Source organism: Aplidium turbinatum, chromosome 1, assembly GCF_918807975.1.
Source record: "Aplidium turbinatum chromosome 1, kaAplTurb1.1, whole genome shotgun sequence".
NCBI lineage: Eukaryota > Metazoa > Chordata > Ascidiacea > Aplousobranchia > Polyclinidae > Aplidium > Aplidium turbinatum.
Window position 1 is genome coordinate 37,980,983 of NC_137472.1, and position 72,089 is coordinate 38,053,071.

The 72,089-nt window shown below is 39.3% G+C and overlaps 2 protein-coding genes across 2 annotated transcripts; both read left to right on the forward strand.

Moving 5' to 3' along the window:
• Positions 1–8,234: 8,234 nt before the first annotated feature.
• On the forward strand, positions 8,235–33,153 carry LOC145777913 (S1 RNA-binding domain-containing protein 1-like). Its single transcript, XM_082589278.1, has 17 exons — positions 8,235–8,354; positions 20,832–20,975; positions 24,028–24,145; positions 24,603–24,841; positions 25,375–25,552; positions 26,485–26,619; positions 27,038–27,108; positions 27,220–27,317; positions 27,933–28,054; positions 28,371–28,498; positions 28,845–29,019; positions 29,663–29,769; positions 29,986–30,119; positions 30,451–30,664; positions 30,937–31,016; positions 31,299–31,528; positions 32,247–33,153. Exons 1-17 carry the CDS (start codon positions 8,293–8,295, stop codon positions 32,418–32,420), a joined length of 2,409 nt encoding a protein of 802 aa, XP_082445404.1. The 5' UTR covers positions 8,235–8,292; the 3' UTR covers positions 32,421–33,153.
• Positions 33,154–60,570: 27,417 nt separating this feature from the next.
• LOC145765485 (uncharacterized) lies at positions 60,571–64,894 on the forward strand. The gene is made up of 2 exons (XM_082577316.1): positions 60,571–60,663; positions 60,746–64,894. Exons 1-2 carry the CDS (start codon positions 60,571–60,573, stop codon positions 64,892–64,894), a joined length of 4,242 nt encoding a protein of 1,413 aa, XP_082433442.1.
• The last annotated feature ends 7,195 nt before the right edge of the window (positions 64,895–72,089 follow it).

Below are 72,089 nucleotides of genomic sequence, written 5' to 3' on the forward strand. Positions count from 1 at the left end.
TCCATTACAAAAGATCATGAGCTACCACACTGAAATGATCTATTCACTTCCAACTAACATTTCTATACAAAATTACAAAGAAAAAGTCACACTTATTTTGTGGTGGCCCATAAAGAAAAAGATAGGCTACAATGATTAATTCAAGAAAAAGTTTGAAAACGTATTTGGAAACTACGATCAGCGACTTCAGTTTAGTTCTATTTTTTCTCTTGATATTTTCAAGGCCCGAAATTGGGAATAAAGTCTTCATGGGATGAAAGAAGTTGCAGCCACACAACAAGCAGTTTACTTTTGCAATTTAGCCCGTCATCAAATGCAAACAAGTCTGCCTTTAATCAAATTGAAAGCTTGCTCGATGTATTATTGAGGCCTGTATTAAAGACTGCCCCAATTCAAACATTTTTAGCGATGCCTTAAATTTCAAAGAATTTTTTTATTGAAACACAACAATGATTTTTGTCACAAAGTTATGTTTTAACTTTGATCTTATTTTTGTTGAAGCTGCTGCAACCATTCAATCTGGCAACCTTCCTTTGGTCACTTTTGATCTAGCAGTAACTTCTGGACTGTGTAAGTGTATACTGTAGTGTATATGCGGTCTGAAAGTTACGGAAACTCCTGGACCATTGCATTGGTATGGTTAACAAAACACAATGCTCGCTGTTAAGTATGAACATATGATACTTATTACTTAGCCTTGTGTGTTATATCAGGTAAATTGCTCTTTCTGCGTATGTTATTTTTGCATGAAAGAAAAGCATCCAACATCTGACAAAAACATGGTTTGTTGATTGATTCTCTTAAAATAACACAATCCTTGTTTGGCAGTGTTTTAAGATAGGTTTACATTTGGCATTTTTTTAGATTTGGGTCTAGCAATCCTGCAGTGTACTTGCAGCTTGCAGCAAGCACAAATGCAACAGAGTTGCCAGTTCTGCGGTTTTCCCATCGAATTGGGCTAGTGTTGTTTTGGAGTCATGGGAAAATTTTGGCAATTGCTTTTCTTTTTTTTAAGTTTTGTTCGATTTTTACCAATTTTTTTTTTTTTATCATGTTTTGTGCAATTTTATTATATTTTGGGCTTGTTTTTATCACTTGTGACCATTGGGCTACCTTCGCTAGCATTTGGGCTGGAAATTATAACAACATCTGGTACGGTAACCTTGAAGTTCAAGGCGAATATTGAATGTTCAGGCTCTATGAGTAACTTGCAGCACTTGTCATCCACCCTTGATAGCTGATGAGACGTTTTGCAATGACTTGAGATTTTGGCCATTAGTAGTTTTGGCCTGGTGTTCAAAGTAAAATTTTTAGGTTTGTAGGTTTTAAGCCGCCTGCAATTTCATTTTTCTCATTTTTTTGCATGAAATAAGAAAAAAACAAAGAGAAACATTAGGAGAGACTTAGCCCACCATCGGACGTATCTCTCGCTTGAATGGAAGGTTGGCATAAACCAACTTACAGAATTGTCAGTTTATATTGTGCTTTGTCTTGCAATCTATTCACAGTGGTGATGGCTTCTACTTACTTGGTATGTCACGTTTGATGGTGACTTAAGAAGAAAAGAACAAATAAAATTGCAGGCGGCTTAAAACCTACCAGCTTTAAAATTTCATTGGCATCCAGTGATTAAAAAACCAATAAAACATGAGGATGATGTTGTGGTCACAATTAAACTCACAAATTTTGGGCAAAGTTGTACTGCTTCACAGTATGGTACCTCTGTACTTTAATGTTATAATGAAAATATATCCTAACCCTATAGTCGTTTAATAGGCTGTATGTAGATGCTGAAAAATTATAGAAAAGTTGTTGTGCTATCATGGAAAAAGATCATTCGTCAGAATTGTTGGATCATAATCTCAAACAAGCTTCATGGGAAAAAATGCTTGATTTCAACTTCAAAGAAAAGCAATCAAAAGATACAGAGCTGAATTTTGAACCTAGAAAGCAAGGTGTCAAACCTAATATACACCGCACTGAACACAGTAGTGTTTTAAACAGAATAAAAAACTTTCTTCCGCAAATTAAAGCAGCAAATAAAGACATTGAAGAAGTTGTAAAACAAAATCCAGATGCATGTGACATTGAAAGTATAAAAGATTGCTCTAATGTAATTAAAATGGATATCTCATTTGTGAAAGATATTGATCAAACTGCTGTATCGCAATTTTTAAATGAATTATCAAGTGATTCATCAGACATATCAAGTGATGAGGAATGTGATTCTGAAGTTGTTATAAAACCAAATTTACCATGAACAGTTTTCAAGTCATTCCAAACATTGTTTAGTGTTGACTACTATATCAAAGGAGGCGTTTTGCAAACTAGTTTTTCTAATCACAGAAATTGGTCATTGTATAGTTTGTCTCTAAAGAATATTTAAGCTTTGAAATGGATGCTGATCTTTACACAACTAAGTGAAGGATTTACTGCTGTGACAGATTTCTTTTTGAAAAATGCTTGCTACTGTTGTCTGATGCTACTTTTGTAGTGCTGCTAGTTGTTAGAGTAGCAACTCTATGTTTGTTTTTTCAGTATAGCGGATGGACGGTACATTTGTTTCAGTCGTACTTCCGCTACCCCTTACATTACAATTTAAGTGAAAAAAATGACTTGTTTTTAGAAATTTTAGATAGAAACACTGGAACATAAGAATAAATTTCTCCTAGAATGTGTTTTCCTTAATGATGTTGAAATGATACTAAAATGTGAAATATCTTTTAACATAATGCATGTATCCATGCGATAATCTTGTTCGACTCCAGCCACCCACACTTGCTGTTGTTTCTCTAGGCAAGAAACTTTACGATAATTGCCTCTACTCAGTGATCGATTTCGAGTAATGGGTAGTACCAACTATCCATCATAAGTAGAGCAGACAACCAGATACAGACATTGCAGTCTGCTGCAGCGTGGGTCAGGTGTACGTCGGAAAGCGTACAGCCGTACACCGATGCATAGCGCTCAAGTCCGCTTTCCCGCAATGCAGGATAAAGATTATATATAAAACAAAATCACTTCTGTGAATAACCAACGATATTATTTTGTTATACAATATCCATGTTTTTCACCAATGTAACTTTTGGTCATTGCGACCTTTATACACAGACTATGCCAATGTGCAAGCTTCATGATTTTTATTTGTTGGAAAATCTCGCATACAATTTTATGAAGCTGACAATTAATTGTAAGCTACTAATCGAAGTATTAGTCTTGTTTGTGTTTTCTTTTTTGTGTTTGTTTTTTTTTTATTGTAACTGATTTGGTTAAATTGTTGATTAGTTTCATAACTCAAATTTTTCTTTCCAGGGTGGCAACTGACTAGTTGACCGTATGGTCGTTTCGTTGTCTCCCTATCAATAACAAAACCTAAACATTGTATGTATTATTGTTTTATGTCACTTTTGTGTTTTGTTTTTTGATAAATAAACGATTGATTGATATTTGGGGTCTGCTACTATTCGGTGAGTTCCTAATCTCTAACCCCTAACCATAAAACGGCAATGATAACTAGGCTATGGTACCCAATATTTTTTAAAAAAATTAAAAAAATCCCCCGTCAAGGGATCGGACTCACCGAAACGGACCATTCCGTCATATTTGAGTGGAGACTGATCGGCTATGCTTGATAAAACTCAAAATTACTGGAATTGTATAGGCTGCTAGTCTGAGTAGTGCTCAGTCCTCACTAAATAAAGTCTTTGTGTATATTTTGTGTGATTTTGAGATATTTTTGAGCGATTGTTTCCATATATACAAATATATAACGGTACACAACAACTTGGTGAGACAAAGTGGGCGATACCCACTTGGGCGAGACAAAGTGGGCGAGACCAGGTGGGCGACTGACCAAGTGGGCGACGAGTCAAGTGGGCGACGAGCCAAGTGGGCGACAAGCCAAGTGGCGACGGCCAAAGTGGGCGACGGAAGCGAAAGTTTAGCCGTTCGGAAAAAAAATATATGACTTTTAATTTTTACTTTAAAATACAATGATTGATTTGTGGAAGGGAGGCAATGAGAGTTCTCACGCTGAGTTTCACGAAGCATTGGAAGCAACATTTTCCATATTTTTTGTAGTCTAGTAAAAGCGCTTGAAACACAGAAATACAAAAGTCATATTTTATACTGACAAGCTTTGATAACGGTTAGGGAACGTTCATAACTTAAACCACTCTTTGGCCGTTCGTTTGTCTCTTTTCTGAGAGGTTTCTCTTAAGCTTCACGATAAACCCTGACGCTGCAAATTGCAAAATAATGTATCAAGATGATGTCACAAGGCAAATTAACATCAAACAGCAAGCGCTATTACTAGACTACAAAAAATATGGAAAATGTTGCTTCCAATGCTTCGTGAATAGGGTGTAACATTTTTCCAAAAGTATGGCAATAATATGTTGTATCGATGTGAAGTGGTGATACTAAAATGTTCTAAAAAGATTTTTGACAATAAATTAATTTTTGAGGTTCCACACTCAAGTTGAAAGTATTCATATTTTTAGCTATAAAATGTCGCGCGACCTATTCATACTGTTGTTTTTGGCAAGGTCTTTGTTGTTGTAGAACAGTTGTATATGTGTAAGACAGTTTTAAGTTTGTCTGGTCATTAAAAATAACTAAGTTGACATCTTCTTAGCTTTCTTGGCCTAAATTTAAAGGCATAAAGAATTTCAAAAACTGTTAATTTAACAACATTTTACCGTAAAATGCAAACGGTGATATCTAAAGTAAAACGAATATTAAGGCAGCAGATATGTTTAATTTGCACAAAGTAACATGTCCGAGAAAAATAACCAACAAAAAATCCAATTGGAATCAAAAGACAAATCAACTCTTATTTTATTTCCTTTGAACAACGAAGCTGTCATGCTTGTCGCAAATCCTCTAACAACATTGTCTATTTTCAGTATCTTTTCATTATCCATGAAATATTCACTATTAACCACCTTCTTTTCCTGCATGCATTTTTTACACACCCAATTAGCCTTTCATTTGCCATTTGATTGTTTTTGAAGGATTTCCAATCACCACTCACCAGGTGTACCAATTGAAATAGCTGGAGAACATTTACTGGTAATATCAAAAAGCGATTTCAAAGGCCTATTTGTCCAAACAAGTTTCTGGGTGTCAATTGATGAAACAGAAATTTTCTTAACATTTTCAACACTAACAGGTGGTTGGTCTAATTTGGTGGTGTTTAGTCAAAACCTTGCTCTCCAGGTAAGACCAGATGCCAAAGTATAGAGGGTTCAGGTCTGGGGATGAAGGAGGACATTCTTCCTTGAAAATAAAGCACCACACAGCACATTGGCTGAAAGCCAGTTTTGTGTTCCCTTAGCTCCATGTGAAGGGGCAGAATCTTGTTGGAATATGACCAATTCCGTTTTTTGAAGTGTTTCTTTGTCTGGCAAGGCAACAATGACTCATCAAGAATATCATTTTGGTGGTTTTCTTGGTTCAATTTCACTCTTTGGTCCACAAAAATCAGTAGATTACTTCCTGAGTCGTTGACTGCAGCCCACACCATCACTGATGCCGCCCCTTGTCTCCAAGTGACTACCCGGGGTTCAACGTCACCATCTCTTGATCAAACACGATCATTCTGACTGTTAAAATGATGCTGGACATCAAATTTCTTCTCATTGCTGAACACAAGATTTGACAGCGTGCCTCCTCCTTCAATGCGTGAGAGCAGAATTCTGGCTCTGGAGAGACGTTTCTCGATGGTATTGGCACTTAGCAACTGTTTCTTCTTGTGTTTGAATGGGCTCATTTTCAAATCCTTCTTGAGAACTGTGAACATGGTGCCATAGGCCACGTTGGCCTCCTTTGCCAGTTTTTGAATTGCCCAACCAAACCAAGGAAACATAAATGACAAACAGTTGCTAATAATGTATTTTGGTTTGGTTGGTTTTGGTTTTGGTTTTGAATCTTTATCCTCGGACTGACAAAGCCTTGATAGGTTATTCCTGGTACTTGTTCGCATACTTGTAGAGGCACTTGACGCAGGGCCGGTTACCGAGATTGGCAGAGTGCAGTTTTCCGATTGTTGAAGTCTTGTTGCCGAGAAATTATTCCATTCACTAGGTGCCGCTGAATGGAGAGCAGTCCTGAAATGCGTTGCTCAAGCGCACACCCCGAGAGTCGAACCAGCGCCGTGTGATCTTGAGCCCGGCGCGTAACCACTGAGCTAATGTATGTTTGTAGAAATTTCACAGTTGATGACAATTGTACTAAAAGAAAGTGCGAAGATGTAAAAAAAAATACTGCAAATGTTGTATGCACATTAGGTTATTTACAGAATAATACAGTAGGTACACACAAAATAAATGTTGCAAAACATGATTTGATAGGTATTATAGAATAGGTATAACATTTCGATAATATAATACGTAATATTATGCGTCCTTTTCCTACAATTTGCAATTATTTGTAAACAAAAAATTAAGTGTAAAACATAAATAAACCCTTATTTTACCTAATTTGCATATCCGAAAGCACTATATTTCAACATGAGTGTGGAACTTTAAAAAATCGTTTTTAATCCCTAAAAATTGGTTTCTGCTATCAGTGAGGCATTTCCCACCTGTTAGAAACATTATTGAAACAAGGTGAAAATATTTTTCAAAAAGTGTTACACCCTATTCGTGAAACTCAGCGTGAGAACTCTCATTGCCTCCCTTCCACAAATCAATCATTGTATCTTAAAGTAAAAATTAAAAGTCAATGTGAAGAAAGGCGTTCTTCCCGGCTATCAGCACAAGGCTGATTACTCACTAGCACAGCGAGCTGCAGTGACGCTTCGCTAACCAGAACGGTGTAGCTTCCACGCCAGCCATTGAGACCTCCAATTAAACGTTTAAGTTATTTTGGCAGCCGATTGTAGCATCGAATAGACAGCGATAGACACGTGTTTCGCCCATGAGGCTGGGCTCATCAGTATCGCACCGTATTCTTGCCACTTGAGTAATCGACCGCCGCTTTACCAGTCAGTTTAACTCTTATCTTTGTGGAAAGAAAGAGCCAACAAAACCAGCAGGTGCCAGGGGTAGGTCAATGTGAAGAAAGGCGTTCTTCCCGGCTATCAGCACAAGGCTGATTACTCACTAGCACAGCGAGCTGCAGTGACGCTTCGCTAACCAGAACGGTGTAGCTTCCACGCCAGAATACGGTGCGATACTGATGAGCCCAGCCTCATGGGCGAAACACGTGTCTATCGCTGTCTATTCGATGCTACAATCGGCTGCCAAAATAACTTAAATTAAAAGTCATATATTTTTTTTCCGAACGGCTAAACTTTAGCTTCCGTCGCCCACTTGGCTCGTCGCCCACTTGACTCGTCGCCCATTATGTTTTGTTAGAAGCAAAGGAACATGTCTAGTCTAGAGATTAAAAAAAAAAACTCTTTGTAGTCCTTGATTTTTATACTTTTTACATTCATTTCATACCATTTTTAAGCAACATTGACTTCCAATCATTATTATAAAATAAAAGCAGAACTGTTAAGTCACAACTGTTAATTAGCTTATTGTTAATTTTGTTTTGTTTCAACTTGTGGTTTTGTATTAAGCTGATCAGCAGCTCTAATTATGCAATACTGCTTTAACTTAAAAAATTGTTTTATAAAAGCTTTAAAAACAAACAATGTAAAAAAAATCAAGGAATAAAATAACAGCTTTAGGCTCGTCCTTTTCTACTTTTAGATAATACACTGCAATCATTATAGTATCATGTATCAGTATGTAGTTGCCATATCATACAATAGTATGCTTTTTGCAAAGTTTGCCTCATGCAAATTTGCTAGCTAGGTCTTAATAGATGCCATGAAAATGATAATATTAGATGTTGTAAGCACGGAGGTGCTTTTCATCATTCTGATGTACATAATGCAGTTGCTATCAAATCATTCTGATGTACATCTTCTGCAATGTCATATTTATTAATTTTTCTCAAGTTTTTGTTTGAAAAAAATGTGTTTTAATGTTTCATTACATTTTCAAGTACCACTGCCAATATGTCATGGACTAATTGACTAAGTTGTAGTGTTTTAGTTTTTATGATGTTTTTGTTTACCCTTTGTTAAATTGTGATTTTACTTTGGGTTTATGATACAGTATTGAATCGATCGTGGTATATAAAAGATGTTATCATGGCTTATAGTAGTCTCATTCACAAATCATTCATTGATGACTGCTGGGCATTAAGTAGATTTTTGTGTTTATTTATATTTGAATAGATGTCATTGTAAATTATATTTTGTAGTGTTAATTTAGTCTTGCATGTGTCAGCCAAATGGAAAGCGAGATAGAACATTGGGATATTATTCAAGTTGTTGCTGAGCGGCTTGATATAAAGTTAGTATGTTGTTTCTCATTTTCTAATGTTATTTTTAAAAGATGTCATATATATATGAATATTCTCTTTTTCTTACACTCTTGTCGCAACTGATTCTTTGATTTTGAATACTGCCTATGGCTCAACAACAACACAAATTAATTCAGTCAAAACTTGAATTATAAAAAAAAAACTAAATTGTCAAATTGGTTGGTTTAGAAAGCCAAACACAAGTCACTAAATTCAATACAGAAGTCATAACAAGCCCATGAAAACGATGAAAGTAGTCTAATACTCATAGGCGCCGACTCCGGGGGGCGGAGGGGTGGCGCCCCCCCGTGAATTTAGCTTGGGGTGGCTGCCCCCCGCAAATTATTTTAAAAAAATCCTACAGCAAATGTTTCTAAGTTCAGATTTGGGTTAGTTTGACCTTCATTGCGGATCATAGCCGTACGAGACCAAACCATTTTGGGGGGGGCAGAACGTAAATTTGCCCAAATCTGCACGCTTTTATAGAAATTGCCCAAATATAATGTATGCGGTGCATGATAACAGTGAAAAACTAACATGTAACAAGATCACCAGCTAGCTAGAATTTCTTACCCAAGTAGCCTAATCAAGATAGAACAACTGAATTCATCTTTGAATATACATTGCTTCTGCATTGCTCGATGCTTCTGCACTTTGGCATGGTAGGTAGGAGCAGGTTTTTTTTGAAGGTTTGGTTTGGGTGACCGCTAAGTAGTTTTAAGAGACCGCAAGTGTTTCATTTAAATACCAAAAAATAGCCATATTTGCTTAAGACATAGCGAGAAACAACCATTACTTTTCTACTGTAGTTGCAAGTCCAAATTTTGGGAAACCGCTGGAGAAATTAGGGGGACCGTTTTGGTCCCCCAAAACACCTTAACAAAACACTGGGTAGGAGTAACATTTAGGAGTATTATATACTTCAGCAGTACCGGTAGCATTTTAAATGTTGGTGAAATTAACATGACACAGTTGCATATACAACAGGGTTGTCAGACAGCTTTTGAGAAAAAGAGCCAAACAATGCCAAAAAAAGGGCCAAACTGGGTAAAAAAAAGCCAAATTGTTCAATAATGTTAATAACGTTGCTAATATAACATACTAACGTTAACAACGTCAATAACGTTACAACATGTCAACATTGCAACAACACAGTCTACATTCTAGTACGGTACAAAAACAATTCCAAATCTTCATCTTCTACAGTGTTTCCACTCGAATCTTTAGCATTATTTAGCATAAATATTGTCAGCTAAACACTGTCTAAAAATTCGTAATAACACTTTTCAGTCTCAATTTCCGAAAGACATTTATTTAAATAGCTAGTTTGATAGTATGTGCCAACTGCTTCCAAAAAGAGCCAAATATTGAAAACTAAGGGCCAAGGGGCCAAATAATTTTTTTGGGGGCCAACTACCTCTAAAAAAGGCCAAATTTCACAAATTTGGCCCCAAAAGGGCCAATCTGGCAAGCCTGATATACAAACTAAATATTTATTTTTTATTTTGGGGCGCAACTGCATCATTTTAATTTGGGTAGTTTTATAAAAGTAACCAAGCAAAGCTAAGCAATACCACAACATTAACATTACATTTAACAGGTACAGTATAACATTTTTTCGTTAAATGTTGTGGTGTTGCTTAGCTATGTCCGTTTATGGTTGAAAAAGTACTGTAACCTCTCCACCCGAATTGTTTTATAAAAGTATTCACCAGATTTATATAAATTCATATTTTGTTGCCCAAATCAAGATGATGCATTTATGGATATGAAAAAAATTAAAGACTTTGTAAATTTTGATGCCGAGGCAACTGCATCATGCCAATTTGGGAAGTTTTATAAATAGACTATGATCAGATAATGTCATATTTTTTTGTTGCCCAAATCTAAACGATACAGTTATGTAAATGGGAAAAATTAATGAATTTGTTCATTTTGGGGAAACTGCCTCATGCTAATTTGGGCAGTTGCATAAACAGACTAATCAGATAATGTCATGTTTTCAGCTGCCCAAATCAACACGATGCATTTGTGAAAATTAATAAACTTAGCTATATAGCAAATTTTGTGTTTTGATTTGGGCAGATTCATAAAAGTATTAGAGACATATTTTGGTGGCTGCCCAAATTGGCATGGTGCAGTTGGTTAAATGCATTTCGTACTACAGTTTGATCACCATACAATAAGCTACATCAATACGGGTGTGCCAAATGAAAATTTAGCGGCATATTTCTTGTGCAAATAAGAGGCTGTACCGTACTTAGTTTGATAGGTAAAAGATATTAATTTATAGTTTTTCTTAATTCATGCAATTTTGAAGCTTTTCATATACTGTAGCAATTTTTGCCCTAATAATTGCAAGATTTTGCCCGAATTTGCGACGTTTTGAAACAACAGGGGGGGCAGCTGCCCCCCTGGCTCGTACGGCTATGTTGCGGATCGATCTCAATTAGAAGATCTACTTGTTGCAACAAGAGCACTGCTCCTAAGATAACAAAAGAAACAGAAGTACAGCAGCTGATAAACGCCAGCATGGTGCCGTTGAAGCATAGTAACAATGATTGAAAAACGTTTTTCTTGATTTCTTTCGCTTTGTTTTTTCTTGGGAGTGTCAGTAACGAGGTGCTGTTTGCTCAGTTTAGTATCTACGCGTATTAAGAGCTAAAGTTCAAAGTGACCAGCATATAATCGAAGTAGCCTACAGGCCTCGAAATTCGTTTTTGTTGACAGCGGACAAACGTGTCCGGTCTGAGCAGCTATCTCTGCGGACAAATCAAGTCTCACGGCGGACACATCGTCATGCTTAATCACTTTATCTTGATAATAATTCTTCGCCATTTCAGAACTATAACTACCGGTACGGTTTTAGAAGGCTTTTTAAAAAATCAGTAAAGTCACTCTGTTCCCGACAATTTTCACCAAATCAAACGTCATATAAAAACCGTTCAAGTCTACTGAATATTACGTCATGGAAATTCCTAAAGCATGTGCCAAAATTGCACCATCGTTCATAAGACCTGTTTGGACCTGTTTGGGCCTGTTTAAACAGGAAATATTACATCAGCTTAAACACCTGTTGGAATGACTTCATAATTGTCTTTCATTTATTGCGTCACAGTTACTTTCTACGTGAATTTGAGATATTGATATCTATTCTGGTCATTCGTAAAATGATTGTTTGAAAGTTGGCCGCACATTAAACTGTTGGCTTAGTGCTTGCTAGCTGGACAAAAGTTCCGTCTTTTATCCAAGTAATCTGTTGTGTAGTGACAGTTTTTAGGTGTACGGCGTTGCACCAGTCATTTCGATAGCCTCGGGCTAATTTTACTGGAATACACTTTTGAATAGACGTTTCGAAAGTGTGTTTATTTTTGGGTCATTGCATGCAGACGAACGGATTTGGGAATCTTACGTTACAATTTTCCCACGAAGAGATTATGGTTTACCGCTGTGACCATAAAAAATAAAAGACGAGTTCTTGTCAGTTGGTAGGCCAAGAAGCACTAGAAGCATAAAAAATAAAAGACGATTCTCTGGCTAGTGTTTGTACGGAAGCACAGGCAGCATAAAAAATAAAAGACGAAGTTGGTTAGTTGGTAGGCTAAGAAGCACTTAGAAGCAAAGAAATAATAAAAGAAGATCTTATTGGTTGGTAGTCTAAAGAAGTAAAGAAAAGTAAAGACATTTCTTCTCAGTTTGGTACAGAAGAAAAATAACTTTGACATTTATTGGCAAGAAAGAAGATTAAAGGCAATCCATCTGTGCTTGAAGATTCAAGTGGAAGAATCCAAGCAAGTTTTGTGGACGTTTGGACTTCACATACTCGTACAGCTACGGTATCGTGCATTTAAATTCTTTTTTGTATTTTTACGGTCTTTGCAGTTAAGTTTTTTATAACTACTGTAATTTTGTGTGTTTGTGTAACTTAATTTTTTAATTGTTAAATTTAGCCCTAACATTTAATATGTCTACACTCGGTGGCGACAGGGACTCGACCGCCGTCGACTCGACTGAGTTTAAGCCTGATGATGTTCTTTGCGGTCGGGCAGGCCATTCTGGGGAGGGACCCATTAACGATGAGGCTAAGTCAGTTCGAGAGGCCCGGCATCTTAGACGGGATATTTTGACTCAAATTGGGAAACTTTCTGTGGCCCTAGGTTCTTTGAGTGATAAGCAGGAACTGTTAATTTTTAGATCTAAGTTATCTACTTTAGAAGAGGAATTACGGCATTTCCATGCTCTTTTGAGTAAAATTGTTAACTCTGCAATCTTGGCAGAACTTCGTGATAGGGTAGATCCCGAATTTAACTCGTTAAAAAATAACTTCGAACAAAAAGGAAGTGAGTTGTCAGATAGGTTGGATGCTGACATACATCCTGAGGATAGCGCCTCAAATGTAAGCACTAGGATGTCTGAGAGCTCGTCACGGATAGTTGCACAAATTAACCTACAGTTAAGACGAGAGGAGCTAAAGATCCAAGCTGAGGCCGAAGCAAGAGCTGCTGAGGCCATCGCAAGAGCTGAGGCCATACGAGCTGAGGCTGCCGCGAGAGCTGAGGCCGACGCGAGAGCTGCTGAGGCCGAAGCGAGAGCTGCTGAGGCCGCCGCGAGAGCCGAAGCTAGAGCTGCTGAGTTCGCACTCAAAGACGCTCAGTTGAGGGCCGAACAACGTAAAGAGGTAGTTTTAGCTGAATATCGTTCTGAGTTGGGCTCCCGGCGTAGCTCTAGGAAGGGCTCTTCTAGGCATTCCAGAAGTGAACATCAATCGCAGTTTAATTTACCTAACCTTTTCCACACGCCTGTTCAATCCGTAAGTGGACCTGTACAATCCACATGTTTTCCAGCTGTTTCAGGAGGTCTCGGGGCCGCGGCTAAGGGTATTCCGAAGGCTGTAGAGCCAAGGTCTGCAAATTACAACCGAACTCCTCCCCCAGAGCGTACAGGTCACGGGGCCGCCATTAGCAGTAATGCTTTGCCCCCTTCACAGTTTTCAGCGCTGCTAGTTTTTGATCGCCCAGCTACACGTAATTTGGGTGGTTGTGAGAGGCGTATCGTGTCTCCTGATTTTAACGTATGTGAGGATCGTGATCGGGCTGTGCATGTGACTGAGCCCACTCAGCCCATTAAGGGATATAGCTTGTCTTCTCCCGCTAAATCGAGTTCTCAACAGCAGGATTGCTTTTTTGAATACCAAAATAGTAGGACGTTCTTCGATAAGGCGGCCTTGATTGGTTACGATGGTAATAATATGCCATTTGTCTTCTTTAAAAATCGTGTTATGGCCTTGATGGCAGCTTCGCCCTTTAAGGGAACTCGTTTGACTTTGTTGCAAGCAGCTTGTGTTAGAACAGCTGCACAAACGATTGCTAATTTGGTTTCCGACACTCCTGGCTTGTCAGAGGAAGACAGGATAGAAATGTCGTTATCTCGCTTGTCCCAACGTTTTGGAGTTCGTGGAGGTCTTTTCGCAGAACCAGAAATTAGAAAGTATCGCTATGGTAGCAAATTGACTTCTATCTCTTCCAGTGATTTGAAAGAGTTTAAAGATGAATTGTCGCAGTGTTTGCTTTACGCGAAAGCTTATGGTCAGCGTGATAAATTAGAAGGACGTTTTGTTTTGGATTTGGCTAAACGACTCCCGTTTGACGCTAAGCAGCGTTATCTTGACTTTTTAGGTGATCAGTATGGTAGCACTGAGGAACCTACTTTTCAGAGTTTGTTTGATTTTGTAGTACGGGAGGAAACGCGCAAGTCGACTGATTTTAGCATTATGCTAATGGGTGATTCTGGTGAGTCGCAGCATTTTAAAAAGTTTGGCAAAGGAAAATTGCCTTCATGTCCGGTTAGGCAGACGTCGGTAAAACCCCATGATAATGTGATTTCAGGGAGTTCGCAGTACTCGACTGCTGTTGGCGCACCGCGCGGCGGTGTGGCCAGACATAGTGACATACCGGCGTGTTTTTGTTGTTCGTCACGTGGTCAAGTTGAATATCATTTTTTGTCTAATTGTAAAGAATTTTTGCGCTTGACACCTAAAGATCGGAGAGATGTCATTGTGAAAGCTGGCAAATGCTTGAATTGTTTGCGCCAGCATATGGTTAGAGACTGTAATCATGCAAATAACTGTCGTAAGTGTGGACCTACCAACGATAGGAAACACTATTTTCTTCTGCATGATTTTTATGTGACGTCACGTGATTCTCTGGATTTGGTCGGTAAAGATGATGCTGGTGCCAGAGTTCCTGTGCGTAATGTTAAGATTGGAAATGTTAAAGCAGCCTTTAACCGCGTTACTGCTGCTCGTGTTTTGAATCCAATGACTGGCAAATCGAAGTTGGTGTATTGTCAGCATGATCCTGGTTCGCAGTTGACCTTTGTTTCGAGTGACTTGGTATGCGAACTTGGTCTTAAACCGTATGATAAAGCGTCGTTTAAAATGGATACTCTGGCTGGTCAGAAACCTACTTGTGCTGACCTTGTTAAACTCAACATCCAGTCGTTAGAGACTGATGAACTGTTTTGTGATATAACCTCGGTGGTTAACCCAGCTTGGGCTGACGATGTTAAAACTTTACCCCATAAACAAGATTTAAGTGGTTTCCGTCATTTTCATGACGTGAATATGTTTCATTTGAATGATTGTAGTACTGTAGATGTACTGATTGGCAACGACAACGCTTATTTGATGTGTGCAAAAGAAGAGCGTGTTGGTGACAATCGTAGTGAACCGCATGCTTTACTCACTCCTCTCGGTTGGTTGGCTTGTGGTGGTAAGTCACCCTTAGTTGAAAGCGTTGCTAAAGTGTGCAGAGTGCAGACGTCTTCAGAGTCGGATGTCATCTCTGGCTTTCAGCGTAAAATTGAGTCTCGCGATATGGAAATAGCAGACCTGAATAAAGTCATTCAGGATTTGACTTTGCAAAATGAAACCTGTGAATTGTCTCGCAATGATATTTTGGCTAGAGAACTTGTCGAACCGAATATTGAGTTGAAAGATGGTCGATTTGAGATACCTGTTCCGTTGAAGGAAGATATTGATCTACCTAACAATTTTGTGTTGGCGTCAGATAGAGCTGCTGCTTTAAGGAACAAGGCTTTAAAACAATCTGAATTTCGAGGAACTTGTGTTAATGATGTAATGTTTTCGGGTCCTGATTTGTTAAACTCTCTGGCAGATCTCTTGGCTAGATTGCGGCTTGGCAGATTTGGTTTCGTGGCCGATATGACCAAGTACTTTTTTCACATTTTGGACTCTTCAATTCGTAAGCCCAATTTTATTGAACTGCTTACGTACACAGGTAGTGCCGTTCGGATCGTGAACGAACGCCCTTTGGTACCTTTGAGTGACGACCCTAGGGATTTTACTGTCATCACCCCTGCCTCACTTTTGACCCCATACTTAGACCCATACTGTGCTGTTGGGCAACCACATGATCGTGACCAATTAAGAAGGGATTATCGGTTCAATTTGTCACTTTCTCAGCAGTTTTGGAGTAAATGGATCGATTTTTACTTGCCAGGTCTTCAGGGCCGGAAAAAATGGCTAAAAATGGCCGAGAATTTGGAGCCTGGTCAACTTGTAGTGGTAGGTTCTCTCCAAGACATTGGTAAACGTGGGAAGTATCAACTTGGGAGGGTGCATGAGGTAGTTCCACAAATTAGGAAAGGGAAGCCTGTGGTTCGTAGAGCCAAAGTTGCCGTCTGCAACTATGATGAGAGTACGGGGAAAGTGAAAGTAGACTACGTGTTGAGGGATATTTCGTGCCTCGCCCCCGTAAAGAACACCTAAGTGTTAGGGTTTGAGCCTGGTTTTGTCTGCGGTGGCCGACCCTTGTCTGAGCCCGGAACAGTCGGTTATTATCGCAACTATTGTATATAGCGTCATTTAGCGTGTACCTATGGTACCAATTTCATGTATCGTCGTGTTTATTCTTATTGCTGTTCATTCTTTGCATGCCCTTTGTATTTGCGTATTAACTTAAACGTGAGTGATTCAAACAATTTGTGTATCATGTGTTTTTATTCATTGGCTCACAATTGTCGTCAATTCTTTTTTAGTTATGCCATGTCAGACTGTCATAACTAGGGGCCGCTATGTTACAGACGGTTGTTCGCCTGGTCAAACGTCATGTAGAAACCGTTCGGGTCTACTGAATATTACGTCATGGAAATTCCTAAAACATGAGCCAAGATTGCACCATCGTCCGTAAGACTCGTGTCAATCCTGTTCAGACCGGTTTAAACCTGTTTGGACATGTTGTTGCGTCGCGCTACTGCTGGCGTGCCTTTGAGTTATCACAAATTTTTCTGATTCATTCTTGAAGTTGTTTGTTGGAAGTCGGTCGCACATTTAACTGGTTTATTTGGTGCTTGCTAGCTGGACAAACTCTCCGTCTTTTATCCAAGTAATCTGTTGTGTAGTGACAGTTTAAGTGGTGTACGCGTTGCACCCCCTCGTTTTTGGTAGCCGTGGGCTAATTTTTACAGAAATACACTGTTTGAAAAGAAGTTCAAGTGTGTGTTTCTTCGGTCATTATATGCAGACGAAAGGATCCGGGAACTTTAAGTTACAATTTTCCCACGAAGAAATTATGGTTTACCGCTGTGACCACACTCTGAAAAGCTTTCATCAGACCAACTACTTGCTTGAAGAGTCAAAGCGCCGTGTAGCTGGTCAATACGTCACATAACTGATTAACTTCGACTGAACGAGCTCGTGTGGCTTCTTGCGTCACAATGCTCTGGGCAGGAGTCGGAAAATTTCTACACTAATGCTACTAGTTTCTGCTGTGCAAAGTTTCACAGGTTTTTTTCTTTGGGTTTGTTTTTGCGTGTCATGTGAGCGAAAGTGAGTTTTCCTTGGGTCTTTTCTTTCTTACTTTAATACCAAAACTTAACAAATTTTGTTGCATCTTGCTGTAATAGCCTACTCGTATAATCTAATTTAGTAACCAACCTTGTCGTATCAATATTACTCGGAGATCAAAGCCAGACATTGTGACGTAAAACTTGAACTAAATTTCGCGTGATTAGTGTAGAAGTACCTGTACTCCTATCGATTCTTAGCGAAGAATTCACCTTTGTTACGCTGATTCAATGTCATAAATCGTTGAAGCAACGTAAAAATCGAAAGTTTTCCTCCTTGAATGGAAGCTAAGGATATCATACAGTATTCACATTTTCTAGATGCGCGCTAGAATGCGCTGGAAAATATATTATCGCAACAATTGTTCGTGCTATGCAATGACGATTTGTATCGCTAGTTCCTGTGTTATTTCTCGACGGACAAATATGACCGATCTAGATGGTACTTCCCGCGGACATCACATGCTGTGACGGCGGACATGTCCGCCGTGAATTTCGAGGCGTGAGCCTACATTATAAAGCTTGGCGATATACAATGGCAGATAAAGGCAAACAACATCAATGCTGACAAACATCAGCGTTTTGAATGTAAGCAATCGATCGGCTAGAAAGTTTGCCCCCCCGGCAAGTTTCAAAACCCGGCGCCTATGCTAATACTGTACTGCTGAAAATGCTTCTTGAAAATCATCCAGTTGTCACTCACTTCTTTTCTCTAATCACCTTCAATTTTTCAGTATTGCAAGTTTAAATGGAAAAAATTATTAGAAAGATCTATATGAGTCATGAATGGTAATGTTAAACTATCTTAGCAATGGTGTCACCACATTTAATACAATGCTACAAGAAGCAATACATTATTCATACAACTAACTATTTCTGCTGACCTAGCGCATTTTTGGGCCATGAAAAATACCCCCATTCCCACACCCACCACCAGCGGCCTGGTAGACTTTCAGACGGTACACGACAACTAGGCGAGATCAGGTGGGCGACGAGCCATGTGGGCGACGGTAGCGAAAGTTTAGTGGTGGTGACATATATAAGGCAAACCGGGGCTTGTTGTCACAAGGGGCGTGTTGTCACAGCAATTTTTTTTGTACTTGCACTGATTGCTTCGAGTTTATATTTGTAGCACATGCTTCGTTAAGAGTCATCTTCATTTTGATGTTAGCAAAGTTAAGATTTAGCTTAAATTCAATTATTATCAAAAATTTGGTCATCGATGTAAATTTCACTAACTTTTCAAAATTATGTGACACTTTCGTAAGAGCAGTCTGACCGCAAGTATGAAATCAGTTTTATAGTTTATTATGTTAGGAGTATAGCTGACACTTTAGAAGTTAATAGCGTGCCTTTTCTAGTCACCATTAAAACTTTTGTCCGACTGCGTACGTCGGGGCGAGTTGTCACAGCTGTGATGATGGTCACAGCTTACGAGAAGCAGAAGCAAAATTTGGTATAAAGTATCGAACCCTTGGTTGATATGTGAAGGCAAGGAAACAAGACCCAAAGCAGTTGTTGAATTAATTTCAACTTGTTTATAAGCGTAAATTCCACGTAATAAAATTTGATTTTGTAAGGCAAACCGGGGCATGTTGTCACAGGTTTGGGGTTTTTCGATTTGTGCTTTTGCTATATATATACAATGCAAGTGATTTGGTTATATCATTCGTACGCTGTCCACTTAGGGAACGTTCAAATATTACGTAACGCCTTCGAGGGGGAGGGGGGGTTTATGCAAAGCGTTACGTTAGCGTCACATCGGGGGGGAGGGGGTTCAAGCAAAACGTTACGTAACGCTTTCGAGTACGGAATGGTAGTTTTTTGTGCTGAATTCGTAGTGAAAAAGCGTTACATGGGGGAGGGGAGGATTGAAAAAAGCGTTACGTTGGCGTTACATGGGGGAGGGGGGGTCAAAAATTCGGAAAAAAAGCGTTACGTAATATTTGAACGTTCCCTTACACTTCCTTTTGCCACTAGTTAAACTTTTTAATCGCAAAAGAATTTCAAGAAAATCAAACTTTTGTAAAAAAAAAACATTGTGACAACACGCCCCATGCTTTGTGACAACACGCCCCGTGCTGGGGCGTGTTGTCACAATTTTTTTTTTTTACAAAAATTTGATTTTCTTGAAATCCTTTTGCGATTAAAAGTTTAACTAGTGGCAAAAGGAAGTGTAAGTGGACAGCGTACGAATGATATAACCAAATCACTTGCATTGTATAGAGCAAAAGCACAAATCGAAAAACCCCAAACCTGTGACAACACGCCCCGGTTTGCCTTAATTTATCTATTTGCATCAACAGTTTACAGAACACATTGTGACTACTTGGACCATTTTGTTTATGACCTAAAAATTGAAAAATATGACTTTATTTTTTGAAATATATGACTTTATTTTTAGAACATCAAATTTATGCTAATATCTGTAGTTAATGATTTGTGTGTAAGTTTTTACATGTATTTTGAACAATAACACACTCGAACAACTAACAAAAAACTTCTGTTTCGCTTGAAAATCACTACAAAAATTCAAATGTCTAATGCATATACCTACCAAACCTGCTACTTTGTAGTTAAAATCTTAGCACTGGCTGACCTAGTTACCTACCGCAAGTGTTTATAATATTCAGAGACTGGATTGTGTGTTGCAAAATGATGTGTCAAGATGATGTCACAATGCAAATTAACATCAAACAGCAAGCACTATTACTAGACTACAAAAAGTAATGAAAATGTTGCTTCCAATGCTTTGTGAAACTCAGCGTGAGAACTCTCATTGCCTCCCTTCTACAAATCCATCATTGTATTTTAAAGTAAAAATTAAAAGTCATATTTTATAATCTAAAACAGAAAATATGACTTCATAACAACTGACAAGCTTCGATGACTTCAACCACTCTGTAACCATTCGTTTGTCTCTTTTCTGAGGGGTTTCTCTTAGCTTCATGATAAACCGTGACGCCGCAAAGCAACTAGATAAATTATATACGTCACCACCACTAAACTTTCGCTACCGTCGCCCACTTGGCTCGTCACCCACTTGGTCCGTCGCCCACTTGGTCCGTCGCCCACTTGGCTCGTCGCCCACCTGGTCTCGCCCAAGCGAAATGGCCCGTTTCGGTGAGTCCGATTCGATGAGTCTGATCCCTTAACGGGGGATTTTTTCAATTTTTTTTTTAAATTATCGGGTACCGTAGCCTAATTATTATCATTGCCGTTTTAGGGTTAGGGTTAGAGGTTAGGAACTCAATGAATCGGACTCACCGAATAGTAGCAGACCCCGCCCAAGTGGGTATCGCCCAGTTGTCGTGTACCGACTTTCAGATTATGAGTACAAGTACCCACATACCACCGGACATCGCTGTATGAATAGGCCTACACATATTGGTAACTTTTTCACCTAGGTTGAAAGTCAAGGGCTCTTGGTCTAATATCGAAAACTTAACAAGTTGCTTGTGCAATAAACTGGATTGCTAAGCTTTCATTAAAAATCTTGTTTAAAAGTTTCTCAATACAAGGTAATATTTATATCATTAAACCAATCAAATTTAAAAAGTTTAAGCACTGCATGTTATGCTGACACTTTTAAATGTTATCAGAAACAAAGTTGCTGAAGACCTAGCTCGGTTGTTAGAAGTAGAAGAATGCACTATTCCTTTCATAGCTCGTTATCGCAAAGAAAATACTTGCAACATGGAAGCTGATATGCTTAGGAAGTTTTCAGACTGTTTAAAGGAATTGCGGTATGTAGTTTGTTTTGTATTTAATAATGGACACTTATGAAGAATTTTTGAATTGGATACACGACTTTATGCCGTTGTACAAATGACGTCATCCTTTCAGCTGCAAGGCACGAATGACGCTAGGCCTGAATCCCGCAATACATGAATGGCGCTAGACTGGGTTATTTCTTACTAAAGTTAATTGTTGTTTTAATAGTTCAATCTGCGATGACTGCTTTGAGACTACAGTATCAATACAAGCCTAGTAGATTGCCTTGAGGTTTGCACCAACCAAGTACTACTCAATCACATGGCAAAGTTTACATATACAACTATCCGAGACAACAGCTCACACATTTTAGAAGTTAAATTAATTGTATAGTTTTGTTCATAAATATTCGCTAATATTAATTAGTTATTTTTGTTCACATTGAGGTCAAGGAAGACATAAATTTTGTTCTGATATCACCAATAATACCCGAAAAGTTTTCTGTGACGGAACAAAAAAGTAAAAAGTGTGTGGCTAATATAGAAATTTCTAATTTTATGTTGTTTATGTTTATTAGTTTAGTGAGGCTGTGTATTAAAAGCAAAACTAGGCTACTGTCGACCTACATCAGCGGTGTCCACTGTCCAACCTTTGTGGTCAAAGGGCCACATGCGGTTTACGCATGATTGCGTGGCCACTTATTTGTTTACTGCTAATTTATAATCTTAGTGTAGAAATGGCTGTCTTATAATTTCTATCGTAATTAAAACCCTCACACCAAAATTCTAATCTTAGAAATGTGTATTATCTTCTTTTGCAATTATAATAACAATAAACATACCAAGAATAGTAGTCAACAAAGTTGTTACCACACATCAACATTTCAATGTGAAGTTTGGCCCAGTTTTTCTCTAACAAGTTTGGAAATATTAAGGTTACTAAAGCTGCCAATCTGTAAATCCTCTGATATTTTTCTTCAGAGACATATTTTTTGTAAAATGTAAAAGCGTTGCTTGCTTTTCGTTTCCTATTTGACATATTCTATAGCACTGCAGAGTGCAAAAGATATTTTACTGCTAAATGCGTTTGCACGAGTCTCTGATATCATGTACCTCAATGAAGCAAGAAATCTTATTGACTGACTCTTGAAGCACGAGTAGGATTGTGTGGAAAGGATACGGGTATTGTGTGAAAAACAGACAGTCCACACTATTGCTTTTAATCGCTGCATGTTTCTTGATGCTTATAGTCAGTTAGTTAGTTACCTTCAAGAAGTTGAAGTTTATTGTATTTTTATAAATATTTTCAGATTCCTGTTGAGGGCTTAAGTTAAGCCGAAAACGTTGACTGTTAAACTATTTGTAAATATGTAAAATATATTGTTCTAATGATCAATCTTGGCTGTTGTATTTTTGTGTCTTGCCTGTCTTTGGTACAAGCAAGAAAACTCTCTCCCGAAACTATATTTTTCTTTTTTGATGTATTTCAAGTTGTTGAAATTCAAGAAGTTGAAATTTATTGTATTTTTATAAATATTTTCAGATTCCTGATGAGGGCTTAAGTTAAGCCGAAAACGTTGACTGTTAAACTATTTGTAAATATGAAAAATATATTGTTCTAATGATCAACCTTGGCTGTTGTATTTTTGTGTCTTGCCTGTCTTTGGTACAAGAAAGAAAACTCTCTCCCGAAACTATATTTCTCTTTTTTGATGTATTAATGCCATACAATAGCGTAGAAAAAGCATTTTGTGTACTGGAGTATGCTAGAACACAGTCGAATAAGACTGCAGCGTGCATTTGCACAACGAATTGGAAGAAAAGGGCCAGATGGAAAGCAGTCTCTTTGGAAGATAGTCTCCGAATTGGAAGATAGTCTCCGACTTGCTACCACTGACATTGAAATTGATGTAGACACGATGATGAATTGATGATATGTGCCTGATCTGATACAGACGTTGGCGATCATGGTCTTTTAAACTTCTCTGTCATTTGCCATTCGTATAAAATCGTTGTTATAAAAATGTTGTGTTTGTGGCCCATTGATTCAAGCTATTTAAATAAGTTAATCTTTGTCGACCTCTGCTTCTTTTTCTTGTATCATCCCCAATAGTGCTAATTTTTCCAAATCTCCACTTTTGTGAATATGGAACTGTCATTTGCCATTCGTATAAAACCGTTCGTTTTGACTGTTGTGTTTGTGGCCCATTGATTCAAGCTATTTAAATAAGTTAATCTTTGTCGACCTCTGCTTCTTTTTCCTGTATCATCCCCAATAGTGCTAATTTTTCCAAATCTCCACTTCTGTGAATATGGAACTGTCTGTGAAATAGAAATGATAGTATCAGAGAAACCTCGACCACAAGCATCTCACTGATAGAGATTTGCAATAAATTTCTATTTGCTTTTGTTTAACAATTTCGATTACGCTCTCACTATCATTTTATTGGAAATGGCCCGCAAGTTGTCACGTTTTTGTAAAGTGGCCCGTAAGTCAAAAGTAGTTGGACCACGCTGTCTTATTTTATGTCTGTAATGAGTTTTTTTCACGTGCACAAAGTGAAAATGGCCAGTTTTTAATACAAATGCGTGTATTTTTGTATTAGATAATGGATTCAACTTCCAATGTTGCAGATCAAAAATTGCCTATGACTACATATTCATATCAATTATCAAGTTAAATCTTGTCAGGTTAATTTTGTCTTCTAAAACAACAGAGTGTAACTGACCTCCTGTGTTGTTCCTCAAGCAGGGAAGAACGAGATTAACTGCGGGAAGCCAGACTTACTCTTCGAGTTTCCCAGACGTTGCGGATTAGCAAGATTTCTCTGTAGCTGTGTCCATAAATAGTAGCCGTGTCCATAAAAACAACAATTGAATTTGTGGCACTTTCATCTCTATTTTTTTGCGAAAAACATTTTTAAAACTTTTGTTTGTGTAATAAATAAAAATTGAATTTGCTACCGTATTTAAAAAAACAAACAATTGATATTAGTAAGAAATTACCCTAATAAACCGCGACACAGCAGTTTTGAAATATTTGCAACACTTACTTTGCTTAACTATGGCCATACATAATTTGAAGGGATGTACAGAAAAAGGCTATCACAATGATGAAGAGCATTGAAAAACAAGGAAGATTAGATAAGCATGTTGAACGACTGTTTAACTCTGCTCAGACTATGGATGAATTAAATCATTTGGTAGGAGACGTTGTAGTACTTCTAGCTTTGAAAAGTTTGATAAATTCTTGAGGGCATTTTATATCTGTAGATTTCCATCACGCATTGAAGCGGTGATCTGATAATGAAATTTTCTACGGTTCGAGAAAAAGTCTTCTCTGCTTATAAAACGTTGAATGGTAGTTTAATTAATTATTTCTGAAAGTTCCTTGGTTTCATATTATCATAAATGTATTGTTGGAAGATGATGTAGTTTTAACTTGAAAAACCAAACCGTTGTAAAGCCGTAGGTTGCTTTGGCGATAGTTGTTAAATGTAAACAACACCGCATGATTGTCAAAAATGAAGAAAAAAGGGCATTTTAAATAAAAAAAAATAATGAAGCCAACACCTAGCGCGGACTATATGGCATTATTCAAAAATTCACCTGCAAAATGCACACTTCATTTAAACATGACATTGTACTTTTACTTTTCAGTATGCTCCGTACAAAAGTGATAAAAAGCACTCGTTGGCTGAGCGTGCTCGTTCATTGGGATTAGAAGAACCTGCTCTTCAACTCCTTAACAATCCTCATCAAACCACTAACCTAAGAAGATGGGTTGTCAAAGGTGTCGAAGGACGCGCCACGTTGTCAGATGTAGAAAGAGGTGTGAAACATATTATTGCCGAGCGCGTAGCAAAGCATGAAACATCTCTGGAAGGAATGAGGAAGATGTAAGAGCCTTAAAAATCTTTTTTGTGCTTTTTTGTCTTGTTCTAGTTTTAGAAAGTGAAAAGTCAAACTTTATGCCCACCTTTACAATCCTCATTTGTTGTTATATTCACATAATCTTTATAGAGTGAATAACATTTCAAATATCCGTCAGGCATTCTTATTTCTTACTACAGAACCAAGTGGTATATTGTGTAGTAAAGATAGTACAGGTACTGAATCTGATTCCGGCTTGGCACTGACCAAAGAAATAAAGGAAATTATTTATAGTGCTGTATATCGGCAGACCAGATTGAAAAGGAATTTAATGCAATCCTGCGCGCCAGAAACGTTTGCGTCGCTTTCGGCTGTAGCCCGCATGCCGAGAGTTTGACACATATGTCGCAAAGCAACGAGTTTTTGCAATTAGCCACAGCGTTGTACAAAAACACATTTTTCTGCATTATTATTATTCTGTACAAAGCCACTCAAAACCATATTTCTGAAATTTTTCATGTTTTTCATAAAATGACTGAAGATTTTTTTCATCTTTCAGTTTTTTGAATAAAAGCATGACATTGGAATCTAAACTATCAGCTGCCAAGAAAAAAGAAATGGAATCAACTTCCAAAAACAATGTCAACGAGAAAAGCACCTCGCAGAAATCTTTGGATGAAAAATATCGTTTGTATTACGACTTTCGATGTCCAGTGAATCAACTCAAATCATATCAAGTGAGCAGATGCTGATCGATTGACATACTTTCAATTGGCTACGTCTCTTTATAATCGTTATCCTTTCTCTTATGCAAAATTGTTTCAGCTGGTTGAAGATTCACATTAATTAGAAGAGATGCCAACATTCGTGTCCACTCTAACTTGTCATCGAGTGTCTATAGTGATGGAGGACATCAAGCGTTTGAGCCATAGTGATAACACTATGGTGAGGTGGTTGCAATCAAAGCGACTGCCGGACAAAGTATCAATTAAAGAATTAAGAAGAAGGCTTGCCATCCCCCAAGTAGAAGAGGTTGTACGGTGGAGGAAACTCCTTTAGTACGGCCACGTACAACGAATGGAAGAGGACTCTTGGGTTTGGCCTAAGAAGGTTCAGTCGCTGGAAGTAGAAGGCCGTAATCTACGTGGACGACCAAAGAAGAGGTGATGCGATACGTACGGAGCGACCTCCAAAAGGAAAACCTTGTGGCGGTCAATGTTCAAAACCGGAATACGTGGAAAGCCGCCATCAAGCTGGATCGAAATTTGCTGACGTCCAACCAACGCAATACGTGAAACAATAGACGTAATACCGTCACTAACTAACCGTCTTGCTAAGACAAAGATTCGGAGGCGACCGGTTCGGTGCGCACGCACTGGCAAACAGCGTTTCATTATTAAAATACAATTGTCTGTATGAAGATGAAATTTTTATAAAATTCCCCAGTAACGCGTGTTTATTTAAAGCAGAGCTTCTAACTAGGGCCCATGACCCCTTAATGGTCCATAGTGATCTATAAGATTTTCTGATTGTCACAAATGAATCAGCCGACTGGCTTCTGTGACATTCGCCAAGAATGATTCGCCATTGTATCGTCATTCGTCAAGCATTGAAATTCTTTTGCGGCGCTGAGATACTTTTACTACAAGAATAGCTAATTGCGTTTCAGGTCCTGGCCATAAACCGTGGTGAAACACAAAAGCAGCTCACTGTGAAAATTGTTATCAATGAAGCGACGGTGGAAAATTTTTTGTCCATCTGTAGGCGCCGATGGTTAAATCAACGCAGCAATGAGGAAATGAAAGTATGTTGTTTTTAACCTTGTTACATCATGATTGTACCATGCTGGATACATTCTGGTACGTGTGAGCTTTGGTTGTGTACTTTAATTTTAATCTTCAGTTCAATAATTTACTCGTGAGCATATATTTTACTTAATGTACGCTGTGCGACATAATAGTTATTGCTGTAATCTTTTACCGATAATAATCTACTGTGATTTTCTTTTTATTGTTGTCTACGTTTTCCCATCTCAATCGCCCCGAGTAAACTGAACATGGCCAAGTCTGTATTGCGACGTTTGTTTACTAAAAATATTCTGTGGTAAGATAGGTTTCATTTATTTGGAAATTAGATCTAAACAAGCTGCAACTTTTTATGTGTTTTTTTTTTCTATAACGTCGTGTGACTTTCTGAAGGACTGAGCACTCTTTTTTTGTCAGGTCATTGTGGAGGCTTGCATCGACGACGCTTTTACAAGACTCATCAGGCCATTGGTGTTACGTCGCGCAAGGTCTTTTTCTTATCTTTGCAAGGACTTCTGATCTCAAAGTGTTTACCGATATTTTATTTTCTGTCTAAATAGCCTACCAATGCCGCTTGTTTAACTTTATCTGTTTGGCAGGGCGGACTTAACGCGTTGTGCTCATTCCGCATCTATTGAAGTGTTCAGTCGTAATCTTAAGAAACTTTTGCTGACTGCTCCAGTAAGAGAGAAAACTGGTGAGAAAGCTTATTTAATAATTATCTTGTACTTCTTCAAGCTTATTAATTACAATTCAAGCAGGAAGCTTCATTGTTTCATGGTGACGCGAAGTTGTTCACGTTCGTGTGGATTTGCCTGCGTTTCCTGCTGCAATTCTCGACGATTTTGGCTACGTTTGCATGAGAGACGAAATGAAAATGACCGAAACGAAATCTCAAAGCGGAGTGAAAAACTTTTTGTTCATATCACATGGAATCTCGTTGCTTTTCGCTTTCGGCGAAAGAAATACAACCTCTACACATGAGTGATTTTCGCGCTTGTTTTTAAGTTTCGCTAGACAAGGAAGAATAACTAACCAAGTTACTTTTATCATCATCATGTTCTAATCTAGACCACTGCTGAGCGAAAGCCTTTTCTTTGCCAATCCAGTCGATCGTGTGTTTTCTATGTACCAATTTACTGTTCTACACTACTTGTCAATCTCGTCTCTCCATCTCAGTTTTGGCTTCTTATTTTTTACTTTACTTGTAGTTACGAGATGTTTGGCTCAGAAAACTAAACGATCTTTCTGAAAATCATATGTGTCGGTGCTAGCTATGGATGAATTTTGTCATCCAAATATGTTTTTGTAGTTCTTGGAGTTGACCCTGGGTACCGGAACGGATGCAAATGTGCTGTAGTGTCATCTACTGGAAGTGACATTCTTGGTACCGATGTTTTCCATGTCAATGCTCATCGCCGTGCAATAGAAAAAGTAAAGATTTTCTCAATGTTAAAACGTTTAGTTTATAGTATGATGTCACATCAATTTGAAATTGGTTCAACTTCAAACAATCTTCACTCGTATGAGACGGATTTTTGAAAGCCGGTAGTGAAAATCCAGATCAAGATAGCTTCATTTAGGGCTGGAAAATCATGCCTCCTGTTTGGTTCTTTATGGACGGGACAATTAAGGATGACACGTTCAGCAATTTGTTCCTCCCCGCTGAGAGAAGTTGTTGATAGCACTTGCACAAGTTTATGTTTTTCTTTCGAAACTTTGAGTAATTATTAACCTGCTCATTGTGTAGCTTCAAAGACTTTATGAAATCCACCGATTTGAAATTATTGCAATCGGGAACGGGACAGCTTGCAGGGAAGCGGAGCAAATTGTTTCTTCTTTTATCAAGTTAACCAACAACGATGATCTTGTTTATTGGTAAGAAGCGCAAACAATTTTTTTCATGTTTCAAGCAAACTTCTCAGTACTCTGTGGTTTAATACTTAGAGTGTCCTCTTCTGAATTGCCGGACGTATGTTCGATACTCAGTCCGTGTCAGGGTATTCCAAAGAAAACAAAACTGTACCTACTGAATCTTATTCTTGTTGGGCGCTCAGTAATGGAATCAATTTTAGGTGATGATGTCTTCGCTTACCTCCACAAGACTGTGCTGACACTACCTGCTTCTGTAAAGCACTAAGAGCAACATATATCTGCGATGGATACAGCGTTGTATACAAAACACATTATTATTATTACTTAGTTTATTAACTGATACTTTCAGCATTGTCAGTGAAGATGGAGCTTCGATATACAGCGTAACAGACGACGCCAAAAAAGAGATGCCAGATCTCGATCCCAACTTACGCAGTGCTGTGTCTATTGCCAGACGATTGCAAGATCCCTTAGTTGAGCTTGTCAAGATAGACCCCAAACATCTAGGCGTGGGAATGTATCAAGTAGGTGTAATCCGAATTTTAATTGCTAATTTTTTACGAAAAAAAAAAAAATCCGAAACGGTTTTATGTCCAAGGTTATATGGTTAGTTTTTGAGAAATGATGTTAAATTGACCGATGTGTCGAGAGTATTGTTTCTATTTAATAATAACATTATTGATAATTTTTTTTTTCAAGACAGTGTGCATTCTTCTGTGATATCTTCAGCGCTTGTTGTGACGTCATTCAGCTTATGCGTGTTTTTTTTCTTGAATCTTTATCCTCGGACTGACAAAGCCTTGATAGGTTATTCCTGGTAGTTTTTACATACTTGTAGACTATGTAGAGGCTGTTGACGCAGGGCCGGTTACCGAGATTGGCAGAGTGACGTTTTCCGATTATTGACGTCTTGTTGCTGGCGAATTAATTCCTCCACTATAGGTGCCGCTGAATGGAGAGAATGCACCGACTGCGACTGTCGCAGTTGGTACAAGCAGTCCTTGAAATGAGTTGCTCAAGCGCACACCCCGAGAGCCGAACCAGCACTGCGTGATCTTGAGTCAGGCGCTTAACCACCGAGAGAAGGCAATCTTGCGTTACATGTTTTCTGGCTAGCTCGTATGTGTATTGTTTTGCGGCATTTTTTCAGTTTAATCTGTGTTCCAGCATGATATTTCCGAAGCATTATTAAAAAGTTCTTTAGCCAACATCGTTGAAGATTGCGTCACGTTTGTTGGTGTTGATTTAAACGTTGCTGGAGAGTTGCTGCTTGGGTGAGCTATAAGATAGGAATGGGTTTTTAAGTCATCCGAGGAGTAAATCGCTCCTTAAGTAAATCTTGAAAAATAAACCATTTTTTTCATTATCTTGCTGTTGAAACTGTAATCAGTTGTAAGAAATTGTCGAGGTGCCTTGGAAGTAATTATACATTTATGCTTTTTTTACATGAAACCTGTGGAAACATTTTTACATATAGTTTGTTATTTCAGTCGCATCGCGGGCGTGAAAGCCAGCCAAGCTCAGAAAATTATCCAGTGGCGAAATAAGAATGGAAGGTTCACAAACCGTCAACAGTTGTTGGAAGTTCCTGGTATCGGTGCCAAAACCTTTCAGCAATGTGCAGGTCTTTAACTGTTTCTCCTGTCCTCTGTAGTATGGTCAATGTTGAAATTATATCGTGTTTTCATGACTCATACTAAGACAAGATTTTATTTTCCGTTTTCAGCGATAATTACTTGTGAATAAAGACAAATCGATTTCTTGACAGCAATCAAGAAACTTTGTACCAAAGATACACCAATAAACTTCTTGATTCGCATAATTTGTTACAAATAGTAGGACTAACTTGTCACTTTTTAGAAATTTATTCTAGTACTATCTGTTGTAAAGTTATTGTAGTTCCGTTTAAGTGAGATCCAGCTTTCTTATCTTCTTTATAAGATTTTTATTTTTAGGTTTTGTTAGAATCTCTAATTTGCATACTGGCCGCACTCATTCGCTGAACGTCGAAACTAACGATGACGAAATAGAGGAATGTGTTTCTGCGGGAGGAAAGAGAAAAACAAAAACCAAATCACAAGTTTCTAAAAAGAAACGGAAGATTGACCACAAGGCAAACCCTTTAGATCAAACTTGGATCCATCCCGAGTCATATGATATTACCAAAAAGTAATTTACAATTTCTAAATTAACTTGACTCTGTGTTTAGCCAACCAATATTTTGAGTACCCTCTGAGATTAAACAATGTTGATTACGGATTCTTTTTGAAAACAGCGATGCGTGACCAGTTTTAATACAGCATGATTAATTGATTATAGTTACCCGTAATCATCCAGGCCCAATCATTAACACATAAATGGCAAGGTGACATCACATGGTTTATATTATTTTAAATTTAAAATGGTCGCTTGACAATCCAAAACATTTTTGTGTGATGCAGATTCTTAAATCTGATTGAATGCAATGACTGGGACATTGGAAAACCTGACTTTATCTTGCGTGTAAAAGAATCGATGAAAGGTAAGTTACTTGTCTAAATTATAAAAGCAAGTTACAGATACTAGAGATGACGCCAAGTAGGAGACGTTGATGCAGTATTGGAGGTATTCCTCAGGCAACATTAGTTGCGATTGCAAACAGGAACAAACGACGAAGGTCTGCTAGACTGCGCCGGCATGAAATAGAAACGTTGGGCGTAACTATAAAGGGTTTGTGTCAAGCTCTGGGCTCTTGACCTAAACCGACATGAAATTATTACGTGTTTTTGTGTCTATTAGAGATTAAATACCTTGATATCTTCAGCTCTCAAAAGATTTGCAAGTGAACTTTGCGTTGGAGAACCAACATTGCAAATGATAGCAGAAGGGCTTGCCCAGCCGACTGGCTTCCGTGACATTCGCGAAGAGTCATCTAAGCCATTGTATCGTCGAGCATTGAAATGCTTTTCCGATTTGCGACGCGGAGACACTCTGACCGGAAGAATAACTAATGTCACCGACTTTGGAATATTCGTTGACGTTGGTGTAGGCCAGGTGAGGCTTTTTTCTCCCTTCTAGAGTAATGCGTTCTATTGTTTTTGGAAACCAAGCGTTATCAAACACCTTTCTGTTTGATCATCCCTACTTGACCTAAAAAATATTTCTTGCGGAGTTAGACTGTTCACATTATTGTTGGAATTATCGTCAACTACTAGGAAGTAAAACCAATGAAAGGCCAAAAAGCCTAACATGAAAACACGACAAACAAAATGATGTTGGAAACTTGTGTACTGGTTGTGCAAAACGAAACGCTAGCCCAGTCATGATTCCAATTAAAGGAGCATATGTTGTTGTCATCACACTGTTACAACGAATCAATTGCATGGGTTGGAAACCATGGCTCGGGTTCCAAATAGCGACTGTCAGAACAGCGACTGTCAATAGAGCGACCACACGACAGCGATTAATTAAAAACAGCGACTGTCAATAGAGCGACTACACGACAGCGATTCATCAAGAACTCGATTAATTAAAAACAGCGACCTCGAAATTTGGCCTCCAAGTCAAAACCTGCTGACTGGCATGATATAAATCCAAAAATTATGAAGTCGCTATTATGAAGTCGCTATTATGAAGTCGCCATTATGACAGTCGCTGTTTTGACAGTCGCTATCCGGCCTGGATGCCGGAAACCATGTATTTTTACAAAAAAACAAAAAAAAAAAAGTCAATTTCCGCAGAAGTGGCTAACATTATCGTGTGTTTGTTTTAGGACGGACTCGTACATTCTTCTAAGATAAAAATGTGGGAGAAAGTGAAAACCACTCTCGGGCCTAATGATGTTGTCTCCACCGTGGTACTGGACTTGAACAGAAACAAACTCTCTCTTCAAATGATTTCTGATCACGGCGGGAGAAGATTGTTGTATGATCGTTGTGCCTTGTAGCGTTGACAGGGAAGGTCCAATGGGCACTTTTGGACCCAGGTCCCGGATGGTTTTAGAGGCCCGGAAACTTGAAAAAAAAACACATTCATTTCATTTTTTTATTTTGCGGGGACGAAAAAGATAGTCGATATAGGACTATATAACATATATACTATATAACACTATATAACTACAATAGTCGATATAGGACTACCAGCACGTTAATAAACGAGAAAATGCAAAACTTTGAAAGGTTTAAAACGTCCTGAATAGTGAATCATGTAGTAGGCTATATGTCTGTAGTTAGCACGGCCACAAAACCTAAAGCAAAAACAAAGAGAAGCACACATGTAGTAATAAATGACAGCCTGATGAAAAGTGTTGTGGATTACATTTGCCAGTTCCAATATTGATGTGCTCCGCGCATTAGGATGTTTCATTTTTTCACAGTTTTTGAAATCAAAAATGTTTGTGGTTTAATCAGATCGGATTTCGATCTCATACAGCCGATCAAAAATATTTTTTTGATTGGACGGCTTTTCGAGGGTGCGCAGCCCCCTAAAGTTTGAAAAATTGAAACGTGGAAAAATTTGCATAAAGTATGCCATATCTCGGTAACAGAAGGAGATAGAAAGACGTGTAACGTGTCAACTTTTGCGGAATGACCAACAACTTCCTATCCGCGCTTAATATATTTTACTACCCTATCTGCAACGGAAAAAAGTTTATTGCAAAAACCTTTACACAAATTGTACTTCGCCAATATCGGATTGTTCTTACCAAACGATACTTCGCCAATAGTGGATTGCTCTTACTCAAACTATAGGTTATGCAACCTACAGTTCTGTTCTTGCCAAACTATAGGCTACTGTGCCAATACCGGACTGCCCTTACACAAACTGTACGGTAGCCATTTTAACATAACAATTTTTAAATAAAGTGACTTGCGTTCTTCTGGTGACTGTAGACTACTAGGTTACCGTACCTTCTGATGTTAAGGATGATACCTAACTTTTATTACTGACGTCTCGTCAGTCAGCACGATCAAGGGGGGCTGAAACAGGTAAACACAACCTGTTCATCAACAAATGGTCCTACACAAAAACATACTGACGAAGCGAATAAAGTAGCAAGAATCAGAGTTAAAAAACGCAACAAGATTACCGCTCCGTTTAGGGAGCGTTCAAATATTACGTAACGCTGTTTTTCCGAATTTTTGACCCCCCCCTCCCCCATGTCACGCCAACGTAACGTTTTTGTCACCCCCCCCCCCCACGTGACGCTTTTCCATTACAAAGCCCGTTTTGCCAGTTTATATCAAAATTATGACGTGGAAACACGTGCTGATAAAATATCTTGGTTTGTATGCACCTAAAGCTTACGTTTGAGACATGAAATTTTAGCTATATTCTTTTTTTGGATTAAAACGTTATGTACCTACTGAAAACGTTTAGTAGCCCACCGTCCAAAATGTTTCGATTCAAACCTTTCATTGTTTGGTTATGTATTGAAAGAAACATCACAAAAGCGCAAAAGAACCCGCAAGGAAAGCTAAGCATCTTCTAATGGGGTCATCAATGCTTCAAAAATGTTTCTATAGATTGGAGTAGTAGCCTACTCTCGCTTGTGTGGTTCGAACTTGATGCATAATTGTCTTCTTCAGACTCGCACGTATGAATGTCTTCTACCTGTTGAGAGGTTTGTGTCAAAGTCATTTGGTTCTTTAATGAACATATGTAGGCCTAGGCTATGTAATAGGAGTAGCCAGGAATTTTGAAAGGGGGGAGGATTTGACGACTGGTGGGCTTAGCCCAACGGCGTTTTCGCCTAAGACGACACCCAGCGGCGGGGGGTCTGGGGTCCTCCCCCAGAAATTAATGAAAAATTACTTTGAATTTGGTGCATTCTGAGAGCATTTTCAACAAAAATGTGGGTATAAATATTCCTGTAAAATGGTGCTGTCAGGTTGCATAGCAAAATGATAAGATCATGTTTTCTTCGGCATTTTTCGGAAATAAAGCTAAGTGAAATGAAACTATTCTTTACATTGTATTTGCTTTATTAAAGCTTAAACTAACTTATAACGAAAGTCTAGAAAACAAAACATGAATTAAACCTCCATTTAACAAAGATACATAAACTAACAAAACAGACAACCTGACGGTAGGTTGACTACAAGGCTACTGTGAAACACGTACAGTTTGTAGTAACAATGCAACAAACGGCTAGCAGCTACAGGCAAGATCACGTTGCATGCCGTACAATCACTTTAGGTATACTACATTCACCCCTCCTAAAAGAAAACACAAACACATATAGCCTACCGAAGAGTAACAGGTAGTTTACAATTTTACGATTAAAGTGATCAATATTCCAAACAATAAGGTTCGATTATAATACAAAATACAAGAACAATGTATTGACAATGATTGTTAAACATCTCCGTATCGTAGAGGAGGCACCCCTTTGTTGCAACGAGATGGCCGTCTCGGATAACATTTTTCAACATCGTCTTCGTCATCATGACGGCCGGGCGATACAAGAGGCGGATCATTTATTTCAATTGGGTTTACAGTTGATGCATCTACTTCCGAGATTTCAATTTCATTATTTGAATGATGTTCAGTTGGAGGATCAGGAGTGCTTGGGCATGGAGCGATATCGCGAAGTGAGACAGTCGCTTCCCGACCATTGGAATAACGTACATTCGCATACGTTGGATTAACACCAAGCAATTCGACTTCGTCCACCAATGGAGCGCTCTTATCAGTGCGAACAAAACGTTTGAGATATACTTTTCCAGAAACAGTCATCCACGAGGGAAGCGATTCTCCAGTGCATGACCGTCGCTGAAACTTAAAAAAGCGTTCATGTGGAATAGCATTTGTGGATGTGCAAATAAGCGATCGAATAGAATGCAGGGCGTTGTCTAATACAGTTTCCCAGCGCGATAACGGAACTTGACCAGTTTTTAGAGCTAGTTGGACGGTTTTCCACACTGTGCCTACAGTTCGTTCAACTTGCCCATTTCCAGACGGATGGTAGATGCTTGATTTACTCGATGCAATTCGGCGTTGTGTCAGATACTGTTTGAACTGCGTCGAGGTAAATGCCGATCCATTGTCGGAGTGAATGAATCCTGGTGTTCCACACAATGAAAATAAACTATCAAGCGCTCGTATCACAGAAGTTGTTGTCATGTCCTTACAGGGAAAGGCAAAAGGGAAGCGTGAATATTCGTCGATCACTACCAACAGGTACTTATTATTCGTTGCTGACAGTACCGGGCCTTTGAAGTCTATACTTAGTCGTTCCATTGGCTGGGTTGCCTTGATTAATGTTCCACGATTTTGGCGAAAAAAATGCGGTTTAACTTCTGCACATATTTTACATGCTGAGACCATTTTCTTTACGTCGTTTGTCGAGAAGGGCAAATTTTTGGATCGAACGAAGTGTAGCATCCTAGTCACTCCTGGGTGGCAAAGGCTGTCGTGTATGTCATGAAGTGTGCTTGAACAAGACAATGATGAGCAAAATGCTCTGGTGAAAGTGTCCGGGCCAACATTTCTCTGGCCGGGGCGATATTTCATTCCGTAAGAAAAAGAACCCATTTCCACCCGCCATTGCTGAATTTTATTAGCTTTTATTTTGGAACGGCGACGGCTGTCCAGCATAAAGGCAACAGACCTTTGGTCAGTAATCAGTGTGAACGTTTTTCTGGCCAACAAATGCGACCACTTCCTGATGGCCTCAATTACGGCTGCAGCTTCTTTCTCGGACGCGGGATAGTTTAGCTCACTCCCTTGTAAGGTCCGCGACATGAATGCAACAGGGCGGCCACCTTGATTAAGTGTAGCAGACAAAGCAATATTAGAAGCGTCACACTCAATGACAAAAGGTAGACGTTCGTCTATTGATTTCAGACCTGTATTTTCCAGTTTCAGCTGCAAAAACGCTTTCATAGCTTCATTTGAAAGGGGAAATTGCTTTGTGTGGGCAAGAGGCCGAATTTTGTCCGCAAAACAGTGTATCCACTTGGCATAATACGCAAACATCCCAAGCACGCGTTTTAGTGAAGCAGCGCTATTTGGCGGCGGAAAATCTTGTAAGGGACGCATGCGCTCAGGGTCTGGTTTTATGACATCGTTTCCTACCACGTATCCAAGAATCTGAATACTCGATACCGAGGAAATAGTTTTGGTCTCATTTAGAGTAAACTTTCGTTTTCGAATCGCCTCTAGAAAAGCTTGCACATTTTTATCATGCTGTTCTTGATCACGTCCCGCCACGGTAACATTATCCAAATATGGAAATACGTCCTTTAACTGCTCTTCTTTGATAAATTCTGATATTTTTCGTTGAAATGCAGCAACGCCATTTTTTACTCCAAAGGGAATGCGGGTAAATTCATAAAGTTTGCCACAGGCTTCAAACGCAGTATATTTACTTTCGGACTCGATTATTTTTATTTGATGATAAGCGCTGCGTAAATCAAACGTCGAGAACACCTTGTATCTTGCAAGTTCATTTACCATATCATCTATGCGCGGTAATGGATATGCGTCAAGTTCCGTGAAAATGTTAATCGTTTGGGAATAGTCTATGCACAGTCGTTTTTTATGACGGTTAGTATCGTCTTTAACTACAACTACCTAAGCTCGCCAAGGGGATTGGCTCGGTTGAATGATTCCGTTTTTAAGAAGTTGTTCGACGTTTTCGTTTATGAAGGCTTTGTCTTCTTGACTGAAGCGTCGGGATTTCGTAGCAATGGGCTTGACGTTTGGCGACAAGTTTGAAAATAAGGATGCTTTGCTGGTCTCCGCTGCAGTTACGGCACAACTTAACTTGTTTGAAACAACAAGGTCCGGCGATACTCCTTGGAACTCGAAAATTAACTGTTTGTGTTGACTTTGGAAGTCTAATCCAAGAATGACGTCACTACAGAGATTTTCAAGGATATTTAGTCTAGTCATGTCATACTTGGTTTGATTTATTTTCAAGTTAGCCAAACAAAATCCGGTAGACTTCATTTTTACATTGGAAGCAGCCATTTGAACTTGCTGGGATGAAGGATAAACGCTTAACTGTAAGTTCTTGCACACTGTTGAGTCGATGTAACTTTCGGAGCTGCCGGTGTCCATTAGAGCGGTGAGGCATTTTCCATTTAGTGTGATAGGCAAACATGCACTCTTTAAGCTTCCAGGACATGACGCGGAAACAGAGGACTGCAACGACGTCGTAGCCAGGGATGTTGAGCTACTAATTTGACTCTCTTGCGTATAACTCTTGGAGGAAGGCACTTTAGAACGGCACACCTTAGCGAAATGGCCTAGTTTCCCACATGTGAAACACTGAGCGTGCTTAGCTGGACATCGCCGTCGATCGTGATATTTTTGACCACAGAAGTAGCAAGACTTAGATTTTGATATGGCTGCAGACATGTTCCAATTTCCCAAAGCGCTGTCTTGGTTAGGTTCATCATGGACGGGAGTTAGTACAGCGAGGTCATCCACTCTTGGCGTATAGGCTGCAGAGTTTGCCTGTGCCGTGCTTAAAGAGTTTGCGATATTAAAGGCAGCCTCAAGAGTCAGTTCCGTGCTTTCCAATAATCGCTGGCTGATATGGTTTGCAGCCAACCCATTTATAAAAGCATCTCGAATGAGTTCCTCACGGTACCTCTCGGCAGTGACATCCCTTAGTTCGCAGTCTTTACTAAGCGAATGTAATGCTCTCTTAAAATCATGGAGAGACTCCGCTGGCTGTTGTCTCCTTGTAGCTAACAGATGTCTTGCAAATATCGAATTTGGGGTCTTTATGTACACTCCATTTAGTTTCGAGATTGCTGCTTCGTAGCTAGGAGAGTCTTCTACCATTTCATAGACATCTGGGTTAATATTGGCGAACAACACGCTGAGCTTGTCTTCTTCTGCAACCTGGCATTTTTGTAAGAATAGATTGAAGATTTTCAACCAATGCTTCCAGACCTTTGTTGCATTTTGCGCGTTAGGCTCTGCATCAAACCTTGCCGGCTTCAATATGTCTTTCAGCGTGCTAGTTGCCATAGTAAGTTATAAGTTAGTTTAATTGAAATGAAACTATCCTTTACATTGTATTTGCTTTATTAAAGCTTAAACTAACTTATAACGAAAGTCTAGAAAACAAAACATGAATTAAACCTCCATTTAACAAAGATACATAAACTAACAAAACAGACAACCTGACGGTAGGTTGACTACAAGGCTACTGTGAAACACGTACAGTTTGTAGTAACAATGCAACAAACGGCTAGCAGCTACAGGCAAGATCACGTTGCATGCCGTACAATCACTTTAGGTATACTACACTAAGTCTCTATGTTTTCTTGTTGCTAATTCTTGGCTGAGATGTTTGGTACTGGCAAAACTCGCTCTAGCAGTTTTGTTTAAAATTAGGCAAGTTTTTTTAGACTGAAAGCATCATTCCCAAGCACAAAGAGACTGAAAGCATCATTCTCAATATCGTGACGTCACACGCGTGCCAAAGGGGGGTTGTAACCCCAAACCCCCCCTGGCTACGCAACTGGCCATTGATATCCCGGACGTCTTCATGATATCCCAGCATGGTTTTAGTTTAGACTTTATCCATTTCTTTCTCATTATAATAGGCTTACAAAACACTATGCTACATTGGCATACCTGGGGTGGGGTAGGTGGATTGGGCTATGTATTTCGTATTGACAGTGCAATCCAAAATATATTAAATGCTTTAATCTACATCGTTAACTACTAAAACATTTTTAAGGGGGGGGCATGGCCCAATGCCCCCCCCTGCGTACGCTAGTGGTCATAGGTACACCTGCATACCTGTTCATCACCATGTGTCGCTGCTTGACTCGGAAAGTATGCACAAATAAACTACCGTACTCGTAAGCGTTACGTAACGCTTTGCTTGAACCCCTCCCCCCCGATGGGACGCTAACGTAACGCTTTTCATAAACCCCCCCTCCCCCTCGATAGCGTTACGTAGTATTTGAACGGTCCCTTAATTGATAACGCTATGATGCCTAAAAACACAACAGTAACCCAAGTAGCAATGATTGGCGTCTAGCCAGCTCCACGCTAGCGAAGTTATTGGCGACGCGCCAGCGATAATCGCCAGCTAGCCGCCACCGATCTGCTCATCGCATAGCCGGCGTAACGCTGGCGAAATTCGACAATAAAGTCGGCTGTGCGTAAGCGCCTCGATCGCGAAAGTCGCTCAAGTTAGTTAACGGCGCGCTGTCTGTACGCCAACGAATTTCGCTAAACTTACTGGCACGTTTTTGCGGCTGCGCGCGCTATCGCTGGACTGACGAATGTCGCCCTGCTGAAGCCCTTTTTTTTTCGGCCACCAGCAGCAGCTGTTGTTTGCGAAATTATCAAAACAAAACACTAAAACTTTTTGAAGCATTTCGTGTATTAATTGTCTTTTTGTGGTAAAAGCGAGACGCAATTCAAGAATGTAAAACAACAAAAACAATGAAGATTTTTAATACACTGTCTTACCACAGCTCCATTTTCGTAACACAATGCTAAAAAATGTTTCAGTAATAATGAATGGCGGTTTTTCTGATCATTTGCAATACAAATAACAGAACAATTCACAAGTCCAAGCCATGTGAGAGCAAAGCTAAAGACTATAAACATGAGATTATTTGTAAAAGCCCAGCAGCTGTTAAGTGAATTTTGACAGTTTTCGCGAAACAATAATTTTTAAGCAAAAAATTCTATTAAAAAAAACTTTCTTGGTTTTCCAAACTATAATGAGTTTGATTAAAATGTTTGCTTGCAAGATTTACCTTAGGCCTAGGGTAGGGGTGAGTAAAATTTACTCCCGGTTAGAAACCAATTGTGTACTACATACGACAGTATCATAATTATATAAGCATAATTATATGATAGGTATTGCAATACGTCAAAATCACAGCACTGGAAGAAAATACACAGCAACATCAAGAACACTACTATTGCTTCCACTGTACTCTATGATGTAATAAAGATTATTACGTAGCCAGCAGGGAAATTCAAATTAATGAGTTTTTTGTGCTATCTGGCTTTGAAGGTTGCCAGCACGGCAACCACAATTATAGGGAAGGGCCACCTGAACGACGACCATAACGCATTTTCGTTTGCACATCTGTTGTGGCTGTCATGCTGGCAACCTTCAAAGCCAGATAGCACAAAATTCAAACATCCACGTAGGATACATGCAGTATACCAACAATCATGAGTGATTATTGCGTTCCGACATCCATTAGGTAAATATAAAAAAAATGGGAACAGGTCGTTTTGACGCCAAAAGAGCTTTGGTTCGGGGTAATGTTAGGGATAAGGACTGGCGGCAAAACACCCCTCCGAAAACACGTTTGAATAACAACATTAAAGATATTAATTAAATGATTAATAACATTAAACTCGACTTCACCACAAGAATTAATATTAGTGCATAGACGGCACAACAGTGTTTGGCAATAGCTTGTCGGGATAAGATTTTCCCAAATACAACTACTGTACGAAGGAAGCAAACCGAATAAAGAGGCACGCAAAAATAATAATTCGCAGCAAGATGTTAAAAGAGAACACTAAAAGGTCAACAGACAATCAAAAAACAGATAGCGTTCATGTATCGTCCGAATTTTTATCTGCGCCGGAAGTTTTGTTTGCCCGGTTCTTTTTTTTTTCATTTCTGTCACCAGCCGCCTTCAAATACCGCTTCACTGCAGATTTGAAAACTTTGTCCGTCGCCTTGGCTTGCCTTCGAATCACATCTGTAATAATACAATATGAGCTCTCTGTGAAAACAATTTCGCTCACAACAACAACTTAATTACACTACTAACTCATTATTAGGGACCGAACCGATGGCAAGTGTCCTTAACCTGCAAGCGGGGTTCATTACAATTAAATGTACTGTATAAACCCCCCTATGACGTAGCAAGACGGGTAGTAATAAAAAAAAATTGTAATTAGGGAACGTTCAAATATTACGTAACGCTTGCGACGGGGGGGGGGGGGGGGGGTATGTAAAGCGTTACGTTAGCGTCACATCGGTGGGGGAGAGGGTTTAATATAATTCATCAGTGATAATACTCAGCATTATTGAAACATCTTTTGTGATAAGGTGCTGCTGAAACCCGTGTTTTATCCTGCAACAACAACCACGCATGTGATATTGGGAAGGCAGGGCTAAATAGTAGAAACTGATATATTACAGGACGTTGTCACATTTTAACGTTTATATTACAGAAAAATATTCCATTCCTTGATAAATCTTCCAATTTGTCAATCCTCAGTTGATTTGATTTATATTTAACTTCCATTCATAAAAACAAAGAAGCCTGGCATTTTCCACCATTGTACTGCAGACTGTAGTATGCATGGTGTTAGCAATAGCATTGCAGCACTTATTACTGACGGTAGCTCGTAAAACTACTTAAATATACAATTATATAAATACAAACTTACCAAATAACACTTTTTTATTTTCAGATCAAGAAAGGCAGTTTTTTCGTTTTTTCCACTTCAATTACCGTAAACTGAGCGGCCAGATCGTCATTCATTAAAAGTCGCATAACTCTCCACACAGTTTCCGTACAATCATTTCCTCCAACCGTTATTTTCCATCGCTGTTAAATGAACATCCACGCGTTACTCAATAGTCAGTTTAGAACTGAACAAGGTAACAAGCGAAGTCTAGATCGTGAACTCAAACCAAACAACCACACGTTCTATATATTGGTTAATCGTTAGGTTATTCTTTAAAAATCATCATAAATTGGTTTAATAAACATGATTCTATTTTACAAACTAAAGTATTTCTGGACACAAAATGTATGTGGAAGCGTTTAGAGCAAAACAAACAAGTTTTAAAAATTGAAACTGAGCAGTTGAATAATTAAAAGCCCAGACAGCAAAATCTGTCATTTTTACATTGGTTCAATGTCCGTCACATCAATGTAAAAATGACGGGTTTTGCTGTCTGGGAGGTTCTAATCTTTTTTGAGTATGATTTACTGTAGTTACCACCTGCAAAGCGAAAACAAACATGTAACTAATATGACAACAGTTACTTTATAGGTGCAATAACAAATATTTTGTCAACACGTCATGTTAGAATTTAACTGATCGGTTGTTGCATGACATAAGGCTGGTGTAGCCAGGGCCTCCGAGAGAAGTCAGCACTGGTCGGGAAACAATACGAAAATTGGGCCCCATAATTATTTTTTAGCAAATATACATCTAATTTGTATCTTGCGTTGCATGTTCGTGTTAAGCTGAAATTAGCCTACTTTCTTCAGCATGAAAAAAACTTCGTTCAATGTAAAAATTATCAATAATCACTGGATTCACTTGCAGCAAAAATGCCATTGAGGCAAACTATTTTGTCTAGAAAGCTTCGTAAACACACCATACAGGCAACGAAAATAGTTCAACCAAACATTTAATTCAGGAGTGTCCAAACTTTTTCCCACGCGAGCCAGATTTGATAATAAGTGTTCGCGGGCCAACAGCCACAATAATTTTTCTGAAAACTGCAAGTTGAATTTATATGATTTTTGTGTGTATGCACTCTGCAGGCCAAAAATAACACATTGTATAACAACAGGCGCGGGCCATACAAAAACGTCTCGTGGGTCGGAGTTGGCCCGCGGGCTGGACTTTGGACATCCCTGATTTAATTCAACCCTTTCTGGACTTTTTGCAATTCAAAGTTACAAATCACAGCATCAAATGATAAAATTTTGCGACATCTGAATTGATGCACAACATGTATAGTATAGTTAGGCTTTTCAATCCTAGGCCTAGGCCTACTGGAGCGCAAACAATTCTTTACAAATTTCAGTAGTTGCTAAAACCACGTTCTCAAAGCGCAACCGTTGGAGGTAGCTACCGGAACACAAAAAAATGATAACAAAACTATTTGAAAAAACCTTTCGAAAGTTGCAATCAATGATTCCTTGTGTAGAGGTTATGGGGTGGTTCGTTCTGGTTTGCAGCTGAAAGTTGCTGTGTGGCTTTCTGTCAAAAGTACCAACTCATCCAAAATGTCATTGTTGTAGCCTACAAATGGTTTAAATTTGTCCCACATGCCCGCAACTGCTCAACAGACATACGATGAAATTTTCATGGCACTTCAAACTCATCGACGATATGTTTGAGTTTGTTGATACATTTGATACATTACTACCTTCCAAAATCACATCATGAAAAGCATGACCACCAAAAGGCTACTTGACCACAAGAAAACAGAAGATCTTTTAACTATGACAAAATTATACATTCAATTGCAGCAATAATAAAATCAAAAGTTTTAAAACTGTTCGGCCACACTAAAAGATCACAATTCAGAATCAGCAAAGTTTGCACAGAAGGAAAAGTAGAAGAAAAAAGAAAACCTGGCAGACAACCAAAACGATGGCAAGACAACATCCAATCATGGACCGGACTCAACTTGGCGACACTGAGCGAGCTGGCTCAAAATCGCCACTCTTGGAAGCAAACAACTCATGTTGATGCGCAATTTGCTGCAGACGGAGATGATGACTGATGATGGTGATGATTCATAAACAAAAACTATACAGGATTTACTTTCTTTAATCGTGCTTGGACTGATACCTTTAACTTTCCCAGATAACGTATGTTGGATACAACATCCTATGCTTGGCCAACGCAGATTTTGAAGTTAAGGTTCAATTGTCAAGCAAAAATAGTTCCCGCTTAGCTAAAACAGCACCAGTTTTCAAGTTGAAACTATCAATACAATAGAAACCGTTCAGTGATACAGAAATCATTTCAGCTTCAGATTTTACGTCTTGAAGCTGTTAACATCGCCTACCTTAACACGAAAATAAGTTGTTCTTGATGAGAAGCATCGAGAGTGACATTTACAATGATTGAGAAATACTTGGAACTACGCACTTCATTTAAGAATTTGTTGATTATTTAGTTGGTACATTTTTACTTTAGTACCGTACTAAAAATGGGCCCCCTCAAAAGTGCAAAAACAAAAAAACTACTCGTTTTTCCTTTACAATGTTTTGCTAGGGGGGAAACTGGCCCGACTTCCCCCCCCCCTCTCGGAGCCACTGGGTGTAGCCATGTCGGAATGTGATTGCATGAACCTATTCCGACATGGCCTACCGCACATGTAGCTTGTGGCATAAAAGTGTATAACAAATGAGTACAGTGACTTACAATAGCTGCCAAAACATCCGCATCTGCTTCTAACTTTTCTTCCAGATCAAAAAGAAAGCGTTTGCTAGCTTGCTTAAATCTTCATGTAATTAAGGTTAAAACACAATAAACTAGGACACAGTTCCCTCTTTTGACACTTTCTTACATGCTGTAGGCGTAACCGGGTACAGCAAACTAAGTGCAAAGTAAGCTTTATTGTACAGCAGTCTACCCAATAACTGAGCAAGCGCAAAAGACAATTAATCAGACAAACAGGCTCTTCAAATCAAATCAACCGCGTGTTTGAAATGGCACGTGACTTCAATCAAGCGCAAATAAACGGTATGATGACGAAATTTTTCTAATCAAGCGCGAAGCTCGGCCTTTCGTACGAAACCAACACCATCTGACGAAACTCGACTGCGCGTTGCCAGCGGAAAGCGAGCGAAAATCGAAAGCGCGTCTCTCGCTCGAAAGTCGACGGCGCAGAGCTAGCAGAAAACGCTCACATTGGCGACATCGAAAATCGTTAGCTGTAGGACAGCGCCTGACTGGCGAATATCGTCATGACTTTAAAGAAAAAAAAGCATGACGATATTCGCCAGTGAGGCGCTGTCCTACAGCTAACGATTTTCGATGTCGCCAATGTGAGCACTCGTCGCCCTGATGACGCCAGCTGCACGCCGACTATTGCTACCTGGGAAGCTACTATCCGGCAGCGTAAATTATCTCTTCTAGGCCAACGTCAAGAAACGTTGAACTAATATGAGACAAGACAGAAATGAATTAGCACTTACAACGATTGTGAAAAAGCTCTAAGCCAGGGGTCACCAAACTTTTTTCTCTGAGGGCCGGATTGCTGCGAGATTAACAGCTGCCGGCCGGATGCAAATTGCGAAAAGATATACAGGTAGCCTACAACTATTTAGATTTAATTTTAGAATCTCTGTAGACTTGAACTGAGCACAGTAAATAACAAAGTCAACGGTGGAAAATTGAAAAGTTGCTGGAAAAGTTACCCCCTGCTGTAATACACTACAGGGCATCGTGCCCTTGAAAAAAACATTACATCTTTCCAAATTTGGCCTAGGCTGTCCCCATTTGTGGTGGCCTAATGATAAAGGAAACATAGGAAGAAACAATATGAAAAAATCATTAGCAGGTTGTGTGTAGCTCAACAGCAACGTCAGTCCTTCACAAAAAGATTGGTAAATTTTTTCCTTAAACAGTTGTACTGCACCTGTTATTTCTGCAGCACGTGGCGGGCCGGATGAAATCAGTTTGCGGGCCGTAGTTTGGTGACCCCTGCTCTAAGCAAAGGAAAAAGTAAAAGCAAAGTAATTTTATGTAGGCTACACAGAGGGAAAGCTCTGACCGTCATTTTGGTTAAGAACACGTCGTGCATTTTGTTTATGTAGGCTACCAATTTTCTGTAGGCTAAACAATCTGTATAATCCTTTTCTGTTCGAAGAATAGCAGCGTTGGTCCAAATCACTTTATGGTCTGAAGACTGAAGTTATAGAGTGTTTGCAAAGAACGGGTTTCTCCGGACGTTGAAATTTAAAAGTTCCTTGGTGCTCATTGACTTAAGATCACGTTTAGTCTGTCCAATGTAGATTAAATCACAGTCATGACATGGAAATTGGTACGGTAGATCAACCCAGAAACTTCACCTTCTTCCATGGGGTCTTTAGCCGAGGAAAGGTATTTACCTATTGTCAGACCGGATTTCATCGCGACCTTTATTCCTATGCCATTGAGGATACGCTGAATTTTGTCATATAACTTAGCCTACCCCCTTATGTGAGGAAGGCAAGTAAAAAGAGGAAGCAAAGGTTTGGGTCGCTGTATGCAAACAAAACCCCCCTACAAACTTGCACGGCGGGGTAAGGCCCATTCTCCCCATCATCTTGATAAACAACCTAAAAATTGCTACATATAATGTCAGAACACTACGGTATCTGAAGAAGCTCACTTGGAAAACCTGTTGAAAGAAATCGAAAACATAAACTGGCATATATTTGGGCTTAGCGAAATGAGAAGAACTGGTGAAGGAACCATACAATTAAAACACCACCAGCACCTCCTGTATCACAAAGGCAAGGAAAACCAAAAGCTAAGTGGTATCGGATTTCTTGTTCACACAAAGATTAAAGATAAGAACGGAATCTCGGACAGAGTTGCCAGTATAACCATTAAAATATTATCGTTTTATCAACGCAACTTTATAACAAAGCACGCTTGATATCTTCAAGACATAACTTCTCTGGGTATAATTGGATTTCCGCAAGATGATGATGTTATTTTTGCTAGTTTGTTTTATTTGTTTTAGTCATTGTGTTCATGTTGTCAAGTTATGGCTTATCTATTTTGTGAGTCGTGCAAGGCATGGTGTGTTGCGCTTGAAATGGCTTTGCCCGTTGTAGGATTTCTTTGTGGGGTTTTCTTTGCCTGCCTTGCTCTTCTTTGCTATGAGCTAAACGCATCAAGACGTGTTCTCCTCACGACCATCAGCACTCTTAATAACGCACCATGACCGATCTTTATAGCAACTGTCCATACAAATCTTAAATATATCAGCTAAAGCTATGTGGGCTAATAAAGCTATAGCCTAATTAAGTAAATATATGTTGTTTATTTGTTTTTTGTAACATTTTCTTTTTTTATTTTCCTTTTAGACCTACATCTCAATTTTTCTGAAGGTGTTGCAACCGTGCCAATTTTTTTTCAACTCAATAACTTAAGTTACTTCGGTCACAAGCACGTTTTAACGTTCGCGTTTTGTCGCTTCTACCTTTTTCTGGACTTTTGCTATGTTGACATGAATTGTTTTTGATATGATGGTCAGAAATAAAAAAACTGAATTGAAATGTATTGGATCTGCAATTATCAATGGGCTGGAAGTAATAGCTAAGCAATTTTAATTTGATGACGTCAGAGTGACGTCATTTAAAAATAAAAAATATTTTATCAAATGTTAGTTGTCTCTTTCTTATACACGTAGGAAAAAAAGTTGAAAATGAGACTAGAAACTTGCGCCAAAGGAAAATTGCACTTTCGCCACTAGCGGCGCAAGGTGCTGCTTAAAAAACGACCATAACTTTTTTGCCAAGACTCTCTGGTTGGAGGAGAGTAAAAATCTTAATCTAGAGGAGTTAAGCTTTCCAACAATACTTAATTTGTTAAGGTCGCAATTTATTCCAGGTCAATACGTTTTACGCTCAGACTATACGCAGAATCGAAACATACAACAGTAAAAATAAAAACAAATCAACTTGAGCAAAAAGGATAGAGCAACAGTACTTGCACTGATAATGAAGACAGTTTAATTTTCCAGTTTAAGCATTTGCTTTCATATTAGTATGATTTCTTCTTTTTTTGGCTCTATCCTTTTTGCTCAAGTTGACGAAATGTTTCGACCATTAGGCCTATGCTCCGAAACAACAATTCAGTTAATGAAATTTCTTTTTCAAACAACACACAAAAGCCCATGCGAATCATACAGCTGAAGCTATCTAATGTAGCATTGGGGCATAGAATATTAAAAAATAACATTGAAGCATTGATTTTTTTTGCTTAGGGAGCGTTGAAATATTACGTAACGCTGTTTTTCCGAATTTTTGACCCCTCTCCCCCATGTGACGCCAACGTAACGGTTTTGTCAACCCCCCTCCCCCACGTGACGCTTTTCCATTACAAAGCCCGTTTTGCCAGTTTATATCAAAATTATGACGTGGAAACACGTGCTGATAAGATATCTTGGTTTGTATGTAGACTACCTAAAGCTTACGTTTGAGACATGAAATTTTAGCTATATTCTTTTTTTGGAATTAAAGCGTTATGTACTTACTGAAAACGTTTAGTAGCCCACCGTCCAAAATGTTTCGATTCAAACCTTTCATTGTTTGGTTATGTATTGAAAGCAAAATTACAAAAGCGCAAAAAAAACCGCAAGGCAGGCTAAGCATCTTCTAATGGGGTCATCAATGCTTCAAAAATGTTTCTATAGATTGGAGTAGTACTCTCGCTTGTGTGGTTCGAACTTGATGAATAACTGTCTTCTTCAGACTCGCACGTATGAATGTCTTCTACCTGTTGAGAGGTTTGTGTCAAAGTCGTTTGGTTCTTAACCGTAGCCTATCTGTCACTGCTTCCTTTTGGCGGCAAGAGTTACTGGCCGAGACCATCAGGTCTACGTCTCTCTTATTGCTAATTACTCCGTCGGCTTATATCAAATAACACCGGGAAAAAGTATGCCGTTGGTCAAAAGCCTTATCTATCACTTCAATCAATTTATTTCGCAAAATATATTCGTAATTGTGTATTTTAGGTAGAAAAGGTGATAAAGACTCGGTTTTAGACCTATTTTCGCCATTTCTTGGTCAAATTTTTCAGTTGACATTTCATTTTGAAAGTCTTCTTGCATTGAACACAGACTTTCATCAATTTTGTTTTTCCGTGTTTGTGCAAACAGTATTACATGCACTTTTTGCACTACAAAGCAATTTGCGCAACTAACGAATTACGTTCCTAATTATTGTCTGCCAGCAAAGAATGACTCCCTTCCCAGACAGCAAAATCGACGTTGAATCAATGTAAAAAGACGGATTTTGCTGCCTGGAATTTTAGCGCCGTCGCGTTAACACAAAATAAAACTGCACGCTAATTGTCATATTCTGTCTGTTTACTGATGTATTATATACAGAAATAACATGCACTTTCACTGTGATTAATTACTGACAACAGAATGTACCTCCGGGTTACTTGCCAGGGTTGCCCAAAAGATATTCTGGTAACCGGTCATAAGCATAACATAATAATCACATTTCAATACACTACATCCCTTCCTTCTCGGTTTAAAACGTAGTTTTCAAAGGCATTACTTCTTTTGATAAAAACAATTTTACATTAAATGATTATAACAGGTGATGATAACCATGAGCACTTGAACCAAAAGACGCATCATCATTAGGTTTCGATTACGTAAGCATCATTCATGCAATCTATGGTATACACAAATTAACTTACAAGTACCAACATTTACTGTCAAAAGCAATATAGCCATACACTAAAGATCATGATTTACACGTTTGCTTGTACTTTTTACACTTTGAACTTGAAATTGTATTGGAGAACAATTAAATAGATTACAACTCAATTGACATGACGTTTAAACAAATAGACATGCACTCCAAAGCTAGTCTTTATAACAAAAGAACAAAAGGAATCATAGACATACAAGTCTGCATTCTTAATGGTCACTTCAGGTTACATAATCATTAAAGCGGGCAGGTTTACTGACATTACGTGTCGGACGAGTACGTACAGGTGTTGAGGATTCATTCAAATCAGTGTTCACGGTCATGTCCGCAGGAGGTGAGTTTACATTTTCATCACTGGTGTTCAATTTTTTAAAAAACGACAAATTTCGTGTCAATTGAACCCCTTCATTGTTTTGTACTGTCACTTCCCCCCTTTCCTTTCTAACTACCTGTTGGGTAGCGCTATCAAAATTTGCAGAAAGTTTATTTGATTTTTGACTTTTAACCAAAACTTCATCTCCAACCCGAATATCTGAGTCGACAGCACGGCGCTTAAAGTCAGTATATAGTTTACCGTCTATTTTACCTTTCCAGTCTCTGTCTCGAATTCCTTCATCAAAAATCTGAGGTTCTCGGCACAGTTCAGGTAATTTAGATTTCATTTCTCTGCGAAACATCATATAATAAGGAGTAGCACCTGTAGAAACTTGCGGAGTTGAACGATATGCCATTAGAAATTTGTTGATCTCATAGCGCCAATCTTTCTTTTCAACTTGAGCAACTTTGATTGCCTTTAACAATGTTCGATTTTGTCGTTCCACCTCACCGTTTGCTTGAGGCCATAATGGTGTTGTTTTGCGGTGTATTACTCCATATTCTTCTAGAAAATTCTCAAAATCATTTGACACAAATTGTGGACCATTATCAGTTCGCAATGAGTAAGGTACTCCAAACCTTGAAAACATGGGCAGAATCGCTTGAATCAATTTTTCGCTTGTGATTGATTTCAAGATTGCAATTTCGTAAAAACGACTAAAGTAATCTACCACTACCAAAATGTTTTCACCACTTGGTAATGGACCAAGAATATCTGCCGCACAATCTTGCCAAGGCCCACTTGGTGGCAATACCCAAGCAATTGGTTCTGGTCTGCAAAAGTCACTGGTGACTTGACATCCGTGACAAAGTTTACACATCTTTTCTGCATCAGCATCGATCTTTGGCCACCACACCTTTGTGCGTAATCGATTCTTTGTCTTGACAATGCTTTGGTGACCCTCGTGTGCCAAATTGAGCACCTTTTCACGCAATGTAGCAGGTATAACGAGTCTTGTCCCTCTGAGCAACAAGTTTCCATATGTACACAGTTCATTTTTTACATGCAAAAAGCTTGTGTCTGTACACTTGGACCAATTTCCTGAATGAATATAGTCCCTAATTTCTGACAACTGTGGATCAGCAGCTGATTCTTGTTCAAGTTCTTTTGTAGATAAAGCGACTGGCATACATTGCAGAACAATAGATCTCACATAATCATAAGGTTCTTCCAAATCTTTGCTTTCTTCATAGGGCTCTTTATTTAGCCTTGACAATGCATCAGCAATGTTAGTTTTCCCTGGACGATAGATAACACTAAAATCAAACGATTGTAAACGCAATACCCAGCGTTCTATTCTTGCTGATGGTCTTGATTTCTTCGTGTAAATGTATTGCAGGGGCTTATGATCTGTTTCAAGTTCAAAATGTCTTCCAAATGCATACAAATTGAATCTTTCACAAGACCAAACCAACTCTAGAGCTTCTTTTTCCGTTTGGCTGTACTTCTTTTCCACATCAGACAAACTTCGAGATGCATAAGAAATGACTCTCCACACTCCATCTTGTAACTGTGTCAACACAGCACCTAGACCAACTGGAGATGCATCTGTCACAATTCTTGTCTTACAGTTGTTTATTATGTCTCGAGCTTTATTGCGAACGTTGTTGGTACGAAGCACTTCAGTAACAGAATGAATGCGTGTCACAAAATGGCGGTAACGGATTAGCTCAAGTGGTCGTAGAATAGAGAAAGGCGAAGTGACTGATCTCAAGACAGATACTGCGTTGCGCAATGATATGACGTCATCAACAACAGTCATTCCGATAATATGCCAATGTATCAGCCTTTGTGATCGCTGCTTTTAATTTCAAAAATGCATCTTGGTGTGCTTTATGCCATTCAAACTTTGCAGTCTTTTTGGTCAAGTCTAGTATAGGCCTTGCAATGGTTGCTAAATTTGGGATAAACTTAGCTGAAAACTGAACAAGACCCATGAATGATCTGACTTCACTAGCTGAAGTTGGAGGTTGTGCTTTTTAAATAGCTGCAATTTTCTCTGCACTGGGACCTACCCCTTGTTGGTGCAAGTCATGTCCAAAAAATGTAAGCTTTGACATTCTAAACTGACATTTTACTTTATTCAAAGTCAAACCAGATTTTAACAACTTTTCCAGTACAACATGTAATCGACTGTCATGTTCTGTCCTGTCTTTTCCATAAATGACAATGTCATCTGCAATGTTAGCAACACCATTGCAGTTCTTCAATAAATCCCAAATAATTTTCTGATATTTTTCAGGAGCAGAACTCAGTCCAAACATTAGCCTTTTATATCTGTATAGACCTCGATGTGTAACAAATGTTGTAATATGGCGGCTTGTTTCATCCAACATTATCTGATGAAAACCCCATTTTAAATCCAACTTACTGAAAACAGTAGTACCATTGAGTTGATACAACAGTTCTTCAACAGTGGGAATTGGATGTCTCTCTCTAACTATAGCCTGATTGGCTTGTCGCATATCAACACAAATGCGAATGTCACCATCACTCTTAGGTATGACTACCAATGGAGAGATCCAACTTGATGGTCCTTCTTCTATAATCTATAATATCAGCATCAAGCAATTCATTTAACTTTACATCTACCTTTTCTCTCAGCGGAAATGGTATTCTTCGAACAGGTTGAGCTACTGGCTTAAGAGAATCATCAATATGCAATTTTAACTGATAATCTTTTAACAAGCCAACACCAGTAAATAAACCATCATACTTAGACACAATGTCATTATCAACTTGAGGCTCAACATTATTAGCACCAGATTTAACACCATTTACATGTATTGGACCAACATGCAACAAACCTAAAGTCTCTGCAGTGTCTTTGCCAAATAGTCTGTGTCCATCGGTATCTGCTACCACAAAGTCAGCAAGACATACTTTTTGTGTAACTTTTGATTCAACCTTTGCCGTAAATGTTCCTAATGTTGGATTTGGTTTCTTACTTCCATACGCGTACAATGTTTTAGCAGATTTCCTTGTTGTTGCATTAATATTACATGTCTTCAGCCATTCCCAAGTTCGCTTGTTCACAATGTTGCATGATGCACCGGAATCAACTAACATGTCTCCAACAGACACACCACCAATGTTTAAATTTACACTGCACAGCCCATGTGCTGGACTTTTTACTGAAAAGACATTACTTGATGCACCAAATTCATTTTCACCCAATCCTGAATTATCTATTTGATTGGCATTAGATTTTAAAAAGGTCTTAGATTTTGCATTTTGTTGTTGATAAAACTGTGTTGTATTTCTTACTTTTGATCTGCATTTCTTTTGAAAATGTCCCAGATTTCCACATTTGTGGCACTTTTTCCCTCTTGCAGGGCACTGCCTGTCAAGTTTGAAATGACCAAATAATCCACATGCAAAGCACTCTTGTGTGTCTTTGCCCTGTTTTGACTTAACGTGACTCTTTCTTTGTATAGGAACTGAATTTACTTCATGCTGCATGCTAGGTTCTAATGATTTTCTTTCCATCATCTTAACCTGTGAATTAACTGCTTCATGTGCTCTAGCAATAGCTAATATATCATTTAACTGCACATCTCCTTTTTCCAAAAACTTTCGTCTTAAACGACTGGAATGACATTTACCAATTACTTGATCACGAAGTTGGGTATCCAATGAATCACCAAATTCACACATAGCTGCCTGTTGTCGCAGTCTGCAAACAAATTTATTCACCGGCTCATCATGTTTTTGCATCAATTGCCTAAAAACATGGCGTTCAAAAGGTACATTAGCCTTAGGAAGAAATTGATCATCCAACAATGTTAAAGTCTCTTGAAGAGTTTTACCGTCATTGTCTGGAACCAAAGAAAAATAAATTTCTTGCACATCCAAACCAGCAGTATGCAGAAGCAGAGCCTGTTTCTGCTCATCACTGGTGACACCTTTTCCAGTGATATACAATGAAAATGCCCGTTTCCATCGCTGCCAACGTTGTCCCTGGCTTTGTGCATCACCATTGACATCAAAGGGTAATACAGCTGACACCTCACAGGTAACTGCAGCTCCATTCATGATGCTCACTTGTAGTTTGGACAACACGATAAGAACAATTCACTGTCTGCTTGGATCCCTTGAACTAATAGGCTACAGATTTAAATATTTTCCTCGTCGCCAAATGTCATATTCTGTCTGTTTACTGGTGTATTATATACAGAAATAACATGCACTTTCACTGTGATTAATTACTGACAACAGAATGTACCTCCGGGTTACTTGCCAGGGTTGCCCAAAAGATATTCTGGTAACCGGTCATAAGCATAACATAATAATCACATTTCAGTACACTACACTAATAGTAAAGTGTCAATCAAGCTATTGAATAAACCCGAAATTTTCCTGCATTTCATAACTGGCTGTGACAAAAAGTTTATTGTGAACTTCACAATTATCCAATACCAACATAATCGGGATTAAAATTTGGGGCAAGAAAAAAAAGTAAAAGTCAAAAAATCTCAGGTTTCTAGCGTCACTGCTTCTATGTAAAATTGCTAAATTAGCAGAGGGCGAAACCATAAGGTCTACGCCAGTAACAGATACGGTTAATGAACATATTATGTAGGCCTAGGCTATGTAACAGTCATAGGTACACCTACATACCTGTTCAAAACAATGAAAACTATTAATACTACAAAAAGTGCTCAATGCCAAGCAAAAAAGCGACACATGGTGATACATGAACAGGTATGTAATCAAATATAGTTATTACTATCTGAAACCTTTACAAATTGCTTCACCTAACGGATCATCAGAAGGTCTGAAAAAACATGCAAACAGTAAAGAATCGATAATTCTGAAAATATCTTTTCAGAATTATCGATTCTTCACTGTTTGCATGTTTTTTCAGACCTTCTGATGATCCGTTAGGTGAAACAATTTGTAAAGGCTTCAGATAGTAATAACTATATTTGATTACATACCTGTTCATGTATCACCATGTGTCGCTTTTTTGCTGCTTGACTTGGAAAGTATGCATTGCATTTTTTGCAAACGCGTCTCTCTAACTCTCCAGGTTTGCTCCGAATAGACGGGCAAAAGTAGTCATAAGGCAGCACTTCGCACTGGTTACCTGTATATCAAAAAGTTATAGTTTAGGTTACTCTACTTAAAATGCTAGCATCATTGGGCTGCGCAATTTATAGTTTAGGCTACTAACCTGCAACAGGTAAACTGTCCAATATAGCAGCGTGGTTTGCAATGACATCCACTCGCAACGTTCAGTAGGTGATTGCAGGGCCACCACGAAAGGTCCTCTACAATCTTTTCCCAAAGTTCGTGGAGAAGGCATAAATCTTTCAGCAAAAAGTTTCGGCCATACTGTTCTCCACTCATTGCAGCACGATCTATCATCACATCTAAAAATAAGTGGTTTAACAAGCTTGCTGTAAAAAACATATAGCCTAAGTATATGACATATATGACCGAAAAGAAACACTCTTCTGAAAACGTCTATTCGAGAATTGTATTTCTGTAAAAAATAGCCTACTGGCTGTCGAAATTGAAGTGCAAAGTACGCGATACACCACTAAACTTGTCACTACAATGCAAATTACTGAGATAAAGACGGAAATTTCGTCCAGCTGGCAAGCACTAAGCAAAACAGTTAAATATACGACTAACCTCTTTAAGCAACAATTTTAAGAATGACGAGAATAGATTGCAATATTTCAAACGCACGTAAGCAGTTTCTGCGACGTAGTAATGATAACCATTATGAAGCTATTCCAGCACCTGTTAGATTTGGCTTACACCATATCTCGTAATTCAAGATTTAACGATGATGTAATGTTATGCTGCAGCTGCAATGTTTTACAGGTCTTGCAAACGATGGTGCAATCTGCTCATTTTTTAGAAATATTCCATTACGTAATACGCTAAGATTCAGTAGACCTGAACGGTTTTATATGACGTTTGATTTGGTGAACAATTGTCTGGAACACTGGGAAACATGCAGCAATTGAATTACACTACATGAAGAAATGCCTTTTTTGTAAACTACCATACTTGTTGGTTGTAACCTGATTGCGATGTATGTTGATCCACTGTAAGCAACTCCGTTCTTGGTGATATCATAAATCGCGTAGACGCTCGGTATCAATTTGTGCTGCGGAGCTTTAATGTCTTGTCTTTTTCGAGCTTTAATTTACAAGTCTTTTTCCTTCAGTCGTGCTGGGATTTTTTGGCAATAGTCTGTAATATAGCCCACTGCGAGATATTGCGTAGCCATGTTCTAACACTTCTTTATGCAGATCGTCTAGCGTTTTTACAGTTCTGATAATTTCTGATCGTCTCCTTTCATCGGCACACACCAAGTGTGCCAACACAATTTTCCGCATGTGTCCAAAATTCCGCTTTGCACGTCATCAATCCTTGGCCTTCCCATGCGTTGCAATGCATAGGCTACCTTTGAACAGGGGTTTCTTCCGAATGTTTGCTGGCTATTCGTTTGAGCTCTGCTGCTTTTTTTCACGTACTTTCACAGCTCTTGCCTTTCCTTTTTGACGATCTTTTAGTTTCCGCTCTGCATTCTGTAGCTCTGTTTGCATCCTCTTCAAATCTTCGTGGTGTTTTCCTTGCTTGAGCGGTAAACCGGTCAAATATGGTATATTTTTCCTGAGATTATTTACATTCTCACGGAGTTTGTTTTGCGCAGGAGTGTCGTATTTACGCCTTTTCGGTTCGGTTTCTTCCGGTACAACGGTAACCCTATCTTTGTCCAGTTCGACAGGATCCTCGTCAACAACTTCAGAGTTTTCACCGGGGATATCTAAAGAAGGGGATGCGAAGGCTCACAGCAATTGCCTTATTCTTATGACACTACCAGGGCGAAAGTTTGTAGTGCGTAAAACATGCAGTTCTTTTCACAATTGCAGAAAGTTTTGTTGTGCAACTAGTACAGTCAGCTACAGATGACAGCTAGTAAATGTTACATAGAGCATATTTAAAGAATACTTGTTTAGAAAGACAGTTGAAAAGTTACAAGTTAGCTGTTTTTCTTAACAAAGTCTTTGCATTAGGCCATATTTAAAGCAAATAAACAGGTAGTTGAATTAACAAGTAACCATGAGCGTGCAGTGAGTATCCAGGCTTGATGCTGATAGCGCAATGCAGGTTATCATAACAAGAGTTATTACACTAATAACAGTGCCAATTGTCAGTTCACGGTAAACAGAGATTATTTACGATAAACAGAAGCCCTTCTATTGTCAGACGTATTAAAAGCCTTCACATCCCCTTCTCTAGATATCCCTGGTTTTCACTTGTGCTTTGACGATCTCCGTTACTTTCGTTCTCATTAGCCTTTGCGCTTAAGTTTGCTTTTGATACTCCAGTACTTGCACCGGGCGCTTTGAAAAACTTGGACCAAACTGTAGCCCGTTTAGCTTCATTATTTTTTAGTTGAACTTCGAGTTCTCGCATTTTTTATCTATATGTTTAGTTCACCCTTTTTATGTTTGTCGTAGATATTTTTTACAATGCGGTCGACCTTATTTCCAGATTCATTATAAACTTTTCTCCAAAGACTGCATAGTTTATTGTACTTGTTATCAGCCATTTTTGTTTTCACTGAAAAAGTTTTGATGTTTACTCTAAAAGTTACGTTAAAAAGAATATTGCACTATTGCAGTGTCGTCGCCAACGTAAGCAAGGTCCCAGTTCAAATAAATGACTAGTTTTGTATCCCGATCGCCTATATATAAACCTGCTACAGTCCGTAGTTTCATAATGGCAGTGCAATGCTTACAATGATGTAATATTTTGTGCTGTCACAGGCGATCAAGGTCACAATTAGGTCGTTGTTCTATTGCAGACATGTTGTGCCATGCCCGCCACGTTATTCTGAACGGTCTGCGTGATGCTCAGCATGATGTTGTTCAGGGTTACCAGATACTCAAGCTATAGTAAGGCCAAATTCATTATAAAATAAGGCCAAAAAATGCCAAATTTTTTATTTACTTCTATTAAGGCTAAATAAACGCTAACAACTTAATTAAAATATTTTTTTTGTAAATGCCATTTAACGATGAAGCATAACAAAAAATAATTTAACATTGTCAGAGCATAATGACCGGTTCGTTTGCATAATCTGTTTAATAAACAATTACTTTTTTTTTACAATTACTGTAGTAGCAGAAAAACTAGAAACCATTATCACTTTAATTCATCATCAGTATGCCTTACTTACTGTATTTTCAATACTTGGAGAATAGGCTATACCTTAACCTTTCAAAAAATGATTAAAATATAACTGTTTCTAATAAAATTAGTTCTTTCTATTATTGTTAATTTTATAATCGCCTTGAGTATTATGTCAAGCATCAGCCAGACCTAGCGATGCTTGTTGTTTCAAGACAAACCTCTGAAACGTCAATCGCGTCTTCGTGCTGATAGAATTATTACGTTACTTTTACAGACATAAAGCTTGTGTTTACTTAAATCCATATATCTCTTTCCACGGAGTTGGTGATCCATCGAGTTGTACGAAAACAATTTACATTTTTAGCAATTCCTTATTCTTCCCGAAACACAAGTTTAAATAATTGCTGTCAGTTTCTAGACAAGAGACTGGGCTTGCAAGGGATTGTAACTCATGAAACGGCACCAGAGTATCTGTAGTGTGTTGTTTTAAAATGCTATTTTTAACTCTACTGCTCTAAAAAACAATTTTATGTCATCTTGTGTGCTGAAAATTAATCGTTGTTTTTCATCATCCATTTAAACGTTGGCATAGCACGGCCAACGGTAATTCAACGTCTAAATGCTGTGTGTCTGTATGTGACTATAAATACTGGCTAAGCGCGTTATTTCTTCGAAGCCTTTCGTCGCATCTTGAAAGATGTTGTATCAACGTTGGCGAACGATTGTTATCTGCTTGCTTGCTTCAACCAAGGCATATTACTGAAGCTATTTTTTCTTATCGTTGTCTTTATATAGCGCATCTTCTTTGTGTTTTGCAATATCAGCAGAAAAGGCTTAGCAAAGCGAACGTTTGAGAGCATAGACCAGGAATTCCGTTGAATTTTGTATTAGCTGCATTTGGTAAAACGAGATGTTTAAATCTTAACTCTTAAGCATAAATTGAGAAACTTTATGTGAAATATTTCTTGACCATTTACTAATTGTACATTTTGGATTCTATTTGAATAAGATGCACTAGTAGAATCAATTGCTGTATGACTGTTACGACTTATTATTATTTGGATTATTATTTGTACGGATTATCACTTCAAGCCCTGATTGCTGTCTCGGTGAGTCTGAACTATAATCACCAGCTCTATCTAGAATTGAAGTAGCCTATATCTGCCCACTAAGTTTGTTAAACGACCTTGCGACCTGCAACCCCGTAAACTTGTGATCTTGTGATCTTCTGATTTGTGATCTTGCAGCCTATCTGCCACAATAAACTAACAGAACTCAAGACCGTGTTCAGATTCAATCTACTTGGCTTTGTTTCTCTGTCTGTTGTAGGCGACGCATAACCGTATTAACTGAGCGACGCATATAATAATCCAATCCACTGTTTGGCGCCAGTGAGAAAGATATTCTTTAACGTAGAATTCGCGTCAAAATTCTACACAGTTTTACAAACTTAACCAGCAAAATTCTCGCTTGGTTTTCTATCTTTTCTGCCTTCAAACGCGTTGTATGCTAAGAAGCGGAAAACTCTACAGCAAAATGGCCGCTGAAAATCTTTCTGATGCGGCCAAGCAATTAAGCGATTTCTATTTAGAAATCAACAACTTAATGAAAAGTCCTCATTGTTCAACAACAGTGCGTGCCCGGCTTCACGACCTAGACAAGTTATTTAGCTCCCTGATGGATCTCTGCACTGAAATGCCCGATGACGCGCCTTTGCTCGAATCTTCCACTCTTACAAAGGATGATTACATTCGAGGTAAAGGCGAGTTCATGGCCCAAGTCGACGACTGGCTAGAAGAACAGGACGAGCATGAGGGTAGTTTGGCTCATTCTTTGCATCTTTTCAATGTCTCCCACTATTCGAAATTGGGCTCCACAACTGGAAGCCGCAGAACGACGACAACAAGCTCCAACAGAAGCTGTAAGCAAAAGGCGTTGCAAGCTAAATTAGAACTTGCACGACTAGCGGTGCAGCATAATGAGCAGCGTCGTCTCGAAGCAGAGCGCGAGAGGCTATTAAAACGGGAACAAGAAGAGCGTAAGAGACAATTAAAACGGGAACAAGAACAACGTGAGAGACAATTAAAACTGGAACAAGCAGAGCGTGAAAGGCAATTAAAACTGCAACAAGAACAATGTGAGAGGCAACTATAGCTGGAGAAAGCAGAACAAGAGGCGAAATTGAAAGCTGACCGAGCCGCAGCTGAAGACCTTCGCCTTTTAGAAGCGGCTAGGGTCGAAGCAGAAGTTTGGGAAGCAAATTCTCAGGAAGGTTCTGTAAGAAGCGTTCGTCACCTGTCAATTCCGCCCCAAGTCTCAACCCCTAAACAAATGCGATCAAATGATCAAACTTTAAAATTTACCTCAACAAAATGAACGAAGCTATAATGATAATGTAACTCATGAAAGAGCCAAAGTCGCCTTTTCCACAAGCCCGTCACGCCCAAATAACTTCGAAATTAATGACGAACCCCACTTCGGACATCCAAGCCACAGTAGAGTAGCCGGGATATCAGGTACTTAAACCCCGACATCGATGTTTCTCAATCTCGACATATTAACCCATATGAATTTCAGGCTGAAGTCAGTGAGCGACTACTTCCCAAGCCTGACATAAGAAAGTTCGAAGGAGACCCCATGGACTTTCGTGCCTTTCAACACCGGTTTGAAACTCATGTTGGCAGTTGGCTTCCCTCAGAAAAGAAGCTGTCATTTCTATTGCAACACTGCGGTAGGGGTGTTCAGGAACAAATCCAGCACTTTGCAGACTGTCCTGACCGCAGAAATAACTACCAGTTAGCAATAGAAGAACTTCGTCACAGGTATGGTGAGCCACATATTATAGCCCAGGCCTGTGAAGAAGTTCTTACTAACGTACCGAAATTTACGCGGTACAACCCAGAACGTCTTACAAAATTGTCTGTGCTGTTAAATCGCTGCAGTGCTTCCTTGTTTCGCACGCCTGATGGCAAGGTGTCTGCCGTCAGCTTAGACAGAGTCAATTTTATCACGAAGTTGGTGGAAAAATTGCCACATACCATGCAATTAGATTGGATAAAGAAATCATGTGTGATAATAGAAAACAATGAAGGCAAGAAACCAGCTGGATTTCTTGACTTCGTAGCATTCATAGAAGAGAATACTATGAATGCAAACTCTGTCTACGGCCGAAAGCTACTATCGAGTAATCCGCACAAGTCTAGTGTACCACAATCTGGAAAAAATAAGGTATCTTCATTTAGCACTAACTTTGTACAAAACCCTAAACCTCCTCTAACTAAGCCTAGCAAACGGCAAGAGGATTGGAAGTGCGCATGCTGCTTAGATGCCTTTCATAGTGTATTTCGATGTAAAAAATTCCGTGCTCTATCTTATCGACAACGAGTACGCCTTGTCGAAGAAAAAGGCTTATGTAAACAATGCCTAAGCCCAAACCATTTAAGTTCAGCGTGTACTTCAAGGTTTTCGTGCCAAATAGACTGTTGTGGGAGCAGACAACACAACACTCTACTACATTCACCTAATCTTTCGGAACAAGGTACGTCAGGACCTGCAATACGGACAAAAGACGATACCTTCCGTCGCATTGACCACCATTGGAATTCTAAAGTTATGAGCGACCAATGGCACCGTGCTCCTCGCAGTCGCCATGACAACACATTAGTAAAAGCGCCTAACTTCGCCGTGCGCTCAGAATCGGAAGAGCTAGCTAGCCAAAACTCGTACCTGGACATCGTTCCCGTAAAGGCAACTTGTGGTGAAAAAACCGTCGAAACCTATGCGCTGCTAGACTCTGGTTCTGACCGTACGTTCTGCGAAGAAGAACTAATAAAACTTCTGGATACCAAACCAGAGTGTGAGCGTAGTTTTGCTCTCCAGACGCTATCGTCTGAGAGTCCTCAACGTTTGAAAGCCCCCGTCGTCTCCTTTGTAGTGTCATCTTTAGATGAAGAACAAGACTTCGAGCTACAAGAAGTCGTCGTAGTCAACAAAATCCCTGTTGATCCGCAACTGAGCCCAAAGCCGAAAACGCTGATAGCATATCAATATCTGCAAGGTATTGATTTGCCTGCAGTCGAAAATTGCTCAGTAATGTTATTGATTGGCAATAACTATGCAGTTACCCATCGATGTCTTGAAAGCAGATTTTCGCCACGTCCGAACGAAAGTCCAGATGCCATCCGCACTCCACTAGGTTGGCTTCTCTGTGGCTCACACTTTAAAGATGCCCCTTGTCCAAAAGAAAATAACACAAGCCTTCTTGTTAGAGGCGCTAAGTGGCCCGTAGACACCGAAGACATCCAGGACTTAATCATAACCGACGAAGGAGAAACAATTTCACCTTCAGTCGACACAGATTTATTCGACATGGAAAGGCTGATGAAATTCTTGCAATCTCATAGAGAACTACAAGAATTTGGTTTTAAATTTTCACGTGAGGACCCAATTGCCTACGACATGATGTGTAGGCGGTTAACCCGCTCTGATGGTCACTATCAGCTGCCACTTTTATGGCGCAATGACTGTGCTAAGCTTCCTGACAGCCGAGAGATGGCGCAAAAGCGCCTGAAAAGCTTAAAGAAACGTCTGCTTGCAGACAATTCTCTTTTAGAAAAATACGTCGCTCAAATGGAGTCAAATCTGGAGAAGGGCTACACCGAAGAAGTTCCAGAAGACGACATCAACAACACTAATCGGAAATGGTATATACCGCATCACCTAGTTATCAACCCAAAAAAGCCAGACAAGGTACGTGTCGTGTTTGACTGCGCTGCTACTTCTCACAATCGATGTTTAAACGATTACCTCATGTCTGGTCCCGACCTAAACAATTCTTTGGTCGGTGTATTAATGCGATTTCGCAAGGGCCGAATTGCAATAGTCTCTGACATTGAAGCAATGTTTCATCAAGTAAAAGTTTCACCATGTGATCGCGATGCATTGCGTTTTTATTGGTGGAAGGGTGGCGATCTATCGCGTGAACTCACCGTGTACAGAACAAAGGTACACTTGTTTGGAGCAAAATGCTCGCCTTCTGTAGCAACGTTCTGCTTGCGCGAAACCGCTCGAGAGCATGGAAAGTTGTTCGACCCTCATGTCGCTCAAACCTTACTGACGTCATTCTACGTCGATGATGCGCTGCTAACAGCTGAAAACGATGAAAGTGCATGTAAACTCGTAAAAGACTTACGAGCAATCCTTGGCATGTCTGGATTCAAGCTAACAAAATGGCTATCCACCAGCGATAAGGTAATGAATTCTATCCCTGATGAAGAAAAGTCCAAATCGATAAAGAACCAGCTGCCTGGAGAAGGGCCAAAGCAACGCGTCCTGGGCATGGAATGGGACGTACAAACCGACGAATTTCGATTCAACGTAGAGCCGTCTACAAAACCGTTGACTAAAAGGCAAGTGCTATCAGTTACAAATGCATTGTTTGATCCATTGGGATTAGTAGCCCCAGTAGTTCTTGAAGCTAGACTCATATACAGTGAACTTTGTCTAGCAAAGGTAGGGTGGGACGACCCTGCTGAACCAAACACTCTAAAAAGGTGGAGATCATGGGAAAACACTTTAGAACGTCTAAAAGAGATTCGTATACCTCGCTGCTACAAGCTGAAGTCCACCACTGCGACCCCTGAAGTTCAACTTCACTTCTTCTCCGACGCTTCAACATTAGCTAGTGGTTCAGTGTGTTATCTACGTTCAATATTACCTGATTCAACCGTTCTTTGCAGTCTTGTTAAAGGAAAATCCCTTCTACCCGGTGCTGGAAGACACACGATCCCGCGCCTAGAACTAGAAGCTGCTTTGGACACCGTCAATCTGGCTCGGACCGTTAAACAAGAGCTCGAGCTAAGTGATTGTCCATGCATTTTTTGGACAGATTCCATGATTGTCCTGCAAAGCTTGTACGCTGATACGAAACGTTTTCCAACCTTCACTCGCAATCGCCTGCAAAAAATTCTAGGTCATACCAAAATGTACGACTGGCATCATGTACCAACGGCCCTCAACCCAGCAGATCAGGCATCTCGAGGTATGACGGCTGAAGCCCTACTGCAATCTGGTCATTGGCTAAATGGGCCAGGCTTTTTAAAGAAGCCGCCAACCGAATGGCCTCAACAATCCGTTAACCCACAACACGACGATATCTACTCCAAGTTTCAACCTGAACGGTGCCAAAAGGTAACTTCGTTCACTATTGGTACAACTAACGAATCTTCAACAGGAACTGATGTACTTATTTCCTACTTTTCGTCACTGCACCACTTAAAGCTTGCTACAGCGTGGTTACTACGAGTCAAGGCTTACCTGCTTGCTCGAATACGTGGCGACGAAATCACCTCAAACCTCACCCAAAATCCGATCCAAGTGTCCGAACTCCAGTTTGCTGAAAACGAGTTGGTACGTTACGAACAACGCCAAGCCTTTCCGGCATGGTTCTTGTCACTGCCAAAAGGACAACGACCAAAACAATCAAAGACTCAACTCGCACCGATGGAGAAGTTAAACCCAATCCTGGACGGTAACACCCTTCGAGTCGGAGGTAGACTTGACAAAGCAAACTTACCTTACGAAACGAAACATCCAGCCATTCTTGCTCCGGGTCGACACCTAACGGATTTGATCATCGACTATTTCCATGCTGAAAAAGCGAAACATTTTGGTGCATCTCACACAATTAACAAATATCGCGTCATTGTTCCATTAATTAGAAGGTGAGGACGAGAACGCCGTCTAGATCAAGATGATGAACTGTGGAGTTCCAGAACCTTTTTTTTGATGTATTGTAACTATTATTGTAACTAACTGTATGTGCCTATTGTAATATGTATATTGTATACTGTAGCCTAAAGCCAAGCAATCCGAAGTTCAACACTTACTAGTTGGATTGATAAAATTTACTTTTCATGAGAAAAAGGCCTATATATGCCCTTCTTCTGGCCGGGAGTGTGTTAATTTTATAATCGCCTTGAGTATTATGTCAAGCATCAGCCAGACCTAGCGATGCTTGTTGTTTCAAGACAAACCTCTGAAACGTCAATCGCGTCTTCGTGCTGATAGAATTATTACGTTACTTTTACAGACATAAAGCTTGTGTTTACTTAAATCCATATATCTCTTTCCACGGAGTTGGTGATCCATCGAGTTGTACGAAAACAATTTACATTTTTAGCAATTCCTTATTCTTCTCGAAACACAAGTTTAAATAATTGCTGTCAGTTTCTAGACAAGAGACTGGGCTTGCAAGGGATTGTAACTCATGAAACGGCACCAGAGTATCTGTAGTGTGTTGTTTTAAAATGCTATTTTTAACTCTACTGCTCTAAAAAACAATTTTATGTCATCTTGTGTGCTGAAAATTAATCGTTGTTTTTCATCATCCATTTAAACGTTGGCATAGCACGGCCAACGGTAATTCAACGTCTAAATGCTGTGTGTCTGTATGTGACTATAAATACTGGCTAAGCGCGTTATTTCTTCGAAGCCTTTCGTCGCATCTTGAAAGATGTTGTATCAACGTTGGCGAACGATTGTTATCTGCTTGCTTGCTTCAACCAAGGCATACTACTGAAGCTATTTTTTCTTATCGTTGTCTTTATATAGCGCATCTTCTTTGTGTTTTGCAATATCAGCAGAAAAGGCTTAGCAAAGCGAACGTTTGAGAGCATAGACCAGGAATTCCGTTGAATTTTGTATTAGCTGCATTTGGTAAAACGAGATGTTTAAATCTTAACTCTTAAGCATAAATTGAGAAACTTTATGTGAAATATTTCTTGACCATTTACTAATTGTACATTTTGGATTCTATTTGAATAAGATGCACTAGTAGAATCAATTGCTGTATGACTGTTACGACTTATTATTATTTGGATTATTATTTGTACGGATTATCACTTCAAGCCCTGATTGCTGTCTCGGTGAGTCTGAACTATAATCACCAGCTCTATCTAGAATTGAAGTAGCCTATATCTGCCCACTAAGTTTGTTAAACGACCTTGCGACCTGCAACCCCGTAAACTTGTGATCTTGTGATCTTCTGATTTGTGATCTTGCAGCCTATCTGCCACAATAAACTAACAGAACTCAAGACCGTGTTCAGATTCAATCTACTTGGCTTTGTTTCTCTGTCTGTTGTAGGCGACGCATAACCGTATTAACTGAGCGACGCATATAATAATCCAATCCACTGTTTGGCGCCAGTGAGAAAGATATTCTTTAACGTAGAATTCGCGTCAAAATTCTACAATTATTATTACTTAATTATATTTACAGAATCAGTTGCTTACACCTTACTATGCTGTTGGTAGGCCTACTATGTAGGCTACTGACTAAGCTAGGAGACTTCACTAATGGGGTTGTGCGATCCACTCGGTGGTGCTACAACTGGGTCCTAGCAACACGCTCGCAGTGATTGCTTCAAGCTTTAGCACGCTTTGCGTAACGCGCGTACAGCTGATATGGGTGGGATGGGAGTGCAGTGTTGTGTTGATGTGAGGGTAAGAAGGTGCATATTACCAAGTTTGATACATTTTAGGCTTGATTTAACGTTGCTGTGGCTATAAAAGCAAATAGGTAAACAGGCTTTTCGAACACATTGCATGACAAGGTATCGACTTGTGGTGACAGGCAGAGAGGGAGACAGAGCAGTTTTTGTAGCTATAATCCTTTAATAATGTCCTTGAAGTCTATGATTGTGCTGTCTCTTACTTGTAATAATAAATTGAGATGATTTAACTCCGTAAACATTGTTCCCGACAATTTTCACCAAATCAAACGTCATATAAAAACCAGTTATGGTCTACTTAACCTAGCTGGCATCTTACGTCATGGAAATTGCTAGAAAATGTCCAAATATTGCACCATCGGTCGTAAGACCTGATGAAATATTGCATCACTACCTTTGAACACCGGTTTGAATTGCGTGACAATGTCTTTCATTATTGCGTCACAGTTACTGTCTACGTGCATTTGAGATATCGCAAATTATTCTAGTCATTCGTAAAATTGTTTGTTGGAAGTCAGTCGCATATTTAACTGTTTGCTTGGTGCTTGCTAGCTGGACAAATTTTCCGTCTTTTAACTAAGTAATCTGTTCTGTAGTGACAAGTTTTAGTGGTGTACGGCGTTGCATCCAATTTCGACAGCTTTGAGGCTATTTTTACAGAAATACAATTTTGAAAAGACGTTTCGAAGGAGTGTTTCTTTTTCGGTCATTACATACAGACGAACGGATTCGGGAATCTTATGTTACAATTTTCCCACGAAGAGATTATGGTTTACCGCTGTGACCATAAATAATAAAAGACGAGTTCTTGTCAGTTGGTAGGTCAAGAAGAAATTAAAGCAAAATAATAAAAGAAGATCTTGTTGGTTGGTAGTCTACAGAAGCAAAAGAAAATTAAAGACATTTCTTCTCAGTTGGTACTGAAGAACTTCAAGTTAAAAATTAAAGGCGTTTCTTTGTTGGTCCTGAAGAAAAAACAACATTGACATTCATTTGAAGAAAAAAGATTAAAGACAATCGATCTGTGCTTGAAGATTCAAGTGAACGAATCCAAGCAAGTTTTGTGGAACTCTAGGACTTCATATACCCGTACAACTACGGTATGGTGCATTTAAATTCTTTTTGTATTTTTACGGTCTTTGCAGTTAAGTTTTTTATAACTTAATTTTGTGTGTTTGTGTAACTTAATTTTTTAATTGTTAAATTTAGCCCCAACATTTAATATGTCTACACTCGGTGGCGACAAGGACTCGACCGCCGTCGACTCGACTGAGTTTAAGCCTGATGATGTTCTTTGCGGTCGGGCAGGCCATTCTGGGGAAGGACCCAGTAACGATGAGGCTAAGTCAGTTCGAGAGGCCCGACATCTTAGAAGGGATATTTTGACTCAAATTGGGGAACTTTCTCTAGCCCTAGGTTCTTTGAGTGATAAGCAGGAACTGTTAATTTTTAGATCTAAGTTCTCTACTTTGGAAGAGGATTTACGGCATTTCCATGCTCTTTTGAGTAAAATTTTTAACTCTGCAATCTTGGCAGAACTTCGTGATAGGGTAGACCCCGAATTTAACTCGTTAAAAAATAACCTTGAACAAAAAGTAAGTGAGTTCTCAGATATGTTGGATGCTGACATACATCCTGAGGATAGCGCCTCAAATGTAAGCACTAGGATGTCTACGAGTTCGTCTCGGATAGTGGCACAAATTAACCTACAGCTAAGACGAGAGGAGCTCCAGATACAAGCTGAGGCCGAAGCGAGAGCTGCTGAGGCCATGGCGAGAGCTGAGGCCGAAGCGAGAGCTGCTGAGGTCGTACGAGCAGAGGCCATGGCGAGAGCTGAGGCCGAAGCGAGAGCTGCTGAGGCCGCCGCGAGAGTACAAGCGAGAGCAGAAGCGAGAGCTGCTGAGTTCGCACTCAAAGACGCTCAGTTGAGGGCTGAACAACGTAAAGAGGTAGTTTTAGCTGAATATCGATCAGAGTTGGGCTCCCGGCGTAGTTCTAAGAAGGGCTCTTCTAGCCATTCCAGAAATGAACATCAATCGCAGTTTAATTTACATAACCTTTTCCAGACGCCTGTTCAATCTGTAAGTGGACCAGGGCAATCCACACGTTTTCCAGCTGTTTCAGGAGGTCTCGGGGCCGCGGCTAAGGGTCTTCCGAAGGCTGTAGAGCCAAGGCCTGCGAATTATAGCCGAACTCCTCCCCCAGAGCGTACAGGTCACGGGGCCGCTATCAGAAGTAATGTTTTGCCCCCTTCACAATTTTCTGCGCCGCTAGTTTTTGATCTCCCAGCTACACGTAATTTGGGTGGTTGTGAGAGGCGTATCGCGTCTCCTGATTTTAACGTGTGTGAGGATCGTGATCGGGCTGTGCATGTGACTGAGCCCACTCAGCCCCTTAAGGGATATAGTTTGTCTTCTCCCGCTAAATCGAGTTCTCAACAACAGGATTGCTTTTTTGAATACCAAAATAGTAGGACGTTTTTTGATAAGGCGGCCTTGATTGGTTACGATGGTAATAATATGCCATTTATCTTCTTTAAAAATCGTGTTACGGCCTTAATGGCAGCTTCACCGTTTAAAGGAACTCGTTTGACTTTGTTACAAGCAGCTTGTGTTAGAACAGCTGCGCAAACGATTGCTAATTTGGTTTCCGACACTCCTGGCTTGTCAGAGGAAGACAGGATAGAAATGTCGTTAGCTCGCTTGTCCCAGCGTTTTGGGGTTCGTGGAGGTCTTTTCGCCGAACCGGAAATTAGAAAGTATCGCTATGGTAGCAAATTGACTTCGATCTTTTCCAGTGATTTGAAAGAGTTTAAAGATGAATTGTCGCAGTGTTTGCTTTACGCGCAAGCTTATGGTCAGCGTGACAAATTGGAAGGACGTTTTGTTTTGGATTTGGCTAAGCGACTCCCGTTTGACGCTAAGCAGCGTTATCTTGACTTTTTAGGTGATCAGTATGGTGGTACTGATGAGCCTACTTTTCAGAGTTTGTTTGAATTTGTAGTACGGGAGGAAACGCGCAAGTCGACTGAGCTTAGCATTATGCTAATGGGCGATTCTGGTAAGTCGCAGCATTTTAAAAAGTCTGGCAAAGGAAAATTGCCTTCATGTCCGGTTAGGCAGACGTCGGTAAAACCCCATGATAATGTGATTTCAGGGAGTTTGCAGTACTCGACTGCTGTTGGCGCACCGCGCGGTGGTGTGGCCAGACGTAGAGACATACCGGCATGTTTTTATTGTTCGTCACGTGGTCAAGTTGAATATCATTTTTTGTCTAATTGTAAAGAATTTTTGCGCTTGACACCCAAAGATCGGAGAGATGTCATTGTAAAAGCTGGCAAATGCTTGAATTGTTTGCGCCAGCATATGGTTAGGGATTGCGTTCATGCAAACAACTGTCGTATGTGTGGCCCTAACAACGATAGGAAACACTATTTTCTTCTGCATGATTTTTATGTGACGTCACGTGATTCTCTGGATTCGATTGGCAAAGATGATGCTGGTGCCAGAGTTCCAGTGCGTAATGTTAAGATTGGAAACGTTAAAGCAGCTTTTAACCGCGTTACTGCTGCTCGTGTTTTGAATCCAATGACTGGCAAATCGAAGTTGGTGTATTGTCAGCATGATCCTGGTTCGCAGTTGACGTTTGTTTCGAGTGATTTGGTGTGCGAACTTGGTCTTAAACCGTATGACAAAGCGTCGATTAAAATGGATACCTTGGCTGGTCAGAAACCTACTTGTGCTAACCTTGTTAAACTCAACATCCAGTCGTTAGAGACGAATGAACTGTTTTGTGATATAACTTCGGTGGTTAACCCTATTTCCTGTGGGGGGGGGGTCGGTGGGGACTTGGTACTTTTCAAAGCAATATCATTAAAGAACTACGCGATTCACAGCTTTGAAATTTCTTGACTTTTCCTAAAAATCATTCAAGTATTTATTCCGCTTTAAATGACGTTGCTATTGTCTATAGTTTTAGAGATATGGCATGATTTTCATAACATACTTTGATATTTTAGCTAGCTACTAGCTAGCCCTTTTGTTTTCAAATTATACGGATTAATAGGATTACTGAGCGTCGCCGTGCGTGGAACTGCGACGCAGATATCTCATGATTTGGTTTTGTTGTAAAGCATTCAACCGTAATGATTCCGCCTTTTGTTTGCAAACACGAGTTTTGAGTTGCTTTGATTAATCTTTTAATTTCATCTGAGTTGCTTTGAAATTATCAGAGAGTATCCGATAAGCTATGCTGAAAAAAATGTAATTTTACGTTTCTATGGCGAATACATTTTGTTTCTAACTTATAACAAGAAGCAGTAGGAAAGTTCTTGACAAAACTCTGTTTATCTCATAAAACAAACAGACTGATGTGGTAAGTTTCTTGATTTCTTGTCGGAAAGCAAGGAGTGCGTTCTTGACCCGCCAATAAACTTTTGCATGTACCTGTGCACAGAGATGTACGTATACGCCGCAAATTCTACGGCGCATACTTGCGGCGTAGACTTTTTGTTTGCGCTAACGCTTGCGGCCACATGTTTTTGGATAGTTTGCGCTTGAGGCTACGCCGTAAAGTTTTCGCCGTTTTTTAGCGCATAGCGTCAACGCATACTTTTTAATGTATTTTTTTCGCTACAACACGCCAATACCTTCCAGCGCTGCAGTTGAAGGAATGTTTTCAATGGGAAAAGACATATTGGAACTAAAAAACAGCAAAATGTCAGATGAACACTTTCAGATGCTTGTGTTTCTTCGTGGAAATTCAAAATAAAACTTGTATGTTTTGAGTGGTTTATACCGTGTGAATGTTTGGCACCTAGCAAAGAAAATTAGTTTACGCTAGTGTATGCGCTGACGTTGACGCCGTCAACTTTTTTTACAAGTTGCGTTTACGCATACGGCGTATGTTTTTTCGAACGTTTGCGTTTACGCTGACGGCGTCAATATTTTTTGTATGCGCGTACATCACTGCCTGTGCACTTATATTCACATGAATATTTATGGATGTTGTGAAAATGTTTTATGAAAACGAGAGATTGAAGGATACTGAAAAGAACTTGACACAGACTATCTAAACTGCTTGGCTTTTGTGGAAAAACACACGCAGCTAAATTATTGTGCTTTGACAAGCATTGTGCATATTGTATCATCACTGAATCTTTACCTAAATGGTAATTTTGCAGTTGCTTGAGAGATTACAAAATTATTTTTTTATACGAGGATTGAAAAGTTTTGATATATCTCAGCAGAAACACTATTAGGACCAACTCAATAATTTCAAACTTTTCGTTCAAATGTTGGTCTTCAAAAGCTTATTTTCACAAAACAGTGTAGGCCTATATCTTTTTCTCCATAAATTTGGACGTTTGTGTCATTTGGAGCAAAGTTGTTTGTTGGGTTGAAAAAATCT

What these genes read in the sequence shown, in the direction of transcription:
- LOC145777913 (XM_082589278.1), top strand. Translation starts at nt 8,293, where the DNA reads ATGGAAAGCGAGATAGAACATTGGGATATTATTCAAGTTGTTGCTGAG. An exon ending in TGGATGAATTAAATCATTTG is followed by an intron (nt 24,146 to 24,602) that starts GTAGGAGACGTT and finishes TTTACTTTTCAG; the next exon opens with TATGCTCCGTACAAAAGTGA. An exon ending in ATCAACTCAAATCATATCAA is followed by an intron (nt 25,553 to 26,484) that starts GTGAGCAGATGC and finishes ATTGCGTTTCAG; the next exon opens with GTCCTGGCCATAAACCGTGG.
- LOC145765485 (XM_082577316.1), top strand. Translation starts at nt 60,571, where the DNA reads ATGAAAGAGCCAAAGTCGCCTTTTCCACAAGCCCGTCACGCCCAAATA. An exon ending in CTTCGGACATCCAAGCCACA is followed by an intron (nt 60,664 to 60,745) that starts GTAGAGTAGCCG and finishes TATGAATTTCAG; the next exon opens with GCTGAAGTCAGTGAGCGACT.